Here is a 70,902-nt window from a genome sequence, read left to right as displayed (position 1 = left end):
CAAAAGCAGATCCTCAACGAGAACAACAACTCGGGCATCATGAAGGGCCACCACCACTACAACAGGAGGACGTTGTTAGCGCCCGGTGGCTCCGAGGTGGGAGGTGGGCATCACGCCGAAGTAGCTGATAAGACTGAGCTGTCCTGAAGAGCGGACTGGAGTTTTAGTTCCACACAGATTTCTCAGAGGCAGAGTCGCTCTTCAGGCAAAAATACTTCCAGTGGTTGAGTTAAAGCTCAGCAGGAGCTGCTAAAGAACAACAGCGTTCTGGCACAAATAACAAAGGTGCCAGAGAGAGAGCAGAAAGCTAGAAAGTGAATGAAGAGAGCGAGCGGTGATAGCAAGAAAGCCGGTGAAATGTTATTTTCTGATTGTTTCACAGCGGTTACAAATAAACATGCTCACAACCCCGCATACCTGCGCCCAACCCTGAGGAGGTGTTCCACAAGGCCTGCTTTGGTCTGAATACGTCCTAACTGTGTCTGTTTGCTGTTTGGGGCTGAGCAGGTAGTGTACAGTGGCTTTTTAAAGCTTTTTCTCTGAAAACGACGCCATGAGAGCGTTGAGAGTGAACCAAAACTGTAAAATTGCAGCCGAACAGATAGACAATGAGCTAAAACTCGCTATAAAGCTCCGTAAAGCTGCAGAATCGCTGATAATTCTCTGTAGGTTCATCACTACGAGCTACGATCAACACACTACACACTGACAGCTCATATATAATTATTATGAAAAATATTACTTAAAGCTGTTTTAAGGTTTGGCTCCTCCCACTGAGGTTTAACTCAACCGATGAGATTCTTCCTGCCTGCAGAAGCCGCTCTGCTTTCGATGAATGTTTGTAGAACTGAAACTCCACTTTGTTCCTGAAGGAGGAGGAGGAGGAGGAGGAGGTGGGGGAGGGAGGGAGGAAGGGAGGGAGTGGACGGGACCGCTGCGTTCTGTTTTCATCCGCCCTCATCTGTTCGATGTCTGTTCGACTGATCCCCTCGGACTGTCTGACGTTGCTCCTGTCGTTTCCACTTCCCCTTTTTATGTCGCCCGGCCACCGACCCATCCCCGCCCGAAAACCCAGAAACCCCGTCCCGCTCTGACCCTCGCCTGGTGTCGATGTTTCTTTTTTGTATTTCTTTTATATATGAGAACACAATAAAAGGGGTCTAATTTTTGATATAAGCTGTGTGTCCAGTTGCCTTTTTTGGTCACATTTTTGTATCGGTAAGAAACATCTGAAGAACTTTTAACCTTCTGAATAGTATAACTAAGTCTTAAATATTATTGACATTATCTACAATGTTTGTTGTTGTTCAATGTTATCATAACGTCTCCTATGAAGACATATTTTATATTATTACAACTGTGTTTTACTATAGTATCATTATCTGTTTATACAGCAGCCTCTAGTTATATATATAAATCACTATGAAACAAGAATGCCTTAAAATAATATTAATTACTCCTAATTTACACCTGAAAACATACCAAGGGTAAAAAAAAAAACTTTAAATGGACCAAAATCCATGAAAACCACTCCTTAATTTTCCCCTTAATTAGAAAATTAAAGGACTAAGGTTTTAACCCTTAGAAAACACTTAAACTGTGCAAATAATCCAGTAAAAATACCTGAATTTAATCAATTAATCATCACTTTAAAAACTCTATTAATAAATACCTTAATTCCATCATTAATGGGTAAATTAATTAAATTTTAAGGTATAAAATTAAGGGATTCATTCATTATATTATAAATAAATTAATAAACACTAATATCTGCTCATAGTGTGTTATAAACCATTTATTAACTGTTAATATACTGATTATAAATGCTAAATAGAGGCACTGATGTAGTAAGTTTAATAATCACAATATAGCGGTTATGAAATCATGTGTGGAGAGTTCAGAGTTCAGGTAGGTCACATTCAGCACCAGAAACTTAAAAACAGAGGACTTGTAAGCAGTAATTGAGGCAGATCATTTGCCTTTGAACAAGTTTTCTTCTTCAACGAAGTGAATCTATGAAGCACAGTTAAAAAAAGATTATGAGTCACAGCTCAGATTCAGCTGATTCTCTGCTGCCACGATATCAGTCACACCGGACCAAACGTTTTGTTCAGTCTGGAACTGAGAAATAATGATGTTAGAAAATAATACATCAGTGATTGCCGAGGAAGCTGCTGAGTGTCAGAGAAGCAAAGATTAGACGTATCTCTAATCTAATCACCAATAACATCAACTCTGACTCATCAGTAATTAAAGTTGTCGCTATTGATCAGAAAGTCAATCAAGGGTCACACACTCAACAACTGGACACATGCTAGAAAATATATATTTATCAGAGTCAGTAAGAAACTTTACTGTTCGGAAGAAGTTTTTCACATTTTTTCAACCTAAATTATGCTTCTAATTTAAAATATATTTTAACATCGTCTTAAGTTTTATGCAATTCTAAAAGTTGTGCACTGAAATGATTTTCACTGAGGAAATTAGACTTTCTTCATCTCTAAACAGAGCTCTAATTTCTCACACTGTAAGGACATTATATATATAATTCTACCCTTAAAATGTGAGCAGGACATCCACATGACTGCATTAAAGAATCAAAGGTTTTAGCAGGAACCTGTTTACCAGAATATATCCCCTATCACTCAATGTTTCAAATATGTAAAAATACATAAAAGTTTGATTATCTAGTTAGAAATTATACAAATTACATGTCTTCATTCTCCCTCATGTAAAAATCCAGAATCTCTGAATATTTTTCAATACAAAGTTTTCCTTCTGGACACCAGATGTTTCCTCCTTCAATGTAAAGTCTCAGTGTTTGTGAACTGGAGGCTTCAAGTTTCCACATCACACTTGTGTAAGTTGAATACTGGATCACGACTGGCTCCAAACTAGTTGTGATGTCACAAATCACGCTCATAGCTACATGTGTTAAACTGAAATTTCAGGTGAGCTCAGAGAAACTGAAGGAACAAGAAGAACATCATGTTTTTGAAAATGTTGTTGATGAAGGTTTTTGATGAATCACAGAGCGAGTGTGAAGAGGAGGAGCTGGAAACAAAAACCAGACACCTGTTGGATGATCCCAAACCATCTGGACTCTGACCGACGGAGCTGATGGATGATCATTTGTATCAAACGCGATCGTCTGTACTGTTCATCTGCAAACACGACAGCTTTCCTGCTCCCGCTGAAGATTCAACACAAATATACTGAACGTGAACTGATAATTATGAACATTTCTCACATGAAAATGAGTGGTGGAAAGTGCAGTTTTGAGGTACTTGTACCTTACTTGAGTATTTCCATGTGATGCTACTTTATTCTTCTACTCCACTACATTTAGTTACTTTTCAGATGAAGATTTGACACAATGGATAATATAACAAGCTTTTAAAATACAACACATTGTTAAAGATGAAACCAGTGGTTTCCAACCTTTTTGTCTTTTGACGTCTTACAAAAAGCAGTGTGTAGTCGGGGTCACATTTCACATGTCTATGAGTTGTTAACAGCTCCACCAAATAGTGATTTTTCCCTCTAAACTTCTCACATGCTTTCATTTCAATAAATGTTCAAATGATCCAATATTTCAGCAAAAATCAAAGATTAGAGAAAAAGTCCAAAAACTGAAAACAGATTTGTGTATCAGAACTTTGTTTTTTCTTCTTTCCTCTCCCATTAATCATCTCACGACCCCTCAGATTTATCTGCTGACCCTTTGGAGGGGCCCGACCCCTAGGTTGGGAACCACTGGACTAAACTAGCTAACTGTATATAAAGTAGTGTAAACTAGCTCCACCTCCAGCAGCTACAACAGTAACATGCTGCTCTAACACTGATGCGTCACTATTAATAATCTAATGATGTCATATATAATAATATATCAGTCAGAGGGACCAAACCACTACTTTTACTGCAATACTTTAACTACATCAAGCTCATAATACTTATGTATTTTTACTGCAGTAAAGGATATTCCACCACTGATGAAAGCTGAAGTAGCTCAGAAAACATTAACAGGTTTGGTAGAATCAAACCAAAGCAGTTCCCAGTTTGTCTCCCCTAAAGTTTGGTGTCAAATCATGAACTTTTCTGGCTAAATAAAAATCTAACCGGACAAGTTTTCTTGTCTTCATGCAGACACAAGTAGAGAGGGGAACATCAGACAAGGAGGAATCACAAACCTTCTGCAACAGTTAGAATCTCCACTAGATGGGAGCAGACAACCAGCCAGTGTCCTGCAGTCAGCCTGGAAAAGCAGATAAATGATGCTGATCCCTCTGTGGCTGCAGGAACACTGCTGGTTATTGTACATGCTAATGTTTTATGAGGAGAGGAATGCATTGAACATGTTTGTCAGGCGTCAAGCAGAAGTTTTGGTAAAGTGCATCTTTAACAATTAGATCTCAAAAATACCAAAGAGCAGCTTCACCACGATCAAACAAACAAGAAACCAAATGCAAAGTTCAGTTTGTCCTGAGCACTGACTGAACATCACCTCCAGCTGTATCAGTAAATAAAGACAGGGAACAAACAGACCATCGCTGCCAATTCACTGTTCATCTGGGAAAAAACTCACCTGTTCCTCAACTCAGATATAAATAAACTGTTTACCAGCTCAGTTTTTTTCCCCCCAGTTGTGCTGAAATTTGTGCTGCACATAAATCATTTTCTGTCATTTTGAATACATTTCTTGAGGGTTTTAAGCCAGCTGTGCAAGTTTCACCTGTTGCAACACGACACAGAAGCCTCACCTTCAGTCAACACTAATTAGTTTAATGACTGTCAGTCAAACATCACAGGTAACACACAGGTGTTTTAAAACCCAGCATTCAAATCAGGGAATAAAGATAATAAAATTGAAGTAAAGAAGACGTTTCTATGAGCTGATGGCAAATCCACCGATACATTAACACCTATTTAAGGTGTTTTTTTTAAAACCTATAGTTGGTTTGTTCTGGTCTGAATCAGTGGGTGAGTCGGTAAACCTGTTGGTTCGGTTTCTTTTCACACACAGGAAAATACAAACGAACCAAAACGCATCACTTAAAGTCAGGTGACAGTGTTCTCTCCTGGCGGGACAGAAGTGAGAACATAAACACAGGAGGAAGGTCCTGTCTGCACAAATATCTTTGTTTTTTTATTTTATTTCACAGTTTCAATGAATTCAAGGATACACAGAGGAAAACAACAAACCAGAGAAAAAAGACAAAAAATAAATAAAAGGTTAATATTCCAGTAAACAGTAAATAAGACAAAAAGAATAATCAATCAGGAGAGATTATTGATTTGGACAAATTAAAACAATAACACACAGTTAACATAGGATGTTCGTTAACAGAGGGTTCAATAGTTTTTACATAAAGTTTGAGTTGCTTTAAATGAAAACAGTTTATGAAATTTGCATCAGATATGATATTTGGCTCATTACATCAATTATAAGAAAACGTGTTTTTCTATATATCTGTGAATATGGGCAAAACTAAATAGCACGTCATGGTAAAACAAACAGAAATTAAACCATAAAAGCAGCAAGATCTCACATCAGAAGTGTTATAAATTAAAGAATAAATAGATAAATGTGTGAGTGTTTCAGACTGAGCTTTAGTTAGAAATGTATCTGCCCAAATATCAAGAGGGAAACATACTTGGCTGTCGGGACTCGATTCGTTCTCCGGCTAGCTGCTAGCAAATGTTGATTTCATTCATCCACATCCCATCATGCGAAGCACGTCTGGCTACAAACTCACAGCTTTGTAGTCGGTCAGATGGAGGTCGGATCACGTTCCCACGTTCAGTTGAACTGCTCCAGAATGCCTTTGCGACCAGACCGAGACCACTTCCTCTAAAAGAGTCTCTGTGTGGTTGTTTTGGTCCACATCCGAGTACGACTGCTGTGTTCAATCAATCGCTCATTTTTTTCAATGAATCACTATGATCTCAGTCGCTAAATTTGGACCCTTTAATAAATGTGTTGGTGGTCATGGTCAATGGTGGAAATTATTGCTCTATTAAAGAGGACGTATTCTGCACATTTCCAGCTCTATATTTATATTCTGGGGCTCTACTGGAATATCTTTGCATGATTTATAGTTAAAAACTCTTCATTTATCTTCTACTGGTCCTTTATGCAGCCCGTCAGTTCAGCCTCTGTCTGAAACAGGCTGTTTTAGCTCCTGTCTCTTTAAGGCCCGCCTCCTGATGAGCCCACTCTGTTCTGATTGGTCAGCTTCAGGAATCTGCCTCACGGCCGACTTCCAGCTGCCCCAGAGGCACCGTCAACAAACCATGAAACAAACTATAGTAGCAGGATTTCACTACTTTTCATGTTCTTTACTTGAAGTATCAACTTCTCAAATCCATCTGCACATGTTCGGGCCTAAATCTGATCAGAAATATGAGAGTGGGCAACATGAACAACATGTGGGAAAACCTTAGCAACAACCTTAGCAACCAAGGCTACAGAACGGACGACCGTTTATGGGCTATCAGCTCATCGGCAAGGTGGAAAAAATTGTCGCAAACAAAGCATTTTACATACGTTCACCTCAAGTTTTGGAACTTTGACCATCTTAACATCCAACATCGGAACATTTATAAATAACAGAAAACCACAAAAAGCTGAATACGTCCCCTTTAACCCATTATGACCTAAGGCGCCATCAGAAAAAAACATTCTAAAACCTAACAAACAACCTCCTAAAAGAGCGCTGAAGAAAACGAAAAATGCATCCCATAATGCATTTTGCCTTCCCCACATGTATTTCAGCGAATCACAAGGCATTTCATTGGTCACGTGTCTTGAAAATGATGACATCATCTAAAACGTGCTCACATTGCATCTGGTTCTAAAGGGAGAAGCACACAAACGGTCTTAAAGGGATATACATGCAGTCTTGATGAGTAAATAGGATTTTAAGACTTATAGTAGCTTTGATCTGTCTGCTGTGTGCGTTGATTGACAGCTGTGATTGACAGTTGGCTCACCTGCTGTTCCTCTTGGCAACGGGACTCACACTGAGTCGGACTTTCTGAGCTTTAAAGAATAAATAGATTGTTTGTGGTTCAGGAGTTACACTAACAAGACCCTCACAGGATGCCGTCACGCAGTATTTCACTGAGTTTAATGTTACTTGATTACGATACCTGCCCTGTTAGCACAATTTAGCTAAAGTAGCTAACATTAGCCCAAGTGTGCAGCGCGCGGTGGTCCCAGTAAGCTAGCGTTAGCTTCAGTCTGAGGTAGCAAGGCGTGTTCGTGCTGCAGGACTGCAGGGTGCAGGTTTCTTGGGGTGCATAAATAAATACAGTCAAACAAAAACTATTAAAGCTCTATAGGGAATAATAGAAGAAGACAAAGCTTAGAAATTAGGTTAAAATCAAAGACGATTGCTACACAAAACCATATATATAACATTAAATTTACAGAGAAAGCAAAGGTCCCCGTGGGCTCAGTTAATCGAAGAAACCTGATTTGTTGTCTGAAATGATATGTTGAGTCGGCTTTTTAATATGGAGACTTCAACTTCATGGCAGCTGAGACAGAGAACACTGCATCCATCATAACTGGACATTTCTGTCACGTCAACTGAATGTTTTGAAATTCACTCCTCTTGAATTTATGGAGCTGTATATTATGATGTGTCATGTGGACATCCTGGTTATTACCTAGTCTTGTAAGCCAATATGTGCTGGGCACCATAAAAGGAACAGGACACTCAAATAAACACATCAATTATTAATCAATCAGTCCAGAGTGTGAAAGGCAACAACATCCACTCCATAAGCTATATATATATAAATGTCCTGCATGAGTGTCCAGTATGAGTGGCAGATGTTTGACCTTTCACCAGCCACTCGTTTACTTTGGGTCCATTTCTGCACAAACTCACGTTGCTTTATATGATTATTGGAGTCGATGAAAGCCGTCAGGTCTCAACCATGCTAACCAGCAAACCAAAAATAATGAGCTAAACACTCCTCATATTCATTTTTCTTTTAGATTTATTCTTAAACTGTGCATCACTGCTGGTCACACCCACAGAAAATAGTGTACAACAATTATATAGAATTTCCACCTTTATACACAGACTAGTAATAACTCATATATTAGATTTTTTCACTTTAATGTGAAAAAGTTGCATATTGCAGCTTCAAATTCCCTCCCTCCCACTCTTCTTTATGCCTCGAACATCCTTAGATGAAGACATCACTGATGAATAAATCATCAAATCCAACTTGAATGACTCGGAGCGTCCGGTCACCACGACAGCGACAAACACAAACGCTGTGTTGTTCAGGACAAATTGATTGTGTTTCTCTGCTTTCCCTCCCTCATATGGATTTTCTGTTAGACGTGAAGGAGGAGGAGGAGGAAGAGGAGGAGGAAGCGACGGGAGAGAGGCAGAGATGTGGAGAATGGAGTTGCCATAGCAACCATCGGCATGTTGGGGGTGCAGTATGTGTGTGTGTGTATGTGTGTGTATTTCTCCGGCTGTAAGCCAAATGGATGTTAGAATGAAATGCACATTGATTGACATCACAGCGCTACGATTCACCACACATTCATCTCACAATCTGACAGCCTCTTGAACTGATATTGTGCCGTCTAAAGCTGTGCTGCGAGTTTGACAGCTGCACCATTTGTGGTTATGCGCTTCAAACAGCCAGAATACATTGCTGTACATTAGCCGTAAGCTAGCCAGAGAGGGGAAGGCACCGACCGTTGTCTGTGGGAGAGTTTCTGTGTGTTTGTGTTCACTTCAGCCTCTGACTGAACTCACAACTCTGGTTCTTTCTGTTATTTCCCTCCAGTCTCACATCTTCCCATTGACTTTGTATGCAATCACACCACATGCAAAAATTTGCTTCACTTTCTGTCTGAACACATCATGAGACAGATTGCAACCAAGATTTTATTAGACACATCTTGCACAATGAAATAAACTAAAAAGATTGATGTTGTTGCAGTCTAAAGGCACCGTTAGCTTAGCATGTTAGCTTACATTTACTATGATGGGAATGACATTAGTTTTGCAGGAATGTTTTGCACAGATTGAAATTTTGACCTGATGAAGGGACAAATGAAGTCAGAGAATCACTAAACTTAATACAGTCCATCTTAAGGGAAACATTTATATTTGTACCAGACTTCATAAAAATCCATCTCATAGTCGATTGACCTCCATCGCTTCAGCCATACTGTTATTGTAGCTAAAAAGCAGCAGTGAGGTAAATAAACGTTTTTAAATTTAATCTTTATTTTTATTTGTCATCTTTATTAGGTTGACAACATCTTAATATGAATTACAGTGCAGCAGAAAGAGAGCAAAACATTTATTTACAGTATATTGCCTAGTAGGGGTGTGCCCGAATACAAATACATTATTCGGCGAAGCACAAATAGTGGGGTTTTTACAAATATTTGTTTCATACAAATATTTTAAAAATTATTTGATTTCGGAAAGAAAAAAAAAAAGTTAAATACCAGCGCTCAGGTCAGTTACATCACCATCTCAGTGTCTCTCCTCTGCTCCGCTGTGACGTCTATCAGCAGGTCTCAATGAGGGGAGTCACATCCACCCGCTACATGACGCACATTTCCTAATATGGGCATCACTCCCGGAGTTGGGGGTGTTCCCCAGAGATAAAGCTGAGGTACTGTCACAAGCTTCATGAATAAGCTTCATGAACACTTATTGTAACACTTTAATTTTAAAATTAAAAGCGTAATAAAAACAAAAACAGGCTTTTTAAGCCTCTTTCCACTTTTATTCGAATACAAATACAAATACAAATACAAATACTGGGCCCTCTGCACATCCCTATTGCCTAGTAACATTTATTAATGAATTTATTATAAAATATGCCTAAAAAACACACAAAACAAGCAATTGAGAAATATGAAAAGGATTGAAAAACATAACAGTATAAAATCACTTGACATTCATCTGGAGGAGAGTAAACTTTGACCTCCAGCAATCACTTAAATAAAAAAATATCCACCGATGAAACCTGGGAATTGTATTTTCAGTTCGATGCTCAACATCCCTGAGCGTTATCAAGAGTCAGTGTTATTCAGTAAACATGTATATTTTATATTCAGTCTGTAATGAACCAGCAGCTCTGGTAACACGAGGCGAGCGGGAGCCGACCGCAACAACTAGACAGGCTTTAATGGATTTTATTATCCAGGCAGCTTTTGGGCTCAGGGGGTTAAAGGTCAAAGTCAAGGCCAAGCGCCTCGTGTTTCCGGCTCATTTCTGCTCCCAGAGGTCCCTGGCCCGACTGACCACAAACACAATGCTGCCAAATCCATTTTTTTTCTGATGGCTTTTCAATGCTGGCTGCTTACAATCCCCAGAAGACGCTCAGTATATCTGAACAACCTGCGCCACAGCAAACACAAACCGCATCAAGGTTTCTGAAGATGCAGCGGTTTCATAAGTGAAAGTGACTGAAAATACTCGTAATGAAGATTTGATTCTTTGATTTTTCATTCTTGTCATTATTGTCATACCTCAGCAAGAATTTCATAAATTTGACAAATATTTTATGATATCAGTCATGCAGAAGAATCAAAGTTTTAGCTCTTCTTAAATAGGTGTATTTTACTTAAGTAGGTTTTTTCATGCATGTATTTTTACATTGTTGTATTGGTACTTTTACTTAAGTAAAGGATCTGAATACTTCGTCCATCACTGGTGGCTTGGTACATGTCTTCTAAAATTGGTGCTATGTGTCTGCAAGATGCAGTTAACAGAGGGGGCAGTATGCTGAGATGTGTAGTAGGTCGACAACAAGAGTGGAAAGTTTTGATGAGAAACAAGTTCTAAAGGAGTGGACAGCCCCCGAGTGGACAAACATTTACTCTCCAGGTACAGCGCCCTACAACACAAAGTATGTTGCTTAGCTACACTCATGCATTGTTAAAATCAAGTTAAAGCACAAGTTCACAATTTTTCAAGACCTAAGTATTAAATTCCCTTCATGTGTTTCCCTGTTGAGCTGCGGTGGAAGTATAGCAACAAAAAGAGGGACTTTGGCACTAAAAAGACTGTAACGTTGAAAGATATCTACATGATTTGACTCAAATTGAAAATGAAAATGCATTAGGAGGGGATCCTTTAACGGCTAGTATGAACAGGAGGAATTATTACAGCTAGAAAAACATGTTTCAGTGTTCACATATATTGGCACTTGACTGTTTGACTTAAAAAATTGGTAACCTATCGTTAAAGGCTTCCTACCAAATGAAGGATGAGCCAAGATTTGCCCATCTGAGACTTGCAGACTGACCCCCGGGGACTTTGGTAATAAATACTATTACATGCTTATGGCTTGATTCTACTATCTGTGTTGCGTTCTGGCCACTCTAGTCAATGCTTGTGATCCCACCAGATACGCTGCAGCGCGTTTTAGAAGCGTCCTAGAAGCAGCTCTTTGCTCAGTGTCATGATAATTATCACATTATTACATTTTAACACAAGTTGAAAAAATATATAAATTTTTTATTGACAGGCCCGCCGTTGGTTTTTTTCTAATTAGATGTTTTTACCTAATATACAAAAAACCTGTTCCTGGTAAAGTCTGCAAGAGTGGAGAAGAAGACATTTGCACATTTGGATTCAGCCGTCGTAGCGCTGAACCTGACAAGTCTAAGATACACTGAGAGGATGAACTCTCTCAGTTTAAACAACATGGCCTTTTCCTTTGGCGCCACCCTCACCAAAAAACCTTCACATTTTTACTCCACTAGTGCTAAAGTTTTCTGGTGTATAAGAAGTATTACAGCCTCATCAAGCTGCTAGCACAGACTTGTAATGTAAAACATTGTTTCACCGGCACACATTCCCTGTTTTCTCCTCTCTGTCGTGGCCCGTAGCATCACAGCTGAGCTCAGATTATTACACAGAGCTCCAGAGCACGTTGTCTGGATCCCGATGAAGCAGCTGAGTTAAAAAGTCCAGAGACGAGCATTTATTCACAGCTAATAAAACTCTCCCCCTCTGCCACTGCCTCTTCACTTTAACACCGACAGGAAATAATAAATAAACAAGACCTTCCTGTTTTCACCTCACAGGTTATTGAAACAAACATATCAATATATAAACAACACAACCAGTTCAGGTAAGATCAGAGCTGCTTTCTGCATATGAATCCACATAAAAGCCCTCAAGTCAAACTCAGTTTTTTTTTTTTTTTTTTTTTTTTAAAGCTGTTTGAATATGAATTAGACGTCACTTTCACCATGGCAACCGCCTCCTTCCCGCCGGTGATGCTCCTTAGTTGACCACAGAGAGTCGACCGCCATCTGGGCTGACAGGAGGAGAGAGGAGGGAGAGACGCACACGGAGAACAATACACAACGCTCATAAGAACATGCTTAACTAGACACAAACACACACCACATGCATGCAGTAAAAGCATTTTATTTATGTCACACACACAAACCAACATGGAGGAATAAAAAAACACAATCTGTAAATACATTTGTTTCATAATAATCGAACAAAATCTGCCGAGAATCAACAACAAAATGTAAGCAAGCAAAGTTATATCAGTCAGTCAAAGAAAATCAAATCAAATACAATTAAAATAAATAAAAATATATAAGTAGAGCAGATAAAACAGACAAATTAAAATATAAAATACAGCATACGACCCAAACTCCTCTCTGAACAGATGGTTTTTTAGCTGCTTTTTAAAAGAAAAAATGAAAATGAATTGAACAGGAATAAAAATGATCCGAAAAATGAACTCAAAGGCAAAACTTACAACAATAAAACTATAGTTTTGTGATAAATCTCCACTTTTCTTGCACTGACTTGCCTTTTTTTAGTTTCAGTTCTGACACACATAGGGAACTGTTTTATAAATGCACCTGCAGAGCCTAAAGATGCTGGATACTGTTGTGCTTTATGGTTTATTACTGGCTGTGGAAATCTTATACACCACTTTACTTTGTGTGCTGCTGCTAAGTGGCTGTTATTGTGTGTCTGCAGACTTTCTCAGTGGTTTCGTTTTATATATAAATCTCTCCTTGGGCTGGTTTCTCCTTATCTGCTTTGCAATAAAGCTTTCAAATACGCTGCTGCTTCCTCTAACAACAGACTTGAAACTGTCAGAGCTGATAACTCTTAGAAAAATAATACCTTTGTCCAGTGTGGTTGCTTTTTAATTTTTCATTCTTACTTTATTTGAAATAGTTGGTTTTTTTTTTGGTTTTTTTTTTAAAATCCCACCTGTTCAGGCATCTTAACTAGATATTTTGTTTGTTTGTATTTATTGTTGTAAGCTGCTGTCTTGGCCATGTCTCTCTTAAAAAGGAGATTTTAATCTCAATGAGACTAAGGATAGAAGAAGACAGGTCAAAAGTCGGGAGGTGCAACAAGTGGTACGACTGAAACGACGACTGTATGCTGACAACTGGTGCTTCTGACAGAAGATCAGTGTCTTTATAATTTGTCTCAGGTTTTAAATAACCACATAGATGTGTCTGCTGCTCAATATATATCAGTTTAACCAACGTGATGTTGTTCAGCAGCGAGGTGACGTTACTGGGAATAGTGACTGCAGCACAATTTAATTACTGAATTTCAAATATTAACACTGTTTACTGAAAAGATTCAATCACATTACAGTGTGTTATGATTTATAATAAAAATACTGCACGTACAGAATAGGAGGCTTTTTTTTATTGTTATGATGTGAAGATCATCAAACCCTCCACTCAGTCTCATATCCAGAGAGAGATGGAGTCTGTTGTCAGTTATTCACGCTGGGTGCCCTTTTCTGTTTACTGTCCATCCACTTCATGCATGGAGATAGTGGGGAGGGTGTGTGTGTGTATGTGTGTGTGTGTGTGTGTGTGGAGGGGTGGAGGGGGGGAGGGGGGTCATGGTCGCTGACACAAACACACACACACACACACATCCCTACACTCCCCCCCCCTCACCCCCGGAGACCGAGCGCCCTACATTCAACCATCAAGCCCACTGTTACATAAAAAACACCGCCGCCGCCGCCACCGCCACACAAGCCGGCTTGCTGCCTGTTGCTAGGCAACAAGCCCCGGAGCCCCCATCGGCGAGTCTCGCTGGGTCGCTGCTGTACCTGGAAGTGCTCAAATGGGTCAGTGAGGACAAAAAGATATAAGAGACAAACTGGACAAATGAATAAAAAAAGAAAAAAGAAAACCACACACACACACATATTAAATCACGACTGTGGGACTGCGCATGTCTGAACTGCATAATGAGGTTTGTGAATGAGGGAGAAGCAGAGAGGAAGAGTGAGTTAGCATTATGTCATGTATACCTGCATAAGAAAAGCATATTTTGCAGTTTATTGAAATTCATACAAGTTAACTGGAGACATCAGTATTTTAGTCGATGATAAACCTGCTTTTGTCTTTGTCTGAAATAAATAGAGGTGAAATTTACTCAAGTGTTGCACTTAAAAGGGGACATAAGCACATTTATAGGTCTATATTTTAATCTGGGCTCTACTGGGATACGTTTGATAGTCTCACCTGTTGATAATAGTCATTTTAAAGCGACCACATTTTATTACAGACACCTTTTATTTCTGCCTGTAAATCCCTCGCTGATAAAATGACAGACTATCACAGTCTATCTGAGAAGTTTTTTTTTTTTTTTTTAGGTAAATTGCCAGGATGAACTCTGGGCGATGATGTCCTTTCAGTGCAGACGGATGATGAGGTTTGACTTTGAACATTTTCGTGGTTTATGTCCTGCATGCCTCACAGACTGAGAGCATCTGGAGTTCACATGAATATTCAGTAATCAGCCTGCAAAGTCAATTATTCTGTACATGTACAACGTTGTATAAACTGCAAATTCTGCAATAAATGCTGAGTTGAAGAAGAGAGTCTTTGAGGATTCGGGAAAATACCGTCAGAGCAGCATTTTTAAAACGGATTAATCAGCTGTTAATTATCTGTTTTGGCAGCTTGATAACACCGAAACAGTTATAACTCGCATCATCGTGTACATTATTTTATTGTACATTATATGAACAACTCTGCTGTTTGAGTTTTTTATTGTAGTTCAGTTAATGCTCGGACCATCCATAACACATGCAGCAGCTGTTTATATATCTATGATTAAAATTTCAGTTTGATTGTAAATAAATATAATATTGAATTGACGTTAACAGAAACAGGTTTCATCAGCGCTTACTGTCTTAATAAACCCTCATGTCGGTTGCTCACCAACAGATCTCTATAACGCCTCTGAATTATTAAAAACTCCCTCATCAATGTTTGATTCTACATTTTACAATTCACTATCCATGCATTGCTCTCTCTCTCATGATATACTCCCTTTGAAACGCGAACAGTACAGTCAGTCCCGACTCGCTGAGATTAGCGGCGGGAGGAGGAAGGATGAATGTTGTGTGTCGTAGAAAAACAACACGAGGTGGTTTTAACTGAAACTCTGCTGCTTTTTTCACTGTTTCCGCTTTTACAGGTGTCTAGTGTCGGTAATTTATGATACAGCAAGTAAAAAAAAGCGATACTAGTATTTACGATTAGCTGGCAGGTAGCAAATCAATCATTCATAAACTTGTATTATTCATTTTGTTGGATAGTGATTGATTTGAGCTGAAGGATAATTATGATTATGTGGTTTTATGTTTTATGGGATCATTTTTAGTGCTATAGTTAGTTAGTTAGAGCTGTGCCCTCAAACAGTGTTAATCTTTCAAATTGAAAAATATGATAGCTTCTGTACTCTGATGTATAAATCCTTTACATCTGATTGGACGTGAATACAGTGCGATACGGAGCAGCAGTTGTTGTTAGCGGTTGATCTGTGTTGTTAGACCTGGAGGCGTTTTTGCTCAATGATATAAAACACACTTCACACGACGCTGATGCTGTCTCACAAGTGGTTAAAAGTGTGGTTTTATGGTTTATGGGTGCGGTTTGCTAGTCGCCCAAAGTCACATTTGATTGGATTAATTTTTTGTAAACACCCCCCGAGTTCAACATGAATCATCAAACATTTGAAAACATTTTACAGGAAAAGACAGAAATGGTCAAAAATTATTTTAATTGTCTTATAACAAGAGATAACTGAGCAATTAAGGGACACAGGATTAGAAACGGAAAATTTGTTTTTTTTTATTCACTGTCTTTAAAGTATTTATTGCTGAGCTTTTCTCCATAATGAAAACAAGACAGAAACTAAAACTGAACAAGCAAAAAATAAATAAAAACAAAAATTATGACAAAATCTAAGTTTTTGTTGACAACGATAAAATTAAATGAGACCTGCATGAAACATAAACATCATGTGATCCTGAAGCTGAACAGTAGCTGCTTGACCTGCTGCACAAATAAATGAGCATCTTGCATTACAGTAACGTCATGTCTCTGACAGAAATGTTAGCTAAGGTTGCTGGGACAGAGTTATAGATTTATGGATTCATCTATAACCCGATGAAAATTAAACACAACCAAAGCGACAAAAACAGCCCAGGACAACCCACAAAAACATGCAGGCTAGCATGCTAACGTTAGTAAAAAGGTAGCTAACATGAATGAATTATCACCCGCTGTGGGAATGTGAAGTTATTACTTTCAGTTTGCTTTAGTTATAGGCCATTGTTAGGAATGAAAGAGATCAGATGGATGTTCACTAAAGGAACTGTTTTGCATTAATGTTATGTGACGTTTTAGCTGCTTGTCCAAAGCTAAAGTCCAGTTCTGTGAACAATATTTTAGTAAACCGGTGAGTAAATTGCTCTGCAGTGAAGAGAACAGGTAGCTTCAGAGATGCCAAGTCACTGTCAGAGTTTGGGAATGACAACTGTAATTTACTACTGAGAGCGAGTCTATTGTGTTTCAACTGAGAGCAGAGTGACGTGTGAAAAATTACAGTCAGGTATAAACAGGTATGTAAAGCCTTTTCTTCTAACTGTTGCCATGAGAACAACACCTGTAAACAGCTGTTGCCTCACAAAGATGTACAAAATGCACAAATTACACTTAACTCCACTGACAAAACTTCAGTAAGACTTTAGCTGAACTAAAATAAGGCACCAAAATTAACATTAGCATCAGATTGCTTTCATTTCTACATATTTGTCTTTGTGTGTGTGTGTGTGATTTTATGCTGTTTTGGCCTGTCCGACCTTCATCAGATAAACATGATGACCATTTTTAAATGGCACCGGCTACAGTTATGGAACCGGTGCCATAATTCCTGACAGGAAATGATGAGATCCTGTGCCAGGAGTCCACAGGCTGTTGGTCCAGACTGGTTTTCGGTGCGGATCCTAGTTAGTTGTATTTTTATGGAATGGTTTCTTGTAGACCACTAACCGGACATTTTTTACTGTAACATCAGGCATTTTAGTGCCATTAAATGGGACTTTTTTTTTTTTTTTACCGCATTTTATTGTTTCAGCCAAATCATGATCTTTTACTAACCAAGTGGTTTTTGTGCCTAAACCTAACAATTGTAACTCAAACCATGGGAAGGATTGGCGCATCACCTGCCATCAAAAACGTTCCCCCATGTGATCACGTGATCTTATGCAATCAATAACAATGCGCATGCCTAATTATTCTGTACCAACAATAGACTATTTACACAGAGGAATCAGCACAAATAGCCACTTCCTTTTTTTTTTTTTTTTTTTTTTTTAAAAATTAACCATCTATGGGGCCACAGAGCAAAATTTTGTCATTGGGACCCTGTTAACTCCCACTAAACATGCTAGTTTTTTTAATAACACAAAATTTTTCCAGTAGCAGCTTCTCAAATGTGAATATTTGCTAGTTTCCCAGTTTCTCCATGATAGTAAACTCAACATCTTTGTGATTTTTACTGTCTGTCAGTCAAAACAAGTCATCAGAAAATGTTAACTTGGGCTTCAGAGAATAATAATCAGCATTTCTCACTATTTTCTGACATTTTAATCAATCGATTATTAAAGAAAATAATGTATTGATAATTGATAATGAAAGTAATTGTTGGTTGGAGGCTTATAGTGCTGTAGTATGATGGAATGACACTACTTTTCCCTCAGCTTTCGGTGTGCAGTTTGATAAAAAATGAATCAAACCCAAATGATATGGAGTAAACCCAGGCCCCAGGTTTAAGGTGCATAAGATGATAAGATGCAGAAAGATAAAATTGTGAAGCTGTAATCTATTTGTTTCACATCAAACATGAATAACTGCAATCGTTGTCTCCTGTTCACACTAATTAGAAAACATCTTAAAAATCCTACAGTGTGATCCGCACTGTGAACACAGCCGACGTCTGTTCTGCAGATTTCAGTTCCTCCGCGGTTATTAGATGTAATCCGGTGTTTGAGAGAGATTTGAAACTTTTACCGTAAGAAGTTTACCTGAAACGACTTCCTTTCTCTTCTCCCGCGTCTCTCTCCGTCTCTGTCAGACGCACGGAAAAACATCACAGCAACCTCGTTAATTTCCTACCAAAAATAACGTCCACTTAAGATTTCATGACCCACCACACCTCCCACCATAACACATCAATCACATTGACTTGAAAATGCGACGAAAATAGTGTCACTCTCTATGAATTCCTGTCATTTCTCAGCCTATAAACCTCTTAAACAGAAGCAAGTCGGAGACGAGAAGAACCCTCCGTCCCAGGAGAGACACTCGAGGGAGAATTTGTGAATCTAGGACAGTCGATAGCGCTCCGCTTGACTGACGCAGGCAATTTGTACAGAAATCTGCTGTAATCACTGAGCTTAACTATGTATAATTCAGGAGAGTGAGGACACCGATGATTCAAAAGACAGACAAACTTTTTTTTTTTTAAAGCAGGAAATAATTTATCAGACGCGTCAGTCCCGCTCAGTGGGGACCTTCAGCATCTGAGCACAGTGTAAGACAACAGAGCATTAGATCCAGGAGGAAACGGTGCGACATTGTGGAACAGCTCAGGGACTGTTGACAGTCATAACAGCCATTGTTAGAGACCTTCCAACTGAATGATTAGTCATATTAATTGATTAGTAAATAGGCAGAGAATTAAAGGCTTTTTCAACTATTTTCTGACCAGAAATATAATATAATCTGCTGTTTGTTCCAACGCTTGATATGACCTGTGGCCAGTTTTAGACATGCAGCTTGTTATGTGAATGTTGTGGCAATTTAACATGTTGGCCTCATGTCTGAATAAACACTTTTTATATAAAAGTCACTCCATTCATGAAGAGTTGGAAGAGTTAATGTCCTTCTTTTTCTTTTTTTTCTTTTCTTTGTGTATGTATGTATTATTGAGTTATTTATTTTATTTAATCCCCCCCCCCCCCCCCCCTTTCTTTCTTTATTATTAATATTTTCACACTAAAAAACATATAAATGTTGTAGGAATAAACAAGATCATATGTATAACTTTTACACTCCTGCAATAAAGTATATATATATAAAAAAGTCACTTCATTCGAGTTCAGTCCAGAATATAGAGACAGTTTGACATTCATATAAATGATGATGAAGAGTTTCTATCTGATCACTGCAAAAAAAAAAAAATTCACTCATGAGTGCAGCTACAAGAGTAAATGTGGTGACACTTTATTTTTTCTAATATTTATGTACTTTAGGGAACAAATCACATACTTAAGTATTGTTTAACTAATACACAACTCATGATGATTGAAGTATTTCTATGAGTCTCTATGGCTTTATGTGATTAGTTAACACTTAAAGGATCATCTATTAATGATAACTGTTAAATCACAGTTACTTCATACATGAACTGATTTACCAGCAAATATGAAAGAATATGAATCAGAATCAGAATCTGTTTATTAGCCAAGAATGTAAAAATACAAAGATTGTTGCTCCCACAAACACAACACAGAAGAATAAAAATATAACAAGAGTAAGGTTATAATAATAATAATGAAATAAACAAAATAGTACTAAAATTAAATGAACAATTTAAAATCTATTTACAGAATTGAATTTAAACTCAGTTACTGTGGGTATAAAATGAATGTATGATGCAACGTGATCATGTGTTATACATTCGTCTGGTGTTGCCAGCTTGTAAATGTAGCATGAAGGTGTTTCAGGAGGAAAACTGCCTCAAATAAACTTTCATATTAGTTTCACATTTTCTCCAGAAGCTTTGAATGAGATCCTGAGATGAAGACAGAAGAAAATACTTTGTTCAATCTTGAAATAAAACAACTTTATTGATGATATAAAGCTTCAGATTGTTCACACATCCAATCAGTAAAGTCTGTTAAATGACTCTTGTTCAATGATTTCATGTTCAGATTCACTTCATCCACACAATCAGTTAGTTTAACCCAGAATGTCAGCTATGTACAACAACATAATAAATGATCACCTTATTGATTATTATCACAATAATTCAAGTTTTATAATACTTTATAATACCTGATTTGTACATGACCAAATGTATCAATGTGAATGTAAATTTCTTGACAGATTTACAAAGTCGTGAGAGTAAAATATCTATTGATAAAGGAAGTTGTGGTTCTTTCTCTGTTCAGACTGATGAAGTGGAAGAGAAACAAGAGCAGAGTTGAGAAATGCAAGTTTGTGTATAAAACAAAATCATCATGATCAGTGAAAGCCTCCATGGTGAAACAGACACAAGAAAGAGCAGCAACTAAAGAAACTCAAATATTTACATAACAACAGTTGAGAAGATGTCAAAGTTGACCATAATGTTTGATTGACAGCTGATCTCTGTGCAGAAACACTGCAGCAACGAGCTCTCAGCAACAATGACAGAGACAAAATCATTTTAAGAATTAACTCAGAATTTAACCGACTGTCCCTTAAATGACTTCTGTCTATTTGAGTTTGCAGAACTCAGCAGTGTTCCCGACAGAGTAGTAAAAACGTAGTCCAGCATAGAGAGGCTGAGTGAATGTGGTCTGGACTCTGTGGAGGAGAGTCATGGTTTCAGAGACGCTGTAGAAGGACAGAATACCTGCTCTGTGATCCAGGTACACTCCTACTCTGGAGGAACCAGGACCTGAGACGGGAGTTTTGACACTGTTGAACCAAAATGTATAACTGTTAGTGTCACAATTTAAAGCCCAAGATTTGTCATTGAATCCAAATACACATTCATCTGAGTCTCCTGCTCTCCTGTTGTTCTTGTATGCGACTGCTACAGAAGCTCCTCCTCCGCTCCACTCCACCTCCCAGTAACAACGTCCAGTCAGACTCTCTCTACTCAGGACCTGATACCTATAATAAGTGAATCTGTCTGGATGATTAGAATAAGACTGTTGTTGACTTGTTCGTTCTGCTTTTCTGTTCCCATCAGATAATAACAGCCATGTGTTTGCTGTGTTTGGATCCAGTGTGATTTCACAGGAATATTTTAAGAACTCAGCTCTGGTCTTGGGTTCTGGTGGTGGCAGTAAAACGTCCACATCAGTCACTGTCAGTGAGATGTTTGTCCATTTCTCCCTCAGGATGTCCTGTAGTTGATCTCTGAGCTCTGACACAGCTGCTGTCACATCCTCAAAGTATCTCAGAGGACGGATATTGATGCTGGATGAGTCTGTAGGTTCACTGAGTTGTGACAGTGAGGGGTAGTTGTGTAGAAACTGGTTGTGATCCTCTGTGTGTGAGAGCTTCTTCAGTTCAGCGTCTTTCCTCTTCAGCTCAGTGATCTCCTGCTCCAGCTTCTCCTGAAGCTCTTTGACTCGACTCACTTCAGTTTCCTGCTGGGATCTGATCTGCTGCTTCACATCAGAGCTTCTTTTCTGGATGAGACGGATCAGCTCAGTGAAGATCTTCTCACTGTCCTCCACTGCTTTATCAGCAGAGCGACTGACGGCCTCCACCTCCTGTTGAAGCAGCTTCACATCTTTCTCTCTGTCCTGGATTCTCTGCTGGATGTTTTGTCGACTCACCTCGAGCTCTCTCTGCCTCTCAGTCATTTCTGCTGCAGCTGAGACTGTGTCGTGGCCTTTATGTTCATCCACAGAGCAGAGATAACAGATACTCTGCTGATCAGTACGGCAGAACATCTTCATCACCTCATCATGATGAGAGCAGATGTTCTCCTGGAGCTTCTTGGAGGGGTCGACCAGCTTGTGTTTTTTGAATGTAGGTGATTCATAGTGAGGCTGGAGGTGTTTTTCACAATAAGAGGCGAGACACACCAGACAGGACTTAAGAGCTTTCATCTTCCTCCCAGTGCAGACATCACAGGCCACATCTTCAGGTCCAGCATAGCAGTGATCAGCAGGAGCAGCTTGGAGTCCAGTCTTCTTCAGCTCCTCCACTAAATCTGCTAACATGGTGTTTTTCACCAGGACAGGCCTCGGTGTGAAGGTCTGTCTGCACTGAGGGCAGCTGTAGATTTTCTTCTCATCCTCTTCATCCCAGAAACCTTTAATACAGCTCATGCAGTAGCTGTGTCCACAGGGAATAGCCACCGGATCCTTCAGTAGATCCAAACAGATCGAACAGCAGAATTTTGCTCCGTCCAGCTGAGCTCCTTGCTGCGCCATTTCACCTCTCAGTGACAACGACTGTCCGAGTTTCACTTTCTGAGAAGTGAAACTAGTTTGCGCTCTGATCTAAACAGCATGTGTTTCTGCAGTGAATGGAGGCTGCAGCTCTTTTACATGTTGGTTACGCCCATCTTCAAACTGTAGATCTGAAGGGGAGGGAACAAGGAAATATGTGGACAGACTGGAGCTTGTTGTGTTTGAGAGCAGGAAGAAGAGGGAGGAGTTATCAAGCTATGATTCATACCAGCAAGAGGAGCAGTTTGAGAGAGATACTGTGTGTTTAACCCTTTTTTTTCTTACAACTAAGCTCACGTCTCATTTGAAAACACTGGTCACCTGCTTTCTGGTGTCAAAGTAATCTTGGGAATTTGGGAGAGATCTACAGATGACTCCCTGTTTCTCTGAATTCTTGTATTCTCCTAAAATCCAGCTGAGTTTTTCCATCAAGCCCCTTAATTGTATAATATTGTTGTTTTGACATAACATGATAGTTTTCTCTCGCATGTGTGTTGCTGCTTCCTCTCGTTTTCCACTGATCACTGCAAAAAAAAAAAGTTTCAGTCATGAGTGCAGCTACAAGAGTAAATGTGGTGACACTTTATTTTTTCTAATATTTATGTACTTTAGGGAACAAATCACATACTTAAGTATTGTTTAACTAATACACAACTCATGATGATTGAAGTATTTCTATGAGTCTCTATGGCTTTATGTGATTAGTTAACACTTAAAGGATCATCTATTAATGATAACTGTTAAATCACAGTTACTTCATACATGAACTGATTTACCAGCAAATATGAAAGAATATGAATCAGAATCAGAATCTGTTTATTAGCCAAGAATGTAAAAATACAAAGATTGTTGCTCCCACAAACACAACACAGAAGAATAAAAATATAACAAGAGTAAGGTTATAATAATAATAATGAAATAAACAAAGTAGGACTAAAATTAAACGAACAATTTAAAATCTATTTACAGAATTGAATTTAAACTCAGTTATTGTGGGTATAAAATGAATGTATGATGCAATGTGATCATGTGTTATACATTCGTCTGGTGTTGCCAGCTTGTAAATGTAGCATGAAGATGAGTTATATGTTAACATGCTGATGTTTGCATCTGACTACAAGTTTGATATCATTTTTAAAAAAAGCTTCTATATAACATCTGTTTTGTGAGAACATCCAAATGTAGACGGAAGATTTTCCAGTTTACAAATATTGTTCACATGAGTCTTCAGGTTGTAAATAAAACTTTGAGATTTGAGACTTTAGACTTCATGAAATCTGATTGACCGACATGGAAAAACTTGAAACCAGATGTAAAGAATGATTTATTTATTTTATGATTTAATTATTTCATGACTGGACCTGATAGAGTTTAAACATGTTTCATCTGCTGTTGTTCAAATATTCAGTTTTCTGAACTCTTAATGGCTTAAAACTAGAATGAACATGTCAAGTTCTCTTGATGTTGATTCTGATGAGATTGAAAGCAGTTTTTAATGTAATTATCATTATGATGAAATGATTCCTAAATGACTTCTGGACTAGAAAAGGTGGAGTAACTTTACCTGTGATGGTGCAATAAATCAATCACAGTTGTCAGAAACACTAATCATGACAGTTTTAGATGCATTTCTTTGTTGTCAGTTAAGCATCAATAACAGAAAGTCTTCAGCACAGCAGGCAGTTTTGTGGATTGAGAGATTAAACCCCGAACAAAATGAGTCACAAGAAGTTTGAATCAAGTCTGGATTCAAACTTTACAACCCAGAAGCGTCTGACTGTGAGGTGACAGAGCTAAACACTGAACCAACATGACAGCCTCATTCTGAACTTTCATCTTCATGAAAATCAACTTCAACATTAATGAAATGACCTCAAGTTCGCAATTACACATAGATGTTGTTTTATGTTCGTCACGACTCAACAAAACATCTTCACACCCAAATTTGACCAAATTGATTTTTTAAAACTATTTTTTCCAGTTTTTTTTAGGCCTGTGTAACAAATCCTCTTTATTGACTAAATGCACAGATAAAATCTCAGTTTGTTAAAAGCAACAAGTGATAGAAAACTCTGCTCATTTCTCTGTGATGAAGCTGTTTTAGTGAAGAAAGCTGAAAGTACAGAGACTGACTGACAAACGTTCTTCTGCTCTGAACATGAACTCTGTACTTTGTGGTGTTTCAGGAGGAAAAGTGCCTCAAATAAACTCTCATATTAGTTTCACATTTTCTCCAGAAGCTTTGAATGAGATCCTGAGATGAAGACAGAAGAAAATACTTTGTTCAATCTTGAAATAAAACAACTTTATTGATGATATAAAGCTTCAGATTGTTCACACATCCAATCAGTAAAGTCTGTTAAATGACTCTTGTTCAATGATTTCATGTTCAGATTCACTTCATCCACACAATCAGTTAGTTTAACCCAGAATGTCAGCTATGTACAACAACATAATAAATGATCTCCTTATTGATTATTATCACAATAATTCAAGTTAAAACCAAATCATCATGATCAGTGAAAGCCTCCATGGTGAAACAGACACAAGAAAGAGCAGCAACTAAAGAAACTCAAATATTTACATAACAACAGATGAGAAGATGTCAAAGTTGACCATAATGTTTGATTGACAGCTGATCTCTGTGCAGAAACACTGCAGCAACGAGCTCTCAGCAACAATGACAGAGACAAAATCATTTTAAGAATTAACTCAGAATTTAACCGACTGTCCCTTAAATGACTTCTGTCTATTTGAGTTTGCAGAACTCAGCAGTGACCCCAAAAGAGGAGTAAAGACATAGTCCAGCATAGAGAGGCTGAGTGAATGTGGTCTGGACACTGTGGAGGAGAGTCATGGTTTCAGAGACGCTGTAGAAGGACAGAATACCTGCACTGTGATCCAGGTACACTCCTACTCTGGAGGAACCAGGACCTGAGACGAGAGTTGAGACTTTGTTGAACCTAAATTTATAACTGTTAGTGGAACAATCTAAAGCCCAAGATTTGTAATTGTGTCCAAATAGACATTCATCTGAGTATCCTGCTCTGCTGATATTCTTGTATGTGACTGCTACATAAACTCCTGTTCCACTCCACTCCACCTCCCAGTAACAACGTCCAGTCAGACTCTCTCTACTCAGGACCTGACAATATAGAGTGAATCTGTCTGGGTGACTAGAATAAGACTGTTGTTGACTCATGGATGTTGCTTTTCTGTTCCCCTCAGATAATAACAGACGTGTGTTTGCTGTGTTTGGATCCAGTGTGATTTCACGTGAATATTTTAAGAATCCAGCTCTGGTCTTGGGTTCTGGTTCTGACAGTAAAACGTCCACTTCAGTCCCTGTCAGTGAGATGTTTGTCCATTTCTCCCTCAGGATGTCCTGTAGTTGATCTCTGAGCTCTGACACAGCTGCTGTCACATCCTCAAAGTAGCTCAGAGGACGGATATTGATGCTGGATGAGTTTGTAGGTTCACTGAGTTGTGACAGTGAGGGGTAGTTGTGTAGAAACTGGTTGTGATCCTCTATGTGTGAGAGCTGCTTCAGTTCAGCGTCTTTCCTCTTCAGCTCAGTGATCTCCTGCTCCAGCTTCTCCTGAAGCTCTTTGACTCGACTCACTTCAGTTTCCTGCTGGGATCTGATCTGCTGCTTCACATCAGAGCTTCTTTTCTGGATGAGACGGATCAGCTCAGTGAAGATCTTCTCACTGTCCTCCACTGCTTTATCAGCAGAGCGACTGACGGCCTCCACCTCCTGTTGAAGCAGCTTCACATCTTTCTGTCTGTCCTGGATTCTCTGCTGGATGTTTTGTCGACTCACCTCGAGCTCTCTCTGCCTCTCAGTCCTTTCTGCCACAGCTGAGACTGTGTCGTGGCCTTTATGTTCATCCACAGAGCAGAGATAACAGATACTCTGCTGATCAGTACGGCAGAACATCTTCATCACCTCATCATGACGAGAGCAGATGTTCTCCTGGAGCTTCTTGGAGGGGTCGACCAGCTTGTGTTTCTTTAATGGAGCTGCATCATAATGAGGTTGTAGGTGTTTCTCACAATAAGAGGCGAGACACACCAGACAGGACTTAAGAGCTTTCATCTTCCTCCCAGTGCAGACATCACAGGCTACATCTTCAGGTCCAGTATAGCAGTGATCAACAGGAGCAGCTTGGAGTCCAGTCTTCTTCAGCTCCTCCATTAAATCTGCTAACATGGTGTTTTTCACTAGGACAGGCCTCGGTGTGAAGGTCTGTCTGCACTGAGGGCAGCTGTGGATTTTCTTCTCATCCTCTTCATCCCAGAAACCTTTAATACAGCTCATGCAGTAGCTGTGTCCACAGGGAATAGCCACCGGATCCTTCAGTAGATCCAGACAGATCGAACAGCAGAACTTTGCTCCGTCCAGCTGAGCTCTTTGCTGCGCCATTTCACCTCTCAGTGACAACGACTGTCTGAGTTTCACTTTCTGAGAAGTGAAACTAGTTTGCGCTCTGATCTAAACAGCATGTGTTTCTACAGTGAATGGAGGCTGCAGCTCTTTTACATGTTGGTTACACCCATCTTCAAACTGTAGATCTGAAGGGGAGGGAACAAGGAAATACGTGGACAGACTGGAGCTTGTTGTGTTTGAGAGCAGGAAGAAGAGGGAGGAGTTATCAAGCTATGATTCATTCCAGGAGGAGGAGCAGTTTGAGAGAGATACTGTGTGTTTAACCCTTTTTTTTCTTACAACGAACATGTCTCATTTGAAAACACTGGTCACCTGCTTTCTGGTGTCAAAGTAATCTTGGGAATTTAGGAGAGATCTACAGATGACTCCCTGTTTCTCTGAATTCTTGTATTCTCCTAAAATCCAGCTGAGTTTTTCCATCAAGCCCCTTAACTGTATAATATTGTTGTTTTGACACAACGTGATAGTTTTCTCTCGCATGTGTGTTGCTGCTTCCTCTCGTTTTCCACTGATCACTGCAAAAAAAAAGAAAGTTTCACTCATGAGTGCAGCTACAAGAGTAACTGTGGTGACACTTTATTTTTTCTAATATTTATGTACTTTAGGGAACAAATCACATACTTAAGTATTGTTTAACTAATACACAACTCATGATGATTGAAGTATTTCTATGAGTCTCTATGGCTTTATGTGATTAGTTAACACTTAAAGGATCATCTATTAATGATAACTGTTAAATCACAGTTACTTCATACATCAACTGATTTACCAGCAAATATGAAAGAATATAAATCAGAATCAGAATCTGTTTATTAGCCAAGAATGTAAAAATACAAAGATTGTTGCTCCCACAAACGCAACATAGAAGAATAAAAATATAACAAGAGTAAGGTTATAATAATAATAATGAAATAAACAAAGTAGGACTAAAATTAAACGAACAATTTAAAATCTATTTACAGAATTGAATTTAAACTCAGTTACTGTGGGTATAAAATGAATGTATGATGCAACGTGATCATGTGTTATACATTCGTCTGGTGTTGCCAGCTTGTAAATGTAACATGAAGGTGTTTCAGGAGGAAAACTGCCTCAAATAAACTCTCATATTAGTTTCACATTTTCTCCAGAAGCTTTGAATGAGATCCTGAGATGAAGACAGAAGAAAATACTTTGTTCAATCTTGAAATAAAACAACTTTATTGATGATATAAAGCTTCAGATTGTTCACACATCCAATCAGTAAAGTCTGTTAAATGACTCTTGTTCAATGATTTCATGTTCAGATTCACTTCATCCACACAATCAGTTAGTTTAACCCAGAATGTCAGCTATGTACAACAACATCATAAATGATCTCCTTATTGATTATTATCACAATAATTCAAGTTTTATAATAATTTATAATACCTGATTTGTACATGACCAAATGCATCAATGTGAATGTAAATTTCTTGACAGATTTACAAAGTGGTGAGAGTAAAATATCTATTGATAAAGGAAGTTGTGGTTCTTTCTCTGTTCAGACTGATGAAGTGGAAGAGAAACAAGAGCAGAGTTGAGAAATGCAAGTTTGTGTATAAAACAAAATCATCATGATCAGTGAAAGCCTCCATGGTGAAACAGACACAAGAAAGAGCAGCAACTAAAGAAACTCAAATATTTACATAACAACAGTTGAGAAGATGTCAAAGTTGACCATAATGTTTGATTGACAGCTGATCTCTGTGCAGAAACACTGCAGCAACGAGCTCTCAGCAACAATGACAGAGACAAAATCATTTTAAGAATTAACTCAGAATTTAACCGACTGTCCCTTAAATGACTTCTGTCTATTTGAGTTTGCAGAACTCAGCAGTGTCCCCGACAGAGTAGTCAAGACATAGTCCAGCATAGAGAGGCTGAGTGAATGTGGTCTGGACTCTGTGGAGGAGAGTCATGGTTTCAGAGATGCTGTAGAAGGACAGAATACCTGCTCTGTGATCCAGGTACACTCCTACTCTGGAGGAACGAGGACCTGAGACGAGAGTTGAGACTTTGTTGAAGCAAAATTTATAACTGTTAGTGTCATAACATAAAGCCCAAGATTTGTCATTGCGTCCAAATACACATTCATTTGACTCTCCTGCTCTGCTGATATTCTTGTATGTGACTGCTACATCAACTCCTCCAAATCCTCTCAACTCCACCTCCCAGTAACAACATCCAGTCAGACTCTCTCTACTCAGGACCTGATACCAATCAGTGAATCTGTCTGGATGACTAGAATAAGACTGTTTTTGACTCATGGATGTTGCTTTTCTGTTCCCCTCAGATAATAACAGCTGTGTGTGTGCTGTGTTTGGATCCAGTGTGATTTCACGTGAATATTTTAAGAACTCAGCTCTGGTCTTGGGTTCTGGTTCTGACAGTAAAACCTTCACTTCAGTCACTGTCAGTGAGATGTTTGTCCATTTCTCCCTCAGGATGTCCTGTAGTTGATCTCTGAGCTCTGACACAGCTGCTGTCACATCCTCAAAGTATCTCAGAGGACGGATATTGATGCTGGATGAGTCTGTAGGTTCGCTGAGTTGTGACAGTGAGGGGTAGTTGTGTAGAAACTGGTTGTGATCCTCTGTGTGTGAGAGCTTCTTCAGTTCAGCGTCATTCCTCTTCAGCTCAGTGATCTCCTGCTCCAGCTTCTCCTGAAGCTCTTTGACTCGACTCACTTCAGTTTCCTGCTGGGATCTGATCTGCTGCTTCACATCAGAGCTTCTTTTCTGGATGAGACGGATCAGCTCAGTGAAGATCTTCTCACTGTCCTCCACTGCTTTATCAGCAGAGCGACTGACGGCCTCCACCTCCTGTTGAAGCAGCTTCACATCTTTCTCTCTGTCCTGGATTCTCTGCTGGATGTTTTGTCGACTCACCTCGAGCTCTCTCTGCCTCTCAGTCCTTTCTGCTGCAGCTGAGACTGTGTCGTGACCTTTATGTTCATCCACAGAGCAGAGATAACAGATACTCTGCTGATCAGTACGGCAGAATATCTTCATCACCTCATCATGACGAGAGCAGATGTTCTCCTGGAGCTTCTTGGAGGGGTCGACCAGCTTGTGTTTCTTTAATGGAGCTACATCATAGTGAGGCTGAAGGTGTTTCTCACAATAAGAGGCGAGACATACCAGACAGGACTTAAGAGCTTTCATCTTCCTCCCAGTGCAGAAATCACAGGCCACATCTTCAGGTCCAGCATAGCAGTGATCAGCAGGAGCAGCTTGGAGTCCAGTCTTCTTCAGCTCCTCCATTAAATCTGCTAACATGGTGTTTTTCACCAGGACAGGCCTCGGTGTGAAGGTCTGTCTGCACTGAGGGCAGCTGTAGATTTTCTTCTCATCCTCTTCATCCCAGAAACCTTTAATACAGCTCATGCAGTAGCTGTGTCCACAGGGAATAGTCACCGGATCCTTCAGTAGATCCAAACAGATTGAACAGCAGAATTTTGCTCCGTCCAGCTGAGCTCCTTGCTGCGCCATTTCACCTCTCAGTGACAACTGTCTGAGTTTCACTTCCTTAGACGTTGAACTAGTTTGACCTTTGATCTAAACAGCATGTGATTCTGCAGTGAATGGAGGCTGCAGCTCTTTTACATGTTGGTTACACCCATCTTCAAACTGTAGATCTGAAGGGGAGGGAACAAGGAAATATGTGGACAGACTGGAGCTTGTTGTGTTTGAGAGCAGGAAGAAGAGGGAGGAGTTATCAAGCTATGATTCATTCCAGGAGGAGGAGCAGTTTGAGAGAGATACTACTGTGTGTTTAACCCTTTGTTTTCTTACAACGAAGCTCACGTCTCACTTGAAAACACTGGTCACCTGCTTTCTGGTGTCAAAGTAATCTTGGGAATTTAGGAGAGATCTACAGATGACTCCCTGTTTCTCTGAATTCTTGTATTCTCCTAAAATCCAGCTGAGTTTTTCCATCAAGCCCCTTAACTGTATAATATTGTTGTTTTGACATAACGTGATAGTTTTCTCTTGCATGTGTGTTGCTGCTTCCTCTCGTTTTCCACTGATCACTGCAAAAAAAAAAAAAGTTTCACTCATGAGTGCAGCTACAAGAGTAAATGTGGTGACACTTTATTTTTTCTAATATTTATGTACTTTAGGGAACAAATCACATACTTAAGTATTGTTTAACTAATACACAACTCATGATGATTGAAGTATTTCTATGAGTCTCTATGGCTTTATGTGATTAGTTAACACTTAAAGGATCATCTATTAATGATAACTGTTAAATCACAGTTACTTCATACATGAACTGATTTACCAGCAAATATGAAAGAATATAAATCAGAATCAGAATCTGTTTATTAGCCAAGAATGTAAAAATACAAAGATTGTTGCTCCCACAAACGCAACACAGAAGAATAAAAATATAACAAGAGTAAGGTTATAATAATAATAATGAAATAAACAAAGTAGCACTAAAATTAAATGAACAATTTAAAATCTATTTACAGAATTGAATTTAAACTCAGTTACTGTGGGTATAAAATGAATGTATGATGCAACGTAATCATGTGTTATACATTCGTCTGGTGTTGCCAGCTTGTAAATGTAGCATGAAGACGAGTTATATGTTAACATGCTGATGTTTGCATCTGACTACAAGTTTGATATCATTTTTAAAAAAAGCTTCTATATAACATCTGTTCTGTGAGAACATCCAAATGTAGATGGAAGATTTTCCAGTTTACAAATATTGTTCACATGAGTCTTCAGGTTGTAAATAAAACTTTGAGATTTGAGACTTTAGACTTCATGAAATCTGATTGACCAACATGGAAAAACATGAAACCAGATGTAAAGAATGATTTATTTATTTTATGATTTAATTATTTCATGACTGGACCTGATAGAGTTTAAACATGTTTCATCTGCTGTTGTTCAAATATTCAGTTTTCTGAACTCTTAACGGCTTAAAACTAGAATGAACATGTCAAGTTCTCTTGATGTTGATTCTGATGAGATTGAAAGCAGTTTTTAATGTAATTATCATTATGATGAAATGATTCCTAAATGACTTCTGGACTAGAAAAGGTGGAGTAACTTTACCTGTGATGGTGCAATAAATCAATCACAGTTGTCAGAAACACTAATCATGACAGTTTTAGATGCATTTCTTTGTTGTCAGTTAAGCATCAATAACAGAAAGTCTTCAGCACAGCAGGCAGTTTTGTGGATTGAGAGATTAAACCCCGAACAAAATGAGTCACAAGAAGTTTGAATCAAGTCTGGATTCAAACTTTACAACCCAGAAGCGTCTGACTGTGAGGTGACAGAGCTAAACACTGAACCAACATGACAGCCTCATTCTGAACTTTCATCTTCATGAAAATCAACTTCAACATTAATGAAAAGACCTCAAGTTCACAATTACACATAGATGTTGTTTTATGTTCGTCACGACTCAACAAAACATCTTCACACCCAAATTTGACCAAATTGATTTTTTAAAACTATTTTTTTCCAGTTTTTTTTAGGCCTGTGTAACAAATCCTCTTCATTGACTAAATGCACAAATACAATCTCAGTTTGTTAAAAGCAACAAGTGATAGAAAACTCTGCTCATTTCTCTGTGATGAAGCTGTTTTAGAGAAGAAAGCTGAAAGTACAGAGACTGACTGACAAACGTTCTTCTGCTCTGAACATGAACTCTGTACTTTGTGGTGTTTCAGGAGGAAAACTGCCTCAAATAAACTCTCATATTAGTTTCACATTTTCTCCACAAGCTTTGAATGAGATCCTGAGATGAAGACAGAAGAAAATACTTTGTTCAATCTTGAAATAAAACAACTTTATTGATGATATAAAGCTTCAGATTGTTCACACATCCAATCAATAAAGTCTGTTAAATGACTCTTGATCAATGATTTCATGTTCAGATTCACTTCATCCACACAATCAGTTAGTTTAACCCAGAATGTCAGCTATGTACAACAACATCATAAATGATCTCCTTATTGATTATTATCACAATATTTCAAGTTAAAACCAAATCATCATGATCAGTGAAAGCCTCCATGGTGAAACAGACACAAGAAAGAGCAGCAACTAAAGAAACTCAAATATTTACATAACAACAGATGAGAAGATGTCAAAGTTGACCATAATGTTTGATTGACAGCTGATCTCTGTGCAGAAACACTGCAGCAACGAGCTCTCAGCAACAATGACAGAGACAAAATCATTTTAAGAATTAACTCAGAATTTAACCGACTGTCCCTTAAATGACTTCTGTCTATTTGAGTTTGCAGAACTCAGCAGTGACCCCGTAAGAGAAAAAATAATAAAGACGTAGTCCAGCATAGAGAGGCTGAGTGAATGTGGTCTGGACTCTGTGGAGGAGAGTCATGGTTTCAGAGACGCTGTAGAAGGACAGAATACCTGCTCTGTGATCCAGGTACACTCCTACTCTGGAGGAACCAGGACCTGAGACGGGAGTTGAGACATCGTTGAACCAAAATCTATAATTGTTAGTGTCACAATATAAAGACCAAGATTTGTCATTGCGTCCAAATCCACATTCCTTCGAGCCTCCTGCTCTGCTGATATTCTTGTATGTGACTGCTACATCAACCCCTGTTCCTCTCCACTCCACCTCCCAGTAACAACGTCCAGTCAGACTCTCTCTACTCAGGACCTGACAATAATCAGTGAATCTGTCTGGGTGACTAGAATAAGACTGTTGTTCTGTCTTTAATGTTGCTCTTCTGTTCCCATCAGATAATAACACCTTTGTATTTGCTGTGTTTGGATCCAGTGTGATTTCACATGAATATTTTAAGAACTCAGCTCTGGTCTTGGGTTCTGGTTCTGACAGTAAAACGTCCACTTCAGTCACTGTCAGTGAGATGTTTGTCCATTTCTCCCTCAGGATGTCCTGTAGTTGATCTCTGAGCTCTGACACAGCTGCTGTCACATCCTCAAAGTATCTCAGAGGACGGATATTGATGCTGGATGAGTCTGTAGGTTCACTGAGTTGTGACAGTGAGGGGTAGTTGTGTAGAAACTGGTTGTGATCCTCTGTGTGTGAGAGCTGCTTCAGTTCAGCGTCTTTCCTCTTCAGCTCAGTGATCTCCTGCTCCAGCTTCTCCTGAAGATCTTTGACTCGACTCACTTCAGTTTCCTGCTGGGATCTGATCTGCTGCTTCACATCAGAGCTTCTTTTCTGGATGAGACGGATCAGCTCAGTGAAGATCTTCTCACTGTCCTCCACTGCTTTATCAGCAGAGCGACTGACGGCCTCCACCTCCTGTTGAAGCAGCTTCACATCTTTCTCTCTGTCCTGGATTCTCTGCTGGATGTTTTGTCGACTCACCTCGAGCTCTCTCTGCCTCTCAGTCCTTTCTGCTGCAGCTGAGACTGTGTCGTGGCCTTTATGTTCATCCACAGAGCAGAGATAACAGATACTCTGCTGATCAGTACGGCAGAACATCTTCATCACCTCATCATGACGAGAGCAGATGTTCTCCTGGAGCTTCTTGGAGGGGTCGACCAGCTTGTGTTTTTTGAATTGACCGACATTGTAGTGAGGTTGGAGGTGTTTCTCACAGTAAGAGACAAGACACACCAGACAGGACTTGAGAGCTTTCATCTTCCTCCCAGTGCAGAAATCACAGGCCACATCTTCAGGTCCAGCATAGCAGTGATCAGCAGGAGCAGCTTGGAGTCCAGTCTTCTTCAGCTCCTCTACTAAATCTGCTAACATGGTGTTTTTCACCAGGACAGGCCTCGGTGTGAAGGTCTGTCTGCACTGAGGGCAGCTGTAGATTTTCTTCTCATCCTCTTCATCCCAGAAACCTTTAATACAGCTCATGCAGTAGCTGTGTCCACAGGGAATAGCCACCGGATCCTTCAGTAGATCCAGACAGATCGAACAGCAGAATTTTGCTCCGTCCAGCTGAGCTCCTTGCTGCGCCATTTCACCTCTCAGTGACAACGACTGTCTGAGTTTCACTTCCGTAGACGTTGAATTAGTTTGACCTTTGATCTAAACAGCATGTGTTTCTGCAGTGAATGGAGGCTGCAGCTCTTTTACAGGTTGGTCACACCCATCTTCAAACTGTAGATCTGAAGGGGAGGGAACAAGGAAATATGTGGACAGACTGGAGCTTGTTGTGTTTGAGAGCAGGAAGAAGAGGGAGGACTTATCAAGCTATGATTCATTCCAGGAGGAGGAGCAGTTTGAGAGAGATACTGTGTGTTTAAACCTTTTTTTTCTTACAACTAAGCTCACGTCTCATTTGAAAACACTGGTCACCTGCTTTCTGGTGTCAAAGTAATCTTGGGAATTTAGGAGAGATCTACAGATGACTCCCTGTTTCTCTGAATTCTTGTATTCTCCTAAAATCCAGCTGAGTTTTTCCATCAAGCCCCTTAACTGTATAATATTGTTGTTTTGACATAACGTGATAGTTTTCTCTCGCATGTGTGTTGCTGCTTCCTCTCGTTTTCCACTGATCACTGCAAAAAAAAAAAAGTTTCAGTCATGAGTGCAGCTACAAGAGTAAATGTGGTGACACTTTATTTTTTCTAATATTTATGTACTTTAGGGAACAAATCACATACTTAAGTATTGTTTAACTAATACACAACTCATGATGATTGAAGTATTTCTATGAGTCTCTAAGGCTTTATGTGATTAGTTAACACTTAAAGGATCATCTATTAATGATAACTGTTAAATCATAGTTACTTCATACATGAACTGATTTATCAGCAAATATGAAAGAATATAAATCAGAATCAGAATCTGTTTATTAACCAAGAATGTAAAAATACAAAGATTGTTGCTCCCACAAACACAACACAGAAGAATAAAAATATAACAAGAGTAAGGTTATAATAATAATAATGAAATAAACAAAGTAGGATGAAAATTAAATGAACGATTTAAAATCTATTTACAGAATTGAATTGAAACTCAGTTACTGTGGATATAAAATGAATGTATGATGCAACGTGATCATGTGTTATACATTCGTCTGGTGTTGCCAGCTTGTAAATGTAGCATGAAGACGAGTTATATGTTAACATGCTGATGTTTGCATCTGACTACAAGTTTGATATCATTTTTAAAAAAAGCTTCTATATAACATCTGTTCTGTGAGAACATCCAAATGTAGATGGAAGATTTTCCAGTTTAAAAATATTGTTCACATGAGTCTTCAGGTTGTAAATAAAACTTTGAGATTTGAGACTTTAGACTTCATGAAATCTGATTGACCGACATGGAAAAACTTGAAACCAGATGTAAAGAATGATTTATGTATTTTATGATTTAATTATTTCATGACTGGACCTGATAGAGTTTAAACATGTTTCATCTGCTGTTGTTCAAATATTCTGTTTTCTGAACTCTTAACGGCTTAAAACTAGAATGAACATGTCAAGTTCTCTCGATGTTGATTCTGATGAGATTAAAAGCAGTTTTTAATGTAATTATCATTATGATGAAATGATTCCTAAATGACTTCTGGACTAGAAAAGGTGGAGTAACTTTACCTGTGATGGTGCAATAAATCAATCACAGTTGTCAGAAACACTAATCATGACAGTTTTAGATGCATTTCTTTGTTGTCAGTTAAGCATCAATAACAGAAAGTCTTCAGCACAGCAGGCAGTTTTGTGGATTGAGAGATTAAACCCCGAACAAAATGAGTCACAAGAAGTTTGAATCAAGTCTGGATTCAAACTTTACAACCCAGAAGCGTCTGACTGTGAGGTGACAGAGCTAAACACTGAACCAACATGACAGCCTCATTCTGAACTTTCATCTTCATGAAAATCAACTTCAACATTAATGAAATGACCTCAAGTTCACAATTACACATAGATGTTGTTTTATGTTCGTCACGACTCAACAAAACATCTTCACACCCAAATTTGACCAAATTCATTTTTTTAAAAATATTTTTTTCCAGTTTTTTTAGGCCTGTGTAACAAATCCTCTTTATTGACTAAATGCACAAATAAAATCTCAGTTTGTTAAAAGCAACAAGTGATAGAAAACTCTGCTCATTTCTCTGTGATGAAGCTGTTTTAGTGAAGAAAGCTGAAAGTACAGAGACTGACTGACAAACGTTCTTCTGCACTGAACATGAACTCTGTACTTTGTGGTGTTTCAGGAGGAAAACTGCCTCAAATAAACTCTCATATTAGTTTCACATTTTCTCCACAAGCTTTGAATGAGATCCTGAGATGAAGACAGAAGAAAATACTTTGTTCAATCTTGAAATAAAACAACTTTATTGATGATATAAAGCTTCAGATTGTTCACACATCCAATCAGTAAAGTCTGTTAAATGACTCTTGTTCAATGATTTCATGTTCAGATTCACTTCATCCACACAATCAGTTAGTTTAACCCAGAATGTCAGCTATGTACAACAACATAATAAATGATCTCCTTATTGATTATTATCACAATAGTTCAACTTAAAAACAAAATCATCATGATCAGTGAAAGCCTCCATGGTGAAACAGACACAAGAAAGAGCAGCAACTAAAGAAACTGAAATATTTACATAACAACAGATGACAAGATGTCAAAGTTGACCATAATGTTTGATTGACAGCTGATCTCTGTGCAGAAACACTGCAGCAACAAGCTCTCAGCAACAATGACAGAGACAAAATCATTTTAAGAATTAACACAGAATTTAACCGACTGTCCCTTAAATGACTTCTGTCTATTTGAGTTTGCAGAACTCAGCAGTGACCCCGTAAGCAAATGAATAATAAAGACGTAGTCCAGCATAGAGAGGCTGAGTGAATGTGGTCTGGACTCTGTGGAGGAGAGTCATGGTTTTAGAGACGCTGTAGAAGGACAGAATACCTGCTCTGTGATCCAGGTACACTCCTACTCTGGAGGAACCAGGACCTGAGACAGGAGTTGAGACATTGTTGAACCAAAATGTATAACTGTTAGTGTCACAATATAAAGCCCAAGATTTGTCATTGCATCCAAATCCACATTCATTTGTGTCTCCTGCTCTGCTGATATTCTTGTATGCGACTGCTACATAAACTCCTTCTCCTCTCCACTCCACCTCCCAGTAACAACGTCCAGTCAGACTCTCTCTACTCAGGACGTGATAACACCATCCAGTGAATCTGTCTGGGTGACTAGAATAAGACTGTTGTTGACTCATGGATGTTGCTTTTCTGTTCCTCTGAGATAATAACAGATGTGTGTTTGCTGTGTTTGGATCCAGTGTGATTTCACGTGAATATTTTAAGAACTCAGCTCTGGTCTTGGGTTCTGGTTCTGACAGTAAAACGTCCACTTCAGTCACTCTCAGTGAGATGTTTGTCCATTTCTCCCTCAGGATGTCCTGTAGTTGATCTCTGAGCTCTGACACAGCTGCTGTCACATCCTCAAAGTATCTCAGAGGACGGATATTGATGCTGGATGAGTCTGTAGGTTCACTGAGTTGTGACAGTGAGGGGTAGTTGTGTAGAAACTGGTTGTGATCCTCTGTGTGTGAGAGCTGCTTCAGTTCAGCGTCTTTCCTCTTCAGCTCAGTGATCTCCTGCTCCAGCTTCTCCTGAAGCTCTTTGACTCGACTCACTTCAGTTTCCTGCTGGGATCTGATCTGCTGCTTCACATCAGAGCTTCTTTTCTGGATGAGACTGATCAGCTCAGTGAAGATCTTCTCACTGTCCTCCACTGCTTTATCAGCAGAGCGACTGACGGCCTCCACCTCCTGTTGAAGCAGCTTCACATCTTCCTCTCTGTCCTGGATTCTCTGCTGGATGTTTTGTCGACTCACCTCGAGCTCTCTCTGCCTCTCAGTCCTTTCTGCTGCAGCTGAGACTGTGTCGTGACCTTTATGTTCATCCAGAGAGCAGAGATAACAGATACTCTGCTGATCAGTACGGCAGAATATCTTCATCACCTCATCATGACGAGAGCAGATGTTCTCCTGGAGCTTCTTGGAGGGGTCGACCAGCTTGTGTTTTTTGAATTGACCGACATTGTAGTGAGGTTGGAGGTGTTTCTCACAGTAAGAGACGAGACACACCAGACAGGACTTGATGGCTTTCATCTTCCTCCCAGTGCAGAAATCACAGGCTACATCTTCAGGTCCAGCATTGCAGTGATCAGCAGGAGCAGCTTGGAGTCCAGTCTTCTTCAGCTCCTCCATTAAATCTGCTACCAAGGTGTTTTTCACCAGGACAGGCTTCGGTGTGAAGGTCTGTCTGCACTGAGGGCAGCTGTAGATTTTCTTCTCATCCTCTTCATCCCAGAAACCTTTAATACAGCTCATGCAGTAGCTGTGTCCACAGGGAATAGTCACCGGATCCTTCAGTAGATCCAGACAGATCGAACAGCAGAACTTTGCTCCGTCCAGCTGAGCTCCTTGCTGCGCCATTTCACCTCTCAGTGACAACGACTGTCTGAGTTTCACTTTCTGAGAAGTGAAACTAGTTTGAGCTCTGATCTAAACAGCATGTGTTTCTGCAGTGAATGGAGGCTGCAGCTCTTTTACATGTTGGTTACACCCATCTTCAAACTGTAGATCTGAAGGGGAGGGAACAAGGAAATATGTGGACAGACTGGAGCTTGTTGTGTTTGAGAGCAGGAAGAAGAGGGAGGAGTTATCAAGCTATGATTCATTCCAGGAGGAGGAGCAGTTTGAGAGAGATACTGTGTGTTTAACCCTTTTTTTTCTTACAACGAAGCTCACGTCTCATTTGAAAACACTGGTCACCTGCTTTCTGGTGTCAAAGTAATCTTGGGAATTTAGGAGAGATCTACAGATGACTCCCTGTTTCTCTGAATTCTTGTATTCTCCTAAAATCCAGCTGAGTTTTTCCATCAAGCCCCTTAACTGTATAATATTGTTGTTTTGACATAACGTGATAGTTTTCTCTCGCATGTGTGTTGCTGCTTCCTCTCCTTTTCCACTGATCACTGCAAAAAAAAAAGTTTCAGTCATGAGTGCAGCTACAAGAGTAAATGTGGTGACACTTTATTTTTTCTAATATTTATGTACTTTAGGGAACAAATCACATACTTAAGTATTGTTTAACTAATACACAACTCATGATGATTGAAGTATTTCTATGAGTCTCTATGGCTTTATGTGATTAGTTAACACTTAAAGGATCATCTATTAATGATAACTGTTAAATCACACTTACTTCATACATGAACTGATTTACCAGCAAATATGAAAGAATATAAATCAGAATCAGAATCTGTTTATTAGCCAAGAATGTAAAAATACAAAGATTGTTGCTCCCACAAACATAACACATAAGAATAAAAATATAACAAGAGTAAGGTTATAATAATAATAATGAAATAAACAAAGTAGGACTAAAATTAAATAAACAATTTAAAATCTATTTACAGAATTGAATTTAAACTCAGTTACTGTGGGTATAAAATGAATGTATGATGCAACGTGATCATGTGTTATACATTCGTCTGGTGTTGCCAGCTTGTAAATGTAGCATGAAGACGAGTTATATGTTAACATGCTGATGTTTGCATCTGACTACAAGTTTGATATCATTTTTAAAAAAAGCTTCTATATAACATCTGTTCTGTGAGAACATCCAAATGTAGATGGAAGATTTTCCAGTTTACGAATATTGTTCACATGAGTCTTCAGGTTGTAAATAAAACTTTGAGATTTGAGACTTTAGACTTCATGAAATCTGATTGACCAACATGGAAAAACTTGAAACCAGATGTAAAGAATGATTTATTTATTTTATGATTTAATTATTTCATGACTGGACCTGATAGAGTTTAAACATGTTTCATCTGCTGTTGTTCAAATATTCGGTTTTCTGAACTCTTAACGGCTTAAAACTAGAATGAACATGTCAAGTTCTCTTGATATTGATTCTGATGAGATTGAAAGCAGTTTTTAATGTAATTATCATTATGATGAAATGATTCCTAAATGACTTCTGGACTAGAAAAGGTGGAGTAACTTTACCTGTGATGGTGCAATAAATCAATCACAGTTGTCAGAAACACTAATCATGACAGTTTTAGATGCATTTCTTTGTTGTCAGTTAAGCATCAATAACAGAAAGTCTTCAGCACAGCAGGCAGTTTTGTGGATTGAGAGATTAAACCCCGAACAAAATGAGTCACAAGAAGTTTGAATCAAGTCTGGATGAAGACAGAAGAAATTACTTTGTTCAATCTTGAAATAAAACAACTTTATTTATGATATAAAGCTTCAGATTGTTCACACATCCAATCAGTAAAGTCTGTTAAATGACTCTTGTTCAATGATTTCATGTTCAGATTCACTTCATCCACACAATCAGTTAGTTTAACCCAGAATGTCAGCTATGTACAACAACATAATAAATGATCTCCTTATTGATTATTATCACAATAATTCAAGTATTATAATACTTTATAATACCTGATTTGTACATGACCAAATGTATCAATGTGAATGTAAATTTCTTGACAGATTTACAAAGTCGTGAGAGTAAAATATCTATTGATAAAGGAAGTTGTGGTTCTTTCTCTGTTCAGACTGATGAAGTGGAAGAGAAACAAGAGCAGAGTTGAGAAATGCAAGTTTGTGTATAAAACAAAATCATCATGATCAGTGAAAGCCTCCATGGTGAAACAGACACAAGAAAGAGCAGCAACTAAAGAAACTCAAATATTTACATAACAACAGATGAGAAGATGTCAAAGTTGACCATAATGTTTGATTGACAGCTGATCTCTGTGCAGAAACACTGCAGCAACGAGCTCTCAGCAACAATGACAGAGACAAAATCATTTTAAGAATTAACTTTAAGAATTTAACCGACTGTCCCTTAAATGACTTCTGTCTATTTGAGTTTGCAGAACTCAGCAGTGTTCCCGAAAGTGTAGTAAAAACGTAGTCCAGCATAGAGAGGCTGAGTGAATGTGGTCTGGACTCTGTGGAGGAGAGTCATGGTCTCAGAGATGCTGTAGAAGGACAGAATACCTGCTCTGTGATCCAGGTACACTCCTACTCTGGAGGAACCAGGACCTGAGACGGGAGTTGAGACATTGTTGAACCAAAATGTATAACTGTCAGTGTCACAATTTAAAGACCAAGATTTGACATTGCGTCCAAATATACATTCATTTGAGTCTCCTGCTCTGCTGATATTCTTGTATGCGACTGCTACACAAACTCCTCCTCCTCTCCACTCCACCTCCCAGTAACAACGTCCAGTCAGACTCTCTCTACTCAGGACCTGACGCCATACAGTGAATCTGTCTGGGTGACTAGAATAAGACTGTTTTTCTTTCTTTAATGTTGCTTTTCTGTTCCCCTCAGATAATAACACATATGTGTGTGCTGTGTTTGGATCCAATGTGATATCACATGAATATTTTAAGAACTCAGCTCTGGTCTTGGGTTCTGGTTCTGACAGTAAAACGTCCACTTCAGTCACTGTCAGTGAGATGTTTGTCCATTTCTCCCTCAGGATGTCCTGTAGTTGATCGTTGAGCTCTGACACAGCTGCTGTCACATCCTCAAAGTATCTCAGAGGACGGATATTGATGCTGGATGAGTCTGTAGGTTCACTGAGTTGTGACAGTGAGGGGTAGTTGTGTAGAAACTGGTTGTGATCCTCTGTGTGTGAGAGCTGCTTCAGTTCAGCGTCTTTCCTCTTCAGCTCAGTGATCTCCTGCTCCAGCTTCTCCTGAAGCTCTTTGACTCGACTCACTTCAGTTTCCTGCTGGGATCTGATCTGCTGCTTCACATCAGAGCTTCTTTTCTGGATGAGACGGATCAGCTCAGTGAAGATCTTCTCACTGTCCTCCACTGCTTTATCAGCAGAGCGACTGACGGCCTCCACCTCCTGTTGAAGCTGCTTCACATCTTTCTCTCTGTCCTGGATTCTCTGCTGGATGTTTTGTCGACTCACCTCGAGCTCTCTCTGCCTCTCAGTCCTTTCTGCTGCAGCTGAGACTGTGTCGTGGCCTTTATGTTCATCCAGAGAGCAGAGATAACAGATACTCTGCTGATCAGTACGGCAGAAAATCTTCATCACCTCATCATGACGAGAGCAGATGTTCTCCTGGAGCTTCTTGGAGGGGTCGACCAGCTTGTGTTTTTCAAAAGCAGGCAATTCATAGTGAGGCTGGAGGTGATTTTTACAGTAAGATATCAGACACACCAGACAGGACTTGAGGGCTTTCAGCTTCCTCCCAGTGCAGACATCACAGGCCACATCTTCAGGTCCAGCATAGCAGTGATCAGCAGGAGCAGCTTGGAGTCCAGTCTTCTTCAGCTCCTCCATTAAATCTGCTAACATGGTGTTTTTCACCAGGACAGGCCTCGGTGTGAAGGTCTGTCTGCACTGAGGGCAGCTGTAGATTTTCTTCTCATCCTCTTCATCCCAGAAACCTTTAATACAGCTCATGCAGTAGCTGTGTCCACAGGGAATAGCCACCGGATCCTTCAGTAGATCCAGACAGATCGAACAGCAGAACTTTGCTCCGTCCAGCTGAGCTCCTTGCTGCGCCATTTCACCTCTCAGTGACAACGACTGTCTGAGTTTCACTTTCTGAGAAGTGAAACTAGTTTGCGCTCTGATCTAAACAGCATGTGTTTCTGCAGTGAATGGAGGCTGCAGCTCTTTTACATGTTGGTTACACCCATCTTCAAACTGTAGATCTGAAGGGGAGGGAACAAGGAAATACGTGGACATACTGGAGCTTGTTGTGTTTGAGAGCAGGAAGAAGAGGGAGGAGTTATCAAGCTATGATTCATTCCAGGAGGAGGAGCAGTTTGAGAGAGATACTGTGTGTTTAACCCTTTTTTTTTTTTTTCTTACAACGAAGCTCACGTCTCATTTGAAAACACTGGTCACCTGTATAGTATTTCTATGAGTCTCTATGGCTTTATGTGATTAGTTAACACTTAAAGGATCATCTATTAATGATAACTGTTAAATCACAGTTACTTCATACATGAACTGATTTACCAGCAAATATGAAAGAATATAAATCAGAATCAGAATCTGTTTATTAGCCAAGAATGTAAAAATACAAAGATTGTTGCTCCCACAAACACAACATAGAAGAATAAAAATATAACAAGAGTAAGGTTATAATAATAATAATGAAATAAACAAAGTAGGACTAAAATTAAATGAACAATTTAAAATCTATTTACAGAATTGAATTTAAACTCAGTTACTGTGGGTATAAAATGAATGTATGATGCAACGTGATCATGTGTTATACATTCGTCTGGTGTTGCCAGCTTGTAAATGTAGCATGAAGACGAGTTATATGTTAACATGCTGATGTTTGCATCTGACTACAAGTTTGATATCATTTTTAAAAAAAGCTTCTATATAACATCTGTTCTGTGAGAACATCCAAATGTAGATGGAAGATTTTCCAGTTTACAAATATTGTTCACATGAGTCTTCAGGTTATAAATAAAACTTTGAGATTTGAGACTTTAGACTTCATGAAATCTGATTGACCAACATGGAAAAACTTGAAACCAGATGTAAAGAATGATTTATTTATTTTATGATTTAATTATTTCATGACTGGACCTGATAGAGTTTAAACATGTTTCATCTGCTGTTGTTCAAATATTCGGTTTTCTGAACTCTTAACGGCTTAAAACTAGAATGAACATGTCAAGTTCTCTTGATGTTGATTCTGATGAGATTGAAAGCAGTTTTTAATGTAATTATCATTATGATGAAATGATTCCTAAATGACTTCTGGACAAGAAAAGGTGGAGTAACTTTACCTGTGATGGTGCAATAAATCAATCACAGTTGTCAGAAACACTAATCATGACAGTTTTAGATGCATTTCTTTGTTGTCAGTTAAGCATCAATAACAGAAAGTCTTCAGCACAGCAGGCAGTTTTGTGGATTGAGAGATTAAACCCCGAACAAAATGAGTCACAAGAAGTTTGAATCAAGTCTGGATTCAAACTTTACAACCCAGAAGCGTCTGACTGTGAGGTGACAGAGCTAAACACTGAACCAACATGACAGCCTCATTCTGAACTTTCATCTTCATGAAAATCAACTTCAACATTAATGAAATGACCTCAAGTTCACAATTACACATAGATGTTGTTTTATGTTCGTCACGACTCAACAAAACATCTTCACACCCAAATTTGACCAAATTGATTTTTTAAAACTATTTTTTTCCAGTTTTTTTAAGCCTGTGTAACAAATCCTCTTTATTGACTAAATGCACAAATAAAATCTCGGTTTGTTAAAAGCAACAAGTGATAGAAAACTCTGCTCATTTCTCTGTGATGAAGCTGTTTTAGTAAAGAAAGCTGAAAGTACAGAGACTGACTGACAAACGTTCTTCTGCTCTGAACATGAACTCTGTACTTTGTGGTGTTTCAGGAGGAAAACTGCCTCAAATAAACTCTCATATTAGTTTCACATTTTCTCCAGAAGCTTTGAATGAGATCCTGAGATGAAGACAGAAGAAAATACTTTGTTCAATCTTGAAATAAAACAACTTTATTGATGATATAAAGCTTCAGATTGTTCACGCATCCAATCAGTAAAGTCTGTTAAATGACTCTTGTTCAATGATTTCATGTTCAGATTCACTTCATCCACACAATTAGTTAGTTTAACCCAGAATGTCAGCTATGTACAACAACATAATAAATGATGTCCTTATTGATTATTATCACAATAATTCAAGTTAAAACCAAATCATCATGATCAGTGAAAGCCTCCATGGTGAAACCGACACAAGAAAGAGCAGCAACTAAAGAAACTCAAATATTTACATAACAACAGATGAGAAGATGTCAAAGTTGACCATAATGTTTGACTGACAGCTGATCTCTGTGCAGAAACACTGCAGCAACGAGCTCTCAGCAACAATGACAGAGACAAAATCATTTTAAGAATTCACTCAGAATTTAACCGACTGTCCCTTAAATGACTTCTGTCTATTTGAGTTTGCAGAACTCAGCAGTGTTCCCGACAGAGTAGTAAAGCAAAAGTCCAGCATAGAGAGGCTGAGTGAATGTGGTCTGGACTCTGTGGAGGAGAGTCATGGTTTCAGAGATGCTGTAGAAGGACAGAATACCTGCTCTGTGATCCAGGTACACTCCTACTCTGGAGGAACCAGGACCTGAGACGGGAGTTGAGACTTTGTTGAACCAAAATTTACAACTTTTAGTGGAACAATCTAAAGCCCAAGATTTGTCATTGTATCCAAATACACATTCATTTGAGCATGCTGCTCTGCTGATATTCTTGTATGCGACTGCTACATGAACTCCTCTTCCTCTCCACTCCAACTCCCAGTAACAACGTCCAGTCAGACTCTCTCTACTCAGGACCTGATACCGATAAGTGAATCTGTCTGGGTGACGAGAATAAGACTGTTTTTCATCCTCTAGTGTTGCTTTTCTGTTCCCATCAGATAATAACAGACGTGTATTTGCTGTGTTTGGATCCAGTGTGATTTCACGTGAATATTTTAAGAACTCAGCTCTGGTCTTGGGTTCTGGTTCTGACAGTAAAACGTCCACTTCAGTCCCTGTCAGTGAGATGTTTGTCCATTTCTCCCTCAGGATGTCCTGTAGTTGATCTCTGAGCTCTGACACAGCTGCTGTCACATCCTCAAAGTATCTCAGAGGACGGATATTGATGCTGGATGAGTCTGTAGGTTCACTGAGTTGTGACAGTGAGGGGTAGTTGTGTAGAAACTGGTTGTGATCCTCTGTGTGTGAGAGCTGCTTCAGTTCAGCGTCTTTCCTCTTCAGCTCAGTGATCTCCTGCTCCAGCTTCTCCTGAAGCTCTTTGACTCGACTCACTTCAGTTTCCTGCTGGGATCTGATCTGCTGTTTCACATCAGAGCTTCTTTTCTGGATGAGACGGATCAGCTCAGTGAAGATCTTCTCACTGTCCTCCACTGCTTTATCAGCAGAGCGACTGACGGCCTCCACCTCCTGTTGAAGCAGCTTCACATCTTTCTCTCTGTCCTGGATTCTCTGCTGGATGTTTTGTCGACTCACCTCGAGCTCTCTCTGCCTCTCAGTCCTTTCTGCTGCAGCTGAGACTGTGTCGTGGCCTTTATGTTCCTCCACAGAGCAGAGATAACAGATACTCTGCTGATCAGTACGGCAGAACATCTTCATCACCTCATCATGACGAGAGCAGATGTTCTCCTGGAGCTTCTTGGAGGGGTCGACCAGCTTGTGTTTTTCAAATGCAGCAGATCCATAATGAGGCTGAAGGTGTTTCTCACAATAAGAGACGAGACACACCAGACAGGACTTAAGAGCTTTCATCTTCCTCCCAGTGCAGAAATCACAGGCCACATCTTCAGGTCCAGCATAGCAGTGATCAGCAGGAGAAGCTTGGAGTCCAGTCTTCTTCAGCTCCTCCATTAAATCTGCTAACATGGTGTTTTTCACCAGGACAGGCCTCGGTGTGAAGGTCTGTCTGCACTGAGGGCAGCTGTAGATTTTCTTCTCATCCTCTTCATCCCAGAAACCTTTAATACAGCTCATGCAGTAGCTGTGTCCACAGGGAATAGTCACCGGATCCTTCAGTAGATCCAGACAGATCGAACAGCAGAATTTTGCTCCGTCCAGCTGAGCTCCTTGCTGCGCCATTTCACCTCTCAGTGACAACGACTGTCTGAGTTTCACTTTCTGAGAAGTGAAACTAGTTTGCGCTCTGATCTAAACAGCATGTGTTTCTGCAGTGAATGGAGGCTGCAGCTCTTTTACATGTTGGTTACACCCATCTTCAAACTGTAGATCTGAAGGGGAGGGAACAAGGAAATACGTGGACAGACTGGAGCTTGTTGTGTTTGAGAGCAGGAAGAAGAGGGAGGAGTTATCAAGCTATGATTCATTCCAGGAGGAGGAGCAGTTTGAGAGAGATACTGTGTGTTTAACCATTTTTTTTCTTACAACTAAGCTCACGTCTCATTTGAAAACACTGGTCACCTGCTTTCTGGTGTCAAAGTAATCTTGGGAATTTAGGAGAGATCTACAGATGACTCCCTGTTTCTCTGAATTCTTGTATTCTCCTAAAATCCAGCTTAGTTTTTCCATCAAGCCCCTTAACTGTATAATATTGTTGTTTTGACATAACGTGATAGTTTTCTCTCGCATGTGTGTTGCTGCTTCCTCTCGTTTTCCACTGATCACTGCAAAAAAAAAAGGTTTCACTCATGAGTGCAGCTACAAGAGTAAATGTGGTGACACTTTATTTTTTCTAATATTTATGTACTTTAGGGAACAAATCACATACTTAAGTATTGTTTAACTAATACACAACTCATGATGATTGAAGTATTTCTATGAGTCTCTGGCTTTATGTGATTTGTTAACACTTAAAGGATCATCTATTAATGATAACTGTTAAATCACACATTGTAAAAAAAAAAAAAAATCATAAAAAAATGGTAAAAATTCTGGCAGCAAAAGTTGCCAAACACTTACCGTCAAATAACAGTAAAAAACCTTTAGTTATTCCACAGAGATTTATTTTAAAAATACGGATATTTACTTTGGACATTGTCTACATTTTTACAGTCCAACCATTATGAAATAAAAAGATAATATTATTATATTATAAAAATTGTGTTTAATAACCAGAATATGTCATAAAATTACCTTTTACTGCTCGCTTTACAAAGTAATTCTGTAGACATTGCCCAAGCCTAGTATACAGGTACATTTTATGTGTCAGATATGAAAGTTTACTATAGAATAAAGCTTATTTGGGTATTAAAAAATTACTACAAAATTAGTTTCACATTCATTGTATATGAAGCAGCTCCAGACTTGTGTGGATTCCATACTCATACTTCAGTGTTGCATCCATCCAGGAATGCAACACTGAAGGACTGGGATATTGCTGCAAATTGCTGATGTGTTTCATATAGGCCACCAGAGTAATAAATCTACAAGTACACAACACTACACAGACAGCGATGGGACATTATCTTCACTTAAAAAAATTAAGTTATTTGGGCATGTTGTCATATAAAACAAAGTAAAATGAAACTCACTGTGTAATTTGGAGCATCAGAATCACAAGTCCAGCTCCGCTCTCAGAAATGTTGACTTGCTGCTGAAACAAGACATTATTTTAGCAACAGTACAGATGTAGTAGTTAGCAAGACTGATTTCAAAACTTAACTCCTGCATCTTCAGTCCTATGCCTTTTACATTTCAACGGAATTAAATTCACTTCAGGAAAACTATTTGAGCAAAAACTCCAAATCGTCAAGATTGGTCAGTAAGTCAGGAAGAATCTCAAAGAATAGATCACAGGCTTAAGGAAAAGAATATATACCAGTAAAATAGCTTTTTGTTTGATGTTGTGATCAGATGACACGGTACCAAATCGTAATCATGACAAAAGCAAGGGCATATAGCACAATTCAAACTGATTGGAAATGTAATGTATTTTGACAATGTTACCAAGCAAAGCAAAAAGGAACTCACCTGGTGATTTGCTGGATGAAGATGGGTGAGAAAATAAATAAATAAAAGTCATACGCCGCTGTCCAGGTGCACATGTGCCAACTCTACTGAGAGCTGCTGCCGGCTGCTGCTACAATAGTGTGATCGCTTGCAGTAATCACACTAATTATCAGCCTTGACCTACAGTATTACATACACACATGCTGACACTCACACAGTTTGGACATGGGGATGAAAGGACTGTTTAGTACAACCCCAAAAGTAAAGAGATATTACAGCACCGTAATGTAAAGCTGCCTGTTCCCTTTTACTCAGCATCTACTGATCACTGTCTGTCTCTCAATTTTGTACAATTATTTGCTGTTTTACCATGAAATAAAGTTTTACCTGTGAGGAAGCTTTGCCAGAGTGTCAAGGAAGGTGATACGGGACAGACTCAGAGACGACCAAATGAAAACAAGCAAAATCAAACTTACCTTCACACAGCTACACTGACATCCTCTTTGGTTTCTGCTCTCTTCTAAACTAACATCTCTCCCTTTAAATAGGCCCTGAAATCTGTCTAGGGAGAACCATATTTCTATCAGGGGTGTCCTTTCCCTTAGACCAACAACTGGTGAATGACAATGTCACTTGTATCAGTTAACATTGTTTACACAAACATCAACAACAGCATTGTTCCTTATCGTAAACCAAAATAAGTACAAATAACATAAATACAAAACCAAACATTTAACTAAATAAAATAAATGCCCCTCACACTTGGTCTAACCCATGACATCACTGGTGATGTCAGCAAGATCTTAAAATCAGGAAGTGGTTCAGTGCCTCCATTTTGTCTCCTGGCCGCATGGTGGGTGAGTATAGTAGGTTACAACCTAAGTTAATCTATAACTCCAGAAACAATAAATAATGAACTTCAATACTTTTCTGTTTTGATTGAACCATAAATGACAGCGATGTGACTGGCTAAACAAACAAATGACAAGTATGGCAGGAAATGTGGAGCACCGAGCCCCGGTTTGTTATTCTGGTTAAAGTGGGCAGAAGCAGCTGGTCTGACGGGCAGCTTGAGTGAAGTGGAGCCTGCAGAGGAAGCACCGGGATCGTCAGTGTGACACAGTCCATCAAGGGAAGCCCAGTCAGGCGACGGAGGAGATGGTGACATATCGGCCTCTCATAATCGGCAGAATTCGCCGATGCCGATATTTATTTTTAGAGCTTTTATCGGCCGATACCGATGACGTGCCGATAATATCGTGCATCCCTTAAACAAAGTAGGACTAAAATTAAATGAACAATTTAAAATCTATTTACAGAATTGAATTTAAACTCAGTTACTGTGGGTATAAAATGAACGTATGATGCAACGTGATCATGTGTTATACATTCGTCTGGTGTTGCCAGCTTGTAAATGTAGCATGAAGACGAGTTATATGTTAACATGCTGATGTTTGCATCTGACTACAAGTTTGATATCATTTTTTAAAAAAGCTTCTATATAACATCTGTTCTGTGAGAACATCCAAATGTAGATGGAAGATTTTCCAGTTTACAAATATTGTTCACATGAGTCTTCAGGTTGTAAATAAAACTTTGAGATTTGAGACTTTAGACTTCATGAAATCTGATTGACCAACATGGAAAAACTTGAAACCAGATGTAAAGAATGATTTATTTATTTTATGATTTAATTATTTCATGACTGGACCTGATAGAGTTTAAACATGTTTCATCTGCTGTTGTTCAAATATTCGCTTTTCTGAACTCTTAATGGCTTAAAACTAGAATGAACATGTCAAGTTCTCTTGATGTTGATTCTGATGAGATTGAAAGCAGTTTTTAATGTAATTATCATTATGATGAAATGATTCCTAAATGACTTCTGGACTAGAAAAGGTGGAGTAACTTTACCTGTGATGGTGCAATAAATCAATCACAGTTGTCAGAAACACTAATCATGACAGTTTTAGATGCATTTCTTTGTTGTCAGTTAAGCATCAATAACAGAAAGTCTTCAGCACAGCAGGCAGTTTTGTGGATTGAGAGATTAAACCCCGAACAAAATGAGTCACAAGAAGTTTGAATCAAGTCTGGATTCAAACTTTACAACCCAGAAGCGTCTGACTGTGAGGTGACAGAGCTAAACACTGAACCAACATGACAGCCTCATTCTGAACTTTCATCTTCATGAAAATCAACTTCAACATTAATGAAATGACCTCAAGTTCACAATTACACATAGATGTTGTTTTATGTTCGTCACGACTCAACAAAACATCTTCACACCCAAATTTGACCAAATTGATTTTTTAAAACTATTTTTTTCCAGTTTTTTTTTAGGCCTGTGTAACAAATCCTCTTTATTGACTAAATGCACAAATAAAATCTCAGTTTGTTAAAAGCAACAAGTAATAGAAAACTCTGCTCATTTCTCTGTGATGAAGCTGTTTTAGTGAAGAAAGCTGAAAGTACAGAGACTGACTGACAAACGTTCTTCTGCTCTGAACATGAACTCTGTACTTTGTGGTGTTTCAGGAGGAAAACTGCCTCAAATAAACTCTCATATTAGTTTCACATTTTCTCCAGAAGCTTTGAATGAGATCCTGAGATGAAGACAGAAGAAAATACTTTGTTCAATCTTGAAATAAAACAACTTTATTGATGATATAAAGCTTCAGATTGTTCACACATCCAATCAGTAAAGTCTGTTAAATGACTCTTGTTCAATGATTTCATATTCAGATTCACTTCATCCACACAATCAGTTAGTTTAACCCAGAATGTCAGCTATGTACAACAACATCATAAATGATCTCCTTATTGATTATTATCACAATAATTCAAGTATTATAATACTTTATAATACCTGATTTGTACATGACCAAATGTATCAATGTGAATGTAAATTTCTTGACAGATTTACAAAGTCGTGAGAGTAAAATATCTATTGATAAAGGAAGTTCTGGTTCTTTCTCTGTTCAGACTGATGAAGTGGAAGAGAAACAAGAGCAGAGTTGAGAAATGCAAGTTTGTGTATAAAACAAAATCATCATGATCAGTGAAAGCCTCCATGGTGAAACAGACACAAGAAAGAGCAGCAACTAAAGAAACTCAAATATTTACATAACAACAGATGAGAAGATGTCAAAGTTGACCATAATGTTTGATTGACAGCTGATCTCTGTGCAGAAACACTGCAGCAACGAGCTCTCAGCAACAATGACAGAGACAAAATCATTTTAAGAATTAACTCAGAATTTAACCGACTGTCCCTTAAATGACTTCTGTCTATTTGAGTTTGCAGAACTGAGCAGTGTCCCCGTAAGAGAATGAATAATAAAGACGTAGTCCAGCATAGAGAGGCTGAGTGAATGTGGTCTGGACTCTGTGGAGGAGCGTCATGGTTTCAGAGATGCTGTAGAAGGACAGAATACCTGCTCTGTGATCCAGGTACACTCCTACTCTGGAGGAACGACGACCTGAGACGAGAGTTTTGACATTGTTGAACCAAAATCTATAACTGTCAATGTCACAATCTAAAGCCCAAGATTTGTCATTGAGTCCAAATGCACATTCATGTGAGTTTCCTGCTCTGCTGATATTCTTGTATGCGACTGCTACATCAACTCCTTCTCCGCCCCGCTCCACCTCCCAGTAACAACGTCCAGTCAGACTCTCTCTACTCAGGATCTGCCAATGATCAGTGAATCTGTCTGGGTGACTAGAATAAGACTGTTTTTCTTTATTGGTTGTTGCTTTTCTGTTTCCCTCAGATAATAACAGCTTTATGTGTGCTGTGTTTGGATCCAGTGTGATTTCACGTGAATATTTTAAGAACTCAGCTCTGGTCTTGGGTTCTGGTTCTGACAGTAAAACGTCCACTTCAGCCACTGTCAGTGAGATGTTTGTCCATTTCTCCCTCAGGATGTTCTGTAGTTGATCTCTGAGCTCTGACACAGCTGCTGTCACATCCTCAAAGTATCTCAGAGGACGGATATTGATGCTGGATGAGTCTGTAGGTTCACTGAGTTGTGACAGTGAGGGGTAGTTGTGTAGAAACTGGTTGTGATCCTCTGTGTGTGAGAGCTTCTTCAGTTCAGCGTCTTTCCTCTTCAGCTCAGTGATCTCCTGCTCCAGCTTCTCCTGAAGCTCTTTGACTCGACTCACTTCAGTTTCCTGCTGGGATCTGATCTGCTGCTTCACATCAGAGCTTCTTTTCTGGATGAGACGGATCAGCTCAGTGAAGATCTTCTCACTGTCCTCCACTGCTTTATCAGCAGAGCGACTGACGGCCTCCACCTCCTGTTGAAGCAGCTTCACATCTTTCTCTCTGTCCTGGATTCTCTGCTGGATGTTTTGTCGACTCACCTCGAGCTCTCTCTGCCTCTCAGTCCTTTCTGCTGCAGCTGAGACTGTGTCGTGGCCTTTATGTTCATCCACAGGGCAGAGATAACAGATACTCTGCTGATCAGTACGGCAGAACATCTTCATCACCTCATCATGACGAGAGCAGATGTTCTCCTGGAGCTTCTTGGAGGGGTCGACCAGCTTGTGTTTCCTTAATGGAGCAACATCATAGTGAGGCTGAAGGTGTTTCTCACAGTAAGAGGCGAGACATACCAGACAGGACTTGAGAGCTTTCATCTTCCTCCCAGTGCAGACATCACAGGCCACATCTTCAGGTCCAGCATAGCAGTGATCAGCAGGAGCAGCTTGGAGTCCAGTCTTCTTCAGCTCCTCCATTAAATCTGCTAACATGGTGTTTTTCACCAGGACAGGCCTCGGTGTGAAGGCCTGTCTGCACTGAGGGCAGCTGTAGATTTTCTTCTCATCCTCTTCATCCCAGAAACCTTTAATACAGCTCATGCAGTAGCTGTGTCCACAGGGAATAGTCACCGGATCATTCAGTAGATCCAGACAGATCGAACAGCAGAATTTTGCTCCGTCCAGCTGAACTCCTTGCTGCGACATTTCACCTCTCAGTGACAACGACTGTCTGAGTTTCACTTTCTGAGAAGTGAAACTAGTTTGAGCTCTGATCTAAACAGCATGTGTTTCTACAGTGAATGGAGGCTGCAGCTCTTTTACATGTTGGTTACACCCATCTTCAAACTGTAGATCTGAAGGGGAGGGAACAAGGAAATACGTGGACAGACTGGAGCTTGTTGTGTTTGAGAGCAGGAAGAAGAGGGAGGAGTTATCAAGCTATGATTCATTCCAGGAGGAGGAGCAGTTTGAGAGAGATACTGTGTGTTTAACCCTTTTTTTTCTTACAACGAAGCTCACGTCTCATTTGAAAACACTGGTCACCTGCTTTCTGGTGTCAAAGTAATCTTGGGAATTTAGGAGAGATCTACAGATGACTCCCTGTTTCTCTGAATTCTTGTATTCTCCTAAAATCCAGCTGAGTTTTTCCATCAAGCCCCTTAACTGTATAATATTGTTGTTTTGACATAACGTGATAGTTTTCTCTCTCATGTGTGTTGCTGCTTCCTCTCGTTTTCCACTGATCACTCCAAAAAAAAAAGTTTCAGTCATGAGTGCAGCTACAAGAGTAAATGTGGTGACACTTTATTTTTTCTAATATTTATGTACTTTAGGGAACAAATCACATACTTAAGTATTGTTTAACTAATACACAACTCATGATGATTGAAGTATTTCTATGAGTCTCTATGGCTTTATGTGATTAGTTAACACTTAAAGGATCATCTATTAATGATAACTGTTAAATCACAGTTACTTCATACATGAACTGATTTACCAGCAAATATGAAAGAATATAAATCAGAATAAGAATCTGTTTATTAACCAAGAATGTAAAAATACAAAGATTGTTGCTCCCACAAACGCAACACAGAAGAATAAAAATATAACAAGAGTAAGGTTATAATAATAATAATAATGAAATAAACAAAGTAGGACTAAAATTAAACAAACAATTTAAAATCTATTTACAGAATTGAATTTAAACTCAGTTACTGTGGGTATAAAATGAATGTATGATGCAACGTGATCATGTGTTATACATTCGTCTGGTGTTGCCAGCTTGTAAATGTAGCATGAAGCCGAGTTATATGTTAACATGCTGATGTTTGCATCTGACTACAAGTTTGATATCATTTTTAAAAAAAGCTTCTATATAACATCTGTTCTGTGAGAACATCCAAATGTAGATGGAAGATTTTCCAGTTTACAAATATTGTTCACATGAGTCTTCAGGTTGTAAATAAAACTTTGAGATTTGAGACTTTAGACTTCATGAAATCTGATTGACCAACATGGAAAAACTTGAAACCAGATGTAAAGAATGATTTATTTATTTTATGATTTAATTATTTCATGACTGGACCTGATAGAGTTTAAACATGTTTCATCTGCTGTTGTTCAAATATTCGGTTTTCTGAACTCTTAACGGCTTAAAACTAGAATGAACATGTCAAGTTCTCTTGATGTTGATTCTGATGAGATTGAAAGCAGTTTTTAATGTAATTATCATTATGATGAAATGATTCCTAAATGACTTCTGGACTAGAAAAGGTGGAGTAACTTTACCTGTGATGGTGCAATAAATCAATCACAGTTGTCAGAAACACTAATCATGACAGTTTTAGATGCATTTCTTTGTTGTCAGTTAAGCATCAATAACAGAAAGTCTTCAGCACAGCAGGCAGTTTTGTGGATTGAGAGATTAAACCCCGAACAAAATGAGTCACAAGAAGTTTGAATCAAGTCTGGATTCAAACTTTACAACCCAGAAGCGTCTGACTGTGAGGTGACAGAGCTAAACACTGAACCAACATGACAGCCTCATTCTGAACTTTCATCTTCATGAAAATCAACTTCAACATTAATGAAATGACCTCAAGTTCACAATTACACATAGATGTTGTTTTATGTTCGTCACGACTCAACAAAACATCTTCACACCCAAATTTGACCAAATTGATTTTTTAAAACTATTTTTTTCCAGTTTTTTTTTAGGCCTGTGTAACAAATCCTCTTTATTGACTAAATGCACAAATAAAATCTCAGTTTGTTAAAAGCAACAAGTAATAGAAAACTCTGCTCATTTCTCTGTGATGAAGCTGTTTTAGTGAAGAAAGCTGAAAGTACAGAGACTGACTGACAAACGTTCTTCTGCTCTGAACATGAACTCTGTACTTTGTGGTGTTTCAGGAGGAAAACTGCCTCAAATAAACTCTCATATTAGTTTCACATTTTCTCCAGAAGCTTTGAATGAGATCCTGAGATGAAGACAGAAGAAAATACTTTGTTCAATCTTGAAATAAAACAACTTTATTGATGATATAAAGCTTCAGATTGTTCACACATCCAATCAGTAAAGTCTGTTAAATGACTCTTGTTCAATGATTTCATGTTCAGATTCACTTCATCCACACAATCAGTTAGTTTAACCCAGAATGTCAGCTATGTACAACAACATAATAAATGATCTCCTTATTGATTATTATCACAATAGTTCAACTTAAAAACAAAATCATCATGATCAGTGAAAGCCTCCATGGTGAAACAGACACAAGAAAGAGCAGCAACTAAAGAAACTCAAATATTTACATAACAACAGATGAGAAGATGTCAAAGTTGACCATAATGTTTGATTGACAGCTGATCTCTGTGCAGAAACACTGCAGCAACGAGCTCTCAGCAACAATGACAGAGACAAAATCATTTTAAGAATTAACTCAGAATTTAACCGACTGTCCCTTAAATGACTTCTGTCTATTTGAGTTTGCAGAACTCAGCAGTGTCCCTGAAAGCGGAGTAAAGCCAAAATCCAGCATAGAGAGGCTGAGTGAATGTGGTCTGGACTCTGTGGAGGAGAGTCATGGTTTCAGAGATGCTGTAGAAGGACAGAATACCTGCTCTGTGATCCAGGTACACTCCTACTCTGGAGGAACCAGGACCTGAGACGGGAGTAAAGACATTGTTGAACAAAAATCTATAACTGTTAGTGTTACAATCTAAAGCCCAAGATTTGTTATTGCGTCCAAATAAACATTCATTTGAGTTTCCTGCTCTGCTGATATTCTTGTATGTGACTGCTACATCAACTCCTCCTCCTCTCCACTCCACCTCCCAGTAACAACGTTCAGTCAGACTCTCTCTACTCAGGACCTGACACCACCATCCAGTGAATCTGTCTGGGTGACTAGAATAAGACTGTTTTTCTTTCTTTAATGTTGCTTTTCTGTTCCCATCAGATAATAACAGCTGTGTGTGTGCTGTGTTTGGATCCAGTGTGATTTCACGTGAATATTTTAAGAACTCAGCTCTGGTCTTGGGTTCTGCTTCTGACAGTAAAACGTCCACTTCAGTCCCTGTCAGTGAGATGTTTGTCCATTTCTCCCTCAGGATGTCCTGTAGTTGATCTCTGAGCTCTGACACAGCTGCTGTCACATCCTCAAAGTATCTCAGAGGACGGATATTGATGCTGAATGAGTCTGTAGGTTCACTGAGTTGTGACAGTGAGGGGTAGTTGTGTAGAAACTGGTTGTGATCCTCTGTGCGTGAGAGCTTCTTCAGTTCAGTGTCTTTCCTCTTCAGCTCAGTGATCTCCTGCTCCAGCTTCTCCTGAAGCTCTTTGACTCGACTCACTTCAGTTTCCTGCTGGGATCTGATCTGCTGCTTCACATCAGAGCTTCTTTTCTGGATGAGACGGATCAGCTCAGTGAAGATCTTCTCACTGTCCTTCACTGCTTTATCAGCAGAGCGACTGACGGCCTCCACCTCCTGTTGAAGCAGCTTCACATCTTTCTCTCTGTCCTGGATTCTCTGCTGGATGTTTTGTCGACTCACCTCGAGCTCTCTCTGCCTCTCAGTCCTTTCTGCTGCAGCTGAGACTGTGTCGTGGCCTTTATGTTCATCCACAGAGCAGAGATAACAGATACTCTGCTGATCAGTACGGCAGAACATCTTCATCACCTCATCATGACGAGAGCAGATGTTCTCCTGGAGCTTCTTGGAGGGGTCGACCAGCTTGTGTTTTTTGAATGCAGCAGATTCATAATGAGGTTGGAGGTGTTTCTCACAGTAAGAGACAAGACACACCAGACAGGACTTAAGAGCTGTCATCTTCCTCCCAGTGCAGACATCACAGGCCACATCTTCAGGTCCAGCATAGCAGTGATCAACAGGAGCAGCTTGGAGTCCAGTCTTCTTCAGCTCCTCCATTAAATCTGCAAACATGGTGTTTTTCACCAGGACAGGCTTCGGTGTGAAGGTCTGTCTGCACTGAGGGCAGCTGTAGATTTTCTTCTCATCCTCTTCATCCCAGAAACCTTTAATACAGCTCATGCAGTAGCTGTGTCCACAGGGAATAGTCACCGGATCCTTCAGTAGATCCAAACAGATCGAACAACAGAATTTTGCTCCGTCCAGCTGAGCTCCTTGCTGCGCCATTTCACCTCTCAGTGACAACGACTGTCTGAGTTTCACTTTCTGAGAAGTGAAACTAGTTTGCGCTCTGATCTAAACAGCATGTGTTTCTGCAGTGAATGAAGGCTGCAGCTCTTTTACATGTTGGTTACACCCATCTTCAAACTATAGATCTGAAGGGGAGGGAACAAGGAAATACGTGGACAGACTGGAGCTTGTTGTGTTTGAGAGCAGGAAGAAGAGGGAGGAGTTATCAAGCTATGATTCATTCCAGGAGGAGGAGCAGTTTGAGAGAGATACTGTGTGTTTAACCCTTTTTTATGCAATGAGGCTCACGTCTCATTTGAAAACACTGGTCACCTGCTTTCTGGTGTCAAAGTAATCTTGGGAATTTAGGAGAGATCTACAGATGACTCCCTGTTTCTCTGAATTCTTGTATTCTCCTAAAATCCAGCTGAGTTTTTCCATCAAGCCCCTTAACTGTATAATATTGTTGTTTTGACATAACGTGATAGTTTTCTCTCGCATGTGTGTTGCTACTTCCTCTCATTTTCCACTGATCACTGCAAAAAAAAAAAAGTTTCAGTCATGAGTGCAGCTACAAGAGTAAATGTGGTGACATTTTATTTTTTCTAATATTTATGTACTTTAGGGAACAAATCACATACTTAAGTATTGTTTAACTAATACACAACTCATGATGATTGAAGTATTTCTATGAGTCTCTATGGCTTTATGTGATTAGTTAAAACTTAAAGGATCATCTATTAATGATAACTGTTAAATCACAGTTACTTCATACATGAACTGATTTACCAGCAAATATGAAAGAATATAAATCAGAATCAGAATCTGTTTATTAGCCAAGAATGTAAAAATACAAAGATTGTTGCTCCCACAAACGCAACACAGAAGAATAAAAATATAACAAGAGTAAGGTTATAATAATAATAATGAAATAAACAAAGTAGGACTAAAATTAAATGAACAATTTCAAATCTATTTACAGAATTGAATTTAAACTCAGTTACTGTGGGTATAAAATGAACGTATGATGCAACGTGATCATGTGTTATACATTCGTCTGGTGTTGCCAGCTTGTAAATGTAGCATGAAGGTGTTTCAGGAGGAAAACTGCCTCAAATAAACTCTCATATTAGTTTCACATTTTCTCCAGAAGCTTTGAATGAGATCCTGAGATGAAGACAGAAGAAAATACTTTGTTCAATCTTGAAATAAAACAAATTTATTGATGATATAAAGCTTCAGATTGTTCACACATCCAATCAGTAAAGTCTGTTAAATGACTCTTGTTCAATGATTTCATGTTCAGATTCACTTCATCCACACAATCAGTTAGTTTAACCCAGAATGTCAGCTATGTACAACAACATCATAAATGATCTCCTTATTGATTATTATCACAATAATTCAAGTTTTATAATACTTAATAATACCTGATTTGTACATGACCAAATGCATCAATGTGAATGTAAATTTCTTGACAGATTTACAAAGTCGTGAGAGTAAAATATCTATTGATAAAGGAAGTTGTGGTTCTTTCTCTGTTCAGACTGATGAAGTGGAAGAGAAACAAGAGCAGAGTTGAGAAATGCAAGTTTGTGTATAAAACAAAATCATCATGATCAGTGAAAGCCTCCATGGTGAAACAGACACAAGAAAGAGCAGCAACTAAAGAAACTCAAATATTTACATAACAACAGATGAGAAGATGTCAAAGTTGACCATAATGTTTGATTGACAGCTGATCTCTGTGCAGAAACACTGCAGCAACGAGCTCTCAGCAACAATGACAGAGACAAAATCATTTTAAGAATTAACTCAGAATTTAACCGACTGTCCCTTAAATGACTTCTGTCTATTTGAGTTTGCAGAACTCAGCAGTGTTCCCGTAAGAGTAGTAAAAACTTAGTCCAGCATAGAGAGGCTGAGTGAATGTGGTCTGGACTCTTTGGAGGAGAGTCATGGTTTCAGAGACGATGTAGAAGGACAGAATACCTGCTCTGTGATCCAGGTACACTCCTACTCTGGAGGAACCAGGACCTGAGACACGAGTTTTGACTTTGTTGAACCAAAATCTATAACTGTCAGTGTCACAATCTAAAGCCCAAGATTTGTTATTGTATCCAAATACACATTCATTTGAGTCTCCTGCTCTGCTGATATTCTTGTATGCGACTGCTACACGAACTCCTCCTCCTCGTCCTCTCCACTCCACCTCCCAGTAACAACGTCCAGTCAGACTCTCTCTACTCAGGACCTGCTGCCAACATGTAGTGAATCTGTCTGGGTGACTAGAATACGACTGTTTTTCTTTCTTTAATGTTGCTTTTCTGTTCCCCTCAGATAATAACAGCTGTGTGTTTGCTGTGTTTGGATCCAGTGTGATTTCACATGAATATTTTAAGAACTCAGCTCTGGTCTTGGGTTCTGGTTCTGACAGTAAAACATCCACTTCAGCCACTGTCAGTGAGATGTTTGTCCATTTCTCCCTCAGGATGTCCTGTAGTTGATCTCTGAGCTCTGACACAGCTGCTGTCACATCCTCAAAGTATCTCAGAGGACGGATATTGATGCTGGATGAGTCTGTAGATTCACTGAGTTGTGACAGTGAGGGGTAGTTGTGTAGAAACTGGTTGTGATCCTCTGTGTGTGAGAGCTGCTTCAGTTCAGCGTCTTTCCTCTTCAGCTCAGTGATCTCCTGCTCCAGCTTCTCCTGAAGCTCTTTGACTCGACTCACTTCAGTTTCCTGCTGGGATCTGATCTGCTGTTTCACATCAGAGCTTCTTTTCTGGATGAGACGGATCAGCTCAGTGAAGATCTTCTCACTGTCCTCCACTGCTTTATCAGCAGAGCGACTGACGGCCTCCACCTCCTGTTGAAGCAGCTTCACATCTTTCTCTCTGTCCTGGATTCTCTGCTGGATGTTTTGTCGACTCACCTCAAGCTCTCTCTGCCTCTCAGCCATTTCTGCTGCAGCTGAGACTGTGTCGTGGCCTTTATGTTCATCCACAGGGCAGAGATAACAGATACTCTGCTTATCAGTACGACAGAACATCTTCATCACCTCATCATGACGAGAGCAGATGTTCTCCTGGAGCTTCTTGGAGGGGTTGACCAGCTTGTGTTTTTCAAAAGCAGGCAATTCATAGTGAGGCTGGAGGTGATTTTTGCAGTAAGATATCAGACACACCAGACAGGACTTGAGGGCTTTCATCTTCCTCCCAGTGCAGATGTCACAGGCCACATCTTCAGGTCCAGCATAGCAGTGATCAGCAGGAGCAGCTTGGAGTCCAGTCTTCTTCAGCTCCTCCACTAAATCTGCTAACATGGTGTTTTTCACCAGGACAGGCCTCGGTGTGAAGGTCTGTCTGCACTGAGGGCAGCTGTAGATTTTCTTCTCATCCTCTTCATCCCAGAAACCTTTAATACAGCTCATGCAGTAGCTGTGTCCACAGGGAATAGTCACCGGATCCTTCAGTAGATCCAGACAGATCGAACAGCAGAATTTTGCTCCATCCAGCTGAGCTCCTTGCTGCGCCATTTCACCTCTCAGTGACAACGACTGTCTGAGTTTCACTTTCAGAGAAGTGAAACTAGTTTGCGCTCTGATCTAAACAGCATGTGTTTCTGCAGTGAATGGAGGCTGCAGCTCTTTTACATGTTGGTTACACCCATCTTCAAACTGTAGATCTGAAGGGGAGGGAACAAGGAAATACGTGGACAGACTGGAGCTTGTTGTGTTTGAGAGCAGGAAGAAGAGGGAGGAGTTATCAAGCTATGATTCATTCCAGGAGGAGGAGCAGTTTGAGAGAGATACTGTGTGTTTAACCCTTTTTTTTTCTTACAACGAAGCTCACGTCTCATTTGAAAACACTGGTCACCTGCTTTCTGGTGTCAAAGTAATCTTGGGAATTTAGGAGAGATCTACAGATGACTCCCTGTTTCTCTGAATTCTTGTATTCTCCTAAAATCCAGCTGAGTTTTTCCATCAAGCCCCTTAACTGTATAATATTGTTGTTTTGACATAACGTGATAGTTTTCCTCTCACATGTGTGTTGCTGCTTCCTCTCGTTTTCCACTGATCACTGCAAAAAAAAAAAAAAGTTTCACTCATGAGTGCAGCTACAAGAGTAAATGTGGTGACACTTTATTTTTTCTAATATTTATGTACTTTAGGGAACAAATCACATACTTAAGTATTGTTTAACTAATACACAACTCATGATGATTGAAGTATTTCTATGAGTCTCTATGGCTTTATGTGATTAGTTAACACTTAAAGGATCATCTATTAATGATAACTGTTAAATCATAGTTACTTCATACATGAACTGGTTTACCAGCAAATATGAAAGAATATAAATCAGAATCAGAATCTGTTTATTAGCCAAGAATGTAAAAATACAAAGATTGTTGCTCCCACAAACGCAACACAGAAGAATAAAAATATAACAAGAGTAAGGTTATAATAATAATAATGAAATAAACAAAGTAGGACTAAAATTAAATGAACGATTTAAAATCTATTTACAGAATTGAATTTAAACTCAGTTACTGTGGGTATAAAATGAATGTATGATGCAACGTGATCATGTGTTATCCATTCGTCTGGTGTTGCCAGCATGTAAATGTAGCATGAAGGTGTTTCAGGAGGAAAACTGCCTCAAATAAACTCTCATATTAGTTTCACATTTTCTCCAGAAGCTTTGAATGAGATCCTGAGATGAAGACAGAAGAAAATACTTTGTTCAATCTTGAAATAAAACAACTTTATTGATGATATAAAGCTTCAGATTGTTCACACATCCAATCAGTAAAGTCTGTTAAATGACTCTTGTTCAATGATTTCATGTTCAGATTCACTTCATCCACACAATCAGTTAGTTTAACCCAGAATGTCAGCTATGTACAACAACATCATAAATGATCTCCTTATTGATTATTATCACAATAATTCAAGTTTTATAATACTTAATAATACCTGATTTGTACATGACCAAATGTATCAATGTGAATGTAAATTTCTTGACAGATTTACAAAGTCGTGAGAGTAAAATATCTATTGATAAAGGAAGTTGTGGTTCTTTCTCTGCTCAGACTGATGAAGTGGAAGAGAAACAAGAGCAGAGTTGAGAAATGCAAGTTTGTGTATAAAACAAAATCATCATGATCAGTGAAAGCCTCCATGGTGAAACAGACACAAGAAAGAGCAGCAACTAAAGAAACTCAAATATTTACATAACAACAGATGAGAAGATGTCAAAGTTGACCATAATGTTTGATTGACAGCTGATCTCTGTGCAGAAACGCTGCAGCAACGAGCTCTCAGCAACAATGACAGAGACAAAATCATTTTAAGAATTAACTCAGAATTTAACCGACTGTCCCTTAAATGACTTCTGTCTATTTGAGTTTGCAGAACTCAGCAGTGTTCCCGACAGAGTAGTAAAGCAAAAGTCCAGCATAGAGAGGCTGAGTGAATGTGGTCTGGACTCTGTGGAGGAGAGTCATGGTTTCAGAGACGCTGTAGAAGGACAGAATACCTGCTCTGTGATCCAGGTACACTCCTACTCTGGAGGAACCAGGACCTGAGACGGGAGTTTTGACATTGTTGAACCAAAATGTATAACTGTTAGTGGAACAATTTAAAGCCCAAGATTTGTCATTGTGTCCAAATGCACACTCATCTGAGTTTCCTGCTCTGCTGATATTCTTGTATGCGACTGCAACATAAACTCCTATTCCTCTCCACTCCACCTCCCAGTAACAACGTGCAGTCAGACTCTCTCTACTCAGGACCTGCCAATGATCAGTGAATCTGTCTGGGTGACTAGAATAAGACTGTTCTTCTTTCTTTAATGTTGCTTTTCTGTTCCCCTCAGATAATAACAGCTGTGTGTTTGCTGTGTTTGGATCCAGTGTGATTTCACATGAATATTTTGAGAACTCAGCTCTGGTCTTGGGTTCTGGTTCTGACAGTAAAACGTCCACTTCAGTCACTGTCAGTGAGATGTTTGTCCATTTCTCCCTCAGGATGTCCTGTAGTTGATCTCTGAGCTCTGACACAGCTGCTGTCACATCCTCAAAGTATCTCAGAGGACGGATATTGATGCTGGATGAGTCTGTAGGTTCACTGAGTTGTGACAGTGAGGGGTAGTTGTGTAGAAACTGGTTGTGATCCTCTGTGTGTGAGAGCTGCTTCAGTTCAGCGTCTTTCCTCTTCAGCTCAGTGATCTCCTGCTCCAGCTTCTCCTGAAGCTCTTTGACTCGACTCACTTCAGTTTCCTGCTGGGATCTGATCTGCTGCTTCACATCAGAGCTTCTTTTCTGGATGAGACGGATCAGCTCAGTGAAGATCTTCTCACTGTCCTCCACTGCTTTATCAGCAGAGCGACTGACGGCCTCCACCTCCTGTTGAAGCAGCTCTCTGCCTCTCAGTCCTTTCTGCTGCAGCTGAGACTGTGTCGTGACCTTTATGTTTATCCAGAGAGCAGAGATAACAGATACTCTGCTGATCAGTACGGCAGAATATCTTCATCACCTCATCATGACGAGAGCAGATGTTCTCCTGGAGCTTCTTGGAGGGGTCGACCAGCTTGTGTTTTTTGAATGTAGGTGATGCATAATGAGGCTGGAGGTGTTTTTCACAATAAGAGGCGAGACACACCAGACAGGACTTGAGAGCTTTCATCTTCCTCCCAGTGCAGACATCACAGACCACATCTTCAGGTCCAGCATAGCAGTGATCAGCAGGAGCAGCTTGGAGTCCAGTCTTCTTCAGCTCCTCCATTAAATCTGCTACCAAGGTGTTTTTCACCAGGACAGGCCTCGGTGTGAAGGTCTGTCTGCACTGAGGGCAGCTGTAGATTTTCTTCTCATCCTCTTCATCCCAGAAACCTTTAATACAGCTCATGCAGTAGCTGTGTCCACAGGGAATAGTCACCGGATCCTTCAGTAGATCCAGACAGATCGAACAGCAGAATTTTGCTCCGTCCAGCTGAGCTCCTTGCTGCGCCATTTCACCTCTCAGTGACAACGACTGTCTGAGTTTCACTTTCTGAGAAGTGAAACTAGTTTGAGCTCTGATCTAAACAGCATGTGTTTCTGCAGTGAATGGAGGCTGCAGCTCTTTTACATGTTGGTTACACCCATCTTCAAACTGTAGATCTGAAGGGGAGGGAACAAGGAAATACGTGGACAGACTGGAGCTTGTTGTGTTTGAGAGCAGGAAGAAGAGGGAGGAGTTATCAAGCTATGATTCATTCCAGGAGGAGGAGCAGTTTGAGAGAGATACTGTGTGTTTAACCCTTTGTTTTCTTACAACGAAGCTCACGTCTCATCTTGAAAACACTGGTCACCTGCTTTCTGGTGTCAAAGTAATCTTGGGAATTTAGGAGAGATCTACAGATGACTCCCTGTTTCTCTGAATTCTTGTATTCTCCTAAAATCCAGCTGAGTTTTTCCATCAAGCCCCTTAACTGTATAATATTGTTGTTTTGACATAACGTGATAGTTTTCTCTCGCATGTGTGTTGCTGCTTCCTCTTGTTTTCCACTGATCACTGCAAAAAAAAAAAAAGTTTCAGTCATGAGTGCAGCTACAAGAGTAAATGTGGTGACACTTTATTTTTTCTAATATTTATGTACTTTAGGGAACAAATCATATACTTAAGTATTGTTTAACTAATACACAACTCATGATGATTGAAGTATTTCTATGAGTCTCTATGGCTTTATGTGATTAGTTAACACTTAAAGGATCATCTATTAATGATAACTGTTAAATCATAGTTACGTCATACATGAACTGATTTACCAGCAAATATGAAAGAATATAAATCAGAATCAGAATCTGTTTATTAGCCAAGAATGTAAAAATACAAAGATTGTTGCTCCCACAAACGCAACACAGAAGAATAAAAATATAACAAGAGTGAGGTTATAATAATAATAATGAAATAAACAAAGTAGCACTAAAATTAAACGAACAATTTAAAATGTATTTACAGAATTGAATTTAAACTCAGTTACTGTGGGTATAAAATGAACGTATGATGCAACGTGATCATGTGTTATACATTCGTCTGGTGTTGCCAGCTTGTAAATGTAGCATGAAGAGGAGTTATATGTTAACATGCTGATGTTTGCATCTGACTACAAGTTTGATATCATTTTTTTAAAAAAAGCTTCTATATAACATCTGTTCTGTGAGAACATCCAAATGTAGACGGAAGATTTTCCAGTTTACAAATATTGTTCACATGAGTCTTCAGGTTGTAAATAAAACTTTGAGATTTGAGACTTAAGACTTCATGAAATCTGATTGACCAACATGGAAAAACTTGAAACCAGATGTAAAGAATGATTTATTTATTTTATGATTTAATTATTTCATGACTGGACCTGATAGAGTTTAAACATGTTTCATCTGCTGTTGTTCAAATATTCGCTTTTCTGAACTCTTAATGGCTTAAAACTAGAATGAACATGTCAAGTTCTCTTGATGTTGATTGTGATGAGATTGAAAGCAGTTTATAATGTAATTATCATTATGATGAAATGATTCCTAAATTACTTCTGGACTAGAAAAGGTGGAGTAACTTTACCTGTGATGGTGCAATAATCAATCACAGTTGTCAGAAACACTAATCATGACAGTTTTAGATGCATTTCTTTGTTGTCAGTTAAGCATCAATAACAGAAAGTCTTCAGCACAGCAGGCAGTTTTGTGGATTGAGAGATTAAACCCCGAACAAAATGAGTCACAAGAAGTTTGAATCAAGTCTGGATTAAAACTTTACAACCCAGAAGCGTCTGACTGTGAGGTGATAGAGCTAAACACTGAACCAACATGACAGCCTCATTCTGAACTTTCATCTTCATGAAAATCAACCTCAACATTAATGAAATGACCTCAAGTTCACAATTACACATAGATGTTGTTTTATGTTCGTCACGACTCAACAAAACATCTTCACACCCAAATTTGACCAAATTAATTTTTTTAAACTAACTAACAGTTTTTTTTAGGCCTGTGTCACAAATCCTCTTTATTGACTAAATGCACAAATAAAATCTCAGTTTGTTAAAAGCAACAAGTGATAGAAAACTCTGCTCATTTCTCTGTGATGAAGCTGTTTTAGTGAAGAAAGCTGAAAGTACAGAGACTGACTGACAAACGTTCTTCTGCTCTGAACATGAACTCTGTACTTTGTGGTGTTTCAGGAGGAAAACTGCCTCAAATAAACTCTCATATTAGTTTCACATTTTCTCCAGAAGCTTTGAATGAGATCCTGAGATGAAGACAGAAGAAAATACTTTGTTCAATCTTGAAATAAAACAACTTTATTGATGATATAAAGCTTCAGATTGTTCACACATCCAATCAGTAAAGTCTGTTAAATGACTCTTGTTCAATGATTTCATGTTCAGATTCACTTCATCCACACAATCAGTTAGTTTAACCCAGAATGTCAGCTATGTACAACAACATAATAAATGATCTCCTTATTGAGTATTATCACAATAATTCAAGTTTTATAATACTTAATAATACCTGATTTGTACATGACCAAATGCATCAATTTGAATGTAAATTTCTTGACAGATTTACAAAGTCGTGAGAGTAAAATATCTATTGATAAAGGAAGTTCTGGTTCTTTCTCTGTTCAGACTGATGAAGTGGAAGAGAAACAAGAGCAGAGTTGAGAAATGCAAGTTTGTGTATAAAACAAAATCATCATGATCAGTGAAAGCCTCCATGGTGAAACAGACACAAGAAAGAGCAGCAACTAAAGAAACTGAAATATTTACATAACAACAGATGAGAAGATGTCAAAGTTGACCATAATGTTTGATTGACAGCTGATCTCTGTGCAGAAACACTGCAGCAACGAGCTCTCAGCAACAATGACAGAGACAAAATCATTTTAAGAATTAACTCAGAATTTAACCGACTGTCCCTTAAATGACTTCTGTCTATTTGAGTTTGCAGAACTCAGCAGTGTCCCCGTAAGAGAATGAATAATAAAGACGTAGTCCAGCATAGAGAGGCTGAGTGAATGTGGTCTGGACTCTGTGGAGGAGAGTCATGGTTTCAGAGACGCTGTAGAAGGACAGAATACCTGCTCTGTGATCCAGGTACACTCCTACTCTGGAGGAACCAGGACCTGAGACACGAGTTTTGACATTGTTGAACAAAAATGTGTAACTGTTAGTGTCACAATCTAAAGCCCAAGATTTGTCATTGTATCCAAATCCACATTCATCTGAGTTTCCTGCTCTGCTGATATTCTTGTATGTGACTGCTACATCAACTCCTTCTCCGCTCCACTCCACCTCCCAGTAACAACGTCCAGTCAGACTCTCTCTACTCAGGACCTGATACCAATAAGTGAATCTCTCTGGGTGACTAGAATAATACTGTTCTTCTTCCTCTAATGATGCTTTTCTGTTCCCATCAGATAATAACAGCTGTGTGTTTGCTGTGTTTGGATCCAGTGTGATTTCACGTGAATATTTTAAGAACTCAGCTCTGGTCTTGGGTTCTCGTTGTGACAGTAAAACATCCACTTCAGCCACTGTCAGTGAGATGTTTGTCCATTTCTCCCTCAGGATGTCCTGTAGTTGATCTCTGAGTTCTGACACAGCTGCTGTCACATCCTCAAAGTATCTCAGAGGACGGATATTGATGCTGGATGAGTCTGTAGGTTCACTGAGTTGTGACAATGAGGGGTAGTTGTGTAGAAACTGGTTGTGATCCTCTGTGTGTGAGAGCTGCTTCAGTTCAGCGTCTTTCCTCTTCAGCTCAGTGATCTCCTGCTCCAGCTTCTCCTGAAGCTCTTTGACTCGACTCACTTCAGTTTCCTGCTGGGATCTGATCTGCTGCTTCACATCAGAGCTTCTTTTCTGGATGAGACGGATCAGCTCAGTGAAGATCTTCTCACTGTCCTCCACTGCTTTATCAGCAGAGCGACTGTTGAAGCAGCTTCACATCTTTCTCTCTGTCCTGGATTCTCTGCTGGATGTTTTGTCGACTCACCTCAAGCTCTCTCTGCCTCTCAGTCCTTTCTGCTGCAGCTGAGACTGTGTCGTGGCCTTTATGTTCATCCACAGAGCAGAGATAACAGATACTCTGCTGATCAGTACGGCAGAACATCTTCATCACCTCATCATGACGAGAGCAGATGTTCTCCTGGAGCTTCTTGGAGGGGTTGACCAGCTTGTGTTTCTTTAATGGAGCAACATCATAGTGACGCTGAAGGTGTTTCTCACAGTAAGAGGCGAGACACACCAGACAGGACTTGCGAGCTTTCATCTTCCTCCCAGTGCAGACATCACAGGCCACATCTTCAGGTCCAGCATAGCAGTGATCAACAGGAGCAGCTTGGAGTCCAGTCTTCTTCAGCTCCTCCATTAAATCTGCTACCAAGGTGTTTTTCACCAGGACAGGCCTCGGTGCGAAGGCCTGTCTGCACTGAGGGCAGCTGTAGATTTTCTTCTCATCCTCTTCATCCCAGAAACCTTTAATACAGCTCATGCAGTAGCTGTGTCCACAGGGAATAGCCACCGGATCCTTCAGTAGATCCAGACAGATCGAACAGCAGATTTTTGCTCCGTCCATCTGAGCTCCTTGCTGCGCCATTTCACCTCTCAGTGACAACGACTGTCTGAGTTCCACTTTCTGAGAAGTGAAACTAGTTTGAGCTCTGATCTAAACAGCATGTGTTTCTACAGTGAATGGAGGCTGCAGCTCTTTTACATGTTGGTTACACCCATCTTCAAACTGTAGATCTGAAGTGGAGGGAACAAGGAAATATGTGGACAGACTGGAGCTTGTTGTGTTTGAGAGCAGGAAGAAGAGGGAGGAGTTATCAAGCTATGATTCATTCCAGGAGGAGGAGCAGTTTGAGAGAGATATGTGTGTTTAACCCTTTTTTTTCTTACAATGAAGCTCACGTCTCATTTGAAAACACTGGTCACCTGCTTTCTGGTGTCAA

General features: G+C 39.2%; 9 protein-coding genes and 1 pseudogene across 10 annotated transcripts in view; 1 reads left to right on the top strand and 9 right to left on the bottom strand.

Moving 5' to 3' along the window:
- Positions 1–1,153, top strand: part of adcy8 (adenylate cyclase 8 (brain)) — a 119,506-nt gene extending 118,353 nt beyond the window's left edge. For both annotated transcript variants that reach the window (XM_067606805.1, XM_067606806.1), the window contains one exon: positions 1–1,153. This exon is cut by the window's left edge and continues 353 nt beyond it. In XM_067606805.1, coding sequence (XP_067462906.1) covers positions 1–147 — 147 coding nt within the window. In that variant the 3' untranslated portion in view covers positions 148–1,153.
- Positions 1,154–20,201: 19,048 nt separating this feature from the next.
- On the bottom strand, positions 20,202–22,591 carry LOC137194700 (tripartite motif-containing protein 16-like). The gene has a single exon (XM_067606804.1). The coding sequence runs from the start codon at positions 22,528–22,530 to the stop codon at positions 20,851–20,853; it is 1,680 nt and encodes a 559-aa protein (XP_067462905.1). The 5' UTR covers positions 22,531–22,591; the 3' UTR covers positions 20,202–20,850.
- Positions 22,592–24,838: 2,247 nt separating this feature from the next.
- Positions 24,839–27,250, bottom strand: LOC137194699 (tripartite motif-containing protein 16-like). The gene has a single exon (XM_067606803.1). It carries the CDS (start codon positions 26,972–26,974, stop codon positions 25,298–25,300), a length of 1,677 nt encoding a protein of 558 aa, XP_067462904.1. The 5' UTR covers positions 26,975–27,250; the 3' UTR covers positions 24,839–25,297.
- Positions 27,251–28,181: 931 nt separating this feature from the next.
- LOC137193529 (uncharacterized) lies at positions 28,182–35,510 on the bottom strand. The gene is made up of 2 exons (XM_067604739.1): positions 33,284–35,510; positions 28,182–30,576 (listed from the first exon to the last, which is right to left on the bottom strand). The coding sequence occupies exons 1-2, from the start codon at positions 34,961–34,963 to the stop codon at positions 28,831–28,833; spliced, it is 3,426 nt and encodes a 1,141-aa protein (XP_067460840.1). The 5' UTR covers positions 34,964–35,510; the 3' UTR covers positions 28,182–28,830.
- Positions 35,511–37,273: 1,763 nt separating this feature from the next.
- LOC137193528 (uncharacterized) lies at positions 37,274–45,181 on the bottom strand. The gene is made up of 2 exons (XM_067604738.1): positions 41,869–45,181; positions 37,274–39,488 (listed from the first exon to the last, which is right to left on the bottom strand). Exons 1-2 carry the CDS (start codon positions 43,540–43,542, stop codon positions 37,734–37,736), a joined length of 3,429 nt encoding a protein of 1,142 aa, XP_067460839.1. The 5' UTR covers positions 43,543–45,181; the 3' UTR covers positions 37,274–37,733.
- Positions 45,182–45,318: 137 nt separating this feature from the next.
- LOC137194697 (tripartite motif-containing protein 16-like) lies at positions 45,319–48,192 on the bottom strand. Its single transcript, XM_067606801.1, has one exon. The coding sequence runs from the start codon at positions 47,649–47,651 to the stop codon at positions 45,975–45,977; it is 1,677 nt and encodes a 558-aa protein (XP_067462902.1). The 5' UTR covers positions 47,652–48,192; the 3' UTR covers positions 45,319–45,974.
- A 3,928-nt stretch (positions 48,193–52,120) lies between these two features.
- On the bottom strand, positions 52,121–58,973 carry LOC137193526 (uncharacterized). Its single transcript, XM_067604737.1, has 2 exons — positions 57,228–58,973; positions 52,121–54,521 (listed from the first exon to the last, which is right to left on the bottom strand). The coding sequence occupies exons 1-2, from the start codon at positions 58,902–58,904 to the stop codon at positions 52,770–52,772; spliced, it is 3,429 nt and encodes a 1,142-aa protein (XP_067460838.1). The 5' UTR covers positions 58,905–58,973; the 3' UTR covers positions 52,121–52,769.
- Positions 58,974–59,688: 715 nt separating this feature from the next.
- Positions 59,689–62,889, bottom strand: LOC137194696 (tripartite motif-containing protein 16-like). Its single transcript, XM_067606800.1, has one exon. It carries the CDS (start codon positions 62,443–62,445, stop codon positions 60,760–60,762), a length of 1,686 nt encoding a protein of 561 aa, XP_067462901.1. The 5' UTR covers positions 62,446–62,889; the 3' UTR covers positions 59,689–60,759.
- Positions 62,890–63,658: 769 nt separating this feature from the next.
- LOC137194695 (tripartite motif-containing protein 16-like) lies at positions 63,659–66,124 on the bottom strand (annotated as a pseudogene).
- Positions 66,125–68,232: 2,108 nt separating this feature from the next.
- LOC137193525 (uncharacterized) overlaps positions 68,233–70,902 on the bottom strand; it is a 14,003-nt gene continuing 11,333 nt past the window's right edge. The window contains 2 exon segments of the mRNA XM_067604736.1: positions 68,233–69,878; positions 69,880–70,616. Coding sequence (XP_067460837.1) covers positions 68,882–69,878; positions 69,880–70,616 — 1,734 coding nt within the window. The 3' untranslated portion in view covers positions 68,233–68,881.

The sequence above is a fragment of the Thunnus thynnus genome, chromosome 12, assembly GCF_963924715.1.
Source record: "Thunnus thynnus chromosome 12, fThuThy2.1, whole genome shotgun sequence".
NCBI lineage: Eukaryota > Metazoa > Chordata > Actinopteri > Scombriformes > Scombridae > Thunnus > Thunnus thynnus.
The sequence above is the reverse complement of the archived record's forward strand: the minus strand, read 5'-3'. Positions and strand labels throughout refer to the sequence as shown.

Excerpts from the sequence above, each read along its gene's own strand:
- LOC137194700 (XM_067606804.1), bottom strand. The coding sequence starts at position 22,530 with ATGGCGCAGCAAGGAGCTCAGCTGGACGGAGCAAAATTCTGCTGTTCG.
- LOC137194699 (XM_067606803.1), bottom strand. The coding sequence starts at position 26,974 with ATGGCGCAGCAAAGAGCTCAGCTGGACGGAGCAAAGTTCTGCTGTTCG.
- LOC137193529 (XM_067604739.1), bottom strand. The coding sequence starts at position 34,963 with ATGGCGCAGCAAGGAGCTCAGCTGGACGGAGCAAAATTCTGCTGTTCG. Across the intron at positions 30,577-33,283 it reads CTGAGTTCTGCAAACTCAAA|ATCAAAGGTCAAACTAGTTC; the intron begins TAGACAGAAGTC and ends CATGCTGTTTAG.
- LOC137193528 (XM_067604738.1), bottom strand. The coding sequence starts at position 43,542 with ATGGCGCAGCAAGGAGCTCAGCTGGACGGAGCAAAGTTCTGCTGTTCG. Across the intron at positions 39,489-41,868 it reads CTGAGTTCTGCAAACTCAAA|ATCAGAGCTCAAACTAGTTT; the intron begins TAGACAGAAGTC and ends CATGCTGTTTAG.
- LOC137194697 (XM_067606801.1), bottom strand. The coding sequence starts at position 47,651 with ATGGCGCAGCAAGGAGCTCAGCTGGACGGAGCAAAATTCTGCTGTTCG.
- LOC137193526 (XM_067604737.1), bottom strand. The coding sequence starts at position 58,904 with ATGGCGCAGCAAGGAGCTCAGCTGGACGGAGCAAAATTCTGTTGTTCG. Across the intron at positions 54,522-57,227 it reads CTGAGTTCTGCAAACTCAAA|ATCAGAGCTCAAACTAGTTT; the intron begins TAGACAGAAGTC and ends CATGCTGTTTAG.
- LOC137194696 (XM_067606800.1), bottom strand. The coding sequence starts at position 62,445 with ATGGCGCAGCAAGGAGCTCAGCTGGATGGAGCAAAATTCTGCTGTTCG.